Source organism: Ipomoea nil, unplaced genomic scaffold (genome assembly GCF_001879475.1).
Source record: "Ipomoea nil cultivar Tokyo-kokei standard unplaced genomic scaffold, Asagao_1.1 scaffold3199, whole genome shotgun sequence".
Lineage (NCBI taxonomy): Eukaryota > Viridiplantae > Streptophyta > Magnoliopsida > Solanales > Convolvulaceae > Ipomoea > Ipomoea nil.
Window position 1 is genome coordinate 2,044,335 of NW_017619627.1, and position 72,089 is coordinate 2,116,423.

The 72,089-nt window shown below is 39.1% G+C and overlaps 2 protein-coding genes and 1 long non-coding RNA gene across 3 annotated transcripts; 2 read left to right on the plus strand and 1 right to left on the minus strand.

The window, feature by feature from the left end:
* Positions 1 to 25,103: 25,103 nt before the first annotated feature.
* Positions 25,104 to 39,402, minus strand: LOC109168416 (probable calcium-binding protein CML25). The gene is made up of 2 exons (XM_019317443.1): positions 39,398 to 39,402; positions 25,104 to 25,801 (listed from the first exon to the last, which is right to left on the minus strand). Exon 2 carries the CDS (start codon positions 25,696 to 25,698, stop codon positions 25,138 to 25,140), a length of 561 nt encoding a protein of 186 aa, XP_019172988.1. The 5' UTR covers positions 25,699 to 25,801; positions 39,398 to 39,402; the 3' UTR covers positions 25,104 to 25,137.
* LOC109168417 lies at positions 32,313 to 33,322 on the plus strand. Its single transcript, XR_002052083.1, has 3 exons — positions 32,313 to 32,395; positions 32,938 to 33,076; positions 33,197 to 33,322. It is a non-coding gene; the product is annotated as an uncharacterized LOC109168417 (long non-coding RNA).
* Positions 38,192 to 39,526, plus strand: LOC109168452. The gene is made up of 2 exons (XM_019317477.1): positions 38,192 to 39,181; positions 39,212 to 39,526. The coding sequence occupies exons 1-2, from the start codon at positions 38,192 to 38,194 to the stop codon at positions 39,524 to 39,526; spliced, it is 1,305 nt and encodes a 434-aa protein (XP_019173022.1).
* Positions 39,527 to 72,089: the final 32,563 nt, after the last annotated feature.

Below are 72,089 nucleotides of genomic sequence, written 5' to 3' on the forward strand. Positions count from 1 at the left end.
CTTGTCGATTTTTTGAACACTATTGGGCCTCTTCACTCGGGGTGTTCCCGAGCGACGGACCTATAACACTTCCTTCATCCTAGCCCCCACACTATTGTGCGCTCGAGGAATGAGTGGGTGCAATAGTGGAAAGAAGTTGGACAGATAGGGAAATTTTGCTGTAGCTCTGGCTTTCCCGATCGGTGGCGTGACCCTGGTGTCCGCCGAAGAAGAGTGTATTTGACCGGTCGATATATCCGCCCGGTCAAGTTAAGTTTAGCTATTAGAGCCAAAATATTGACGGCTATTAGAGCCTAATTGCACACCCCTATCGATAAAAATCGAGGGAGAGGCGTTCGTGGAGCGTAGAGCCCCTCTTCTATGTTGATGTTGAGCCTCGATCGGGTAGGTTTCGAGCGAGGTCCGGATTACCCTACTATTAATCAAGGTAATGAACAAACCGATCAGGCCACCGTGTGCAAACGGTTGAGCAATCACCGATCCTATATACATTAAACATTCCCGCTCGCAGGCGGTTAAGCAAATATTTACAACAATAATGTATAATCAAACGATGAACGGAACCGACTCGCAGGTCAAGCCCCCACTTCGCCTAAAACTACAAAAAAAAATAGGCTAATACCTAAACATAACGAGGTGCTTGGAATTCCAAGTCCCCTCGATCAACCGACCGGTTGTCGTCTCCTGTCGGTACGTTCCCGGCCGCACTACAGCACAGATAATGTACGGCCCTTCCCAATTCTGAGCTAGCTTCCCGCCTTCCAAAGGTTGACTGGCCTCCCGTCGACGTAGAACATAATCTCCCAGCTGAAAATATCGAGGGTTGACCCGAACATCCTTTGAACTCTTGACTCTCTTTTGATACTCGGCCATACGCCGAGCGGCTAACTCTCGCTTTTCCTCGACTCCATCGAGATCCACGACCATCAAGTGTTCATTCTCCTCTGCATTGTAAGTTCGTTCTCTGGCGGTCGGGATCCATGCCTCGATCGGGAGTCGGGCTTCAGCTCCGCAGACAAGGGCAAACGGGGTCTCCAAAGTCGCTTCCCTCGAGGTCGTCCGATAAGTCCACAGAACATAGGGCAACTCATCGGCCCAACTACGACCAGCCAAGTGCAGCTTCTTTTTCAGACCTTCCAAAATGGTCTGATTGGCATTTTCCACTTGTCCATTTCCCTGCGGGTAAGCCACCGACGATCGGACATGGGTCGTCCCGATCGTGGCCAAAAAATTCTGAAAGTACTGGCTTACGAATTGGCGGCCGTTCTTGCTAATAAGATGCATGGGCACACCAAAGCGGGAAACCACATTGCGCCATAAAAATCGAGCACACTGCAGAGAGGTAATTGTGGCTAACGGCTCGGCCTCGATCCACTTAGAGAAGTAATCGATGGCGACAATAACAAACTTTCTTCGGCCGGCAAGTTGAGGGAACGGTCCCAAAATATCCACCCCCACCTTGCGAAAGGAATTGCAGTCGTGACCGGTTGGTAAAAGGTGGCCGGTCATCCGGGCATCCGGGCAAACAATTGGCACGTCTCACAATCCCGAGCGAGCTTCTCACAGTCCAGCTTGAGAGACGGCCAATAGTACCCGATCAACATGATTCGACGAGCTAACGATCGGCCTCCTTGGTGTGATGAGCAAATGCCCGAGTGCAATTCCTTCACAACAAGTTCTGCCTCAAATGCGGTCAAGCAACGCATGAGAGGGCCTCCATATGATCGCCTGTAGAGACGACCATCCAAGACTTGGAACCTCGGGGCTCTAAGCTTGGCCTTCCGAGCACGCTGGGGGTCCTCTGGGAGTCGACCATGCTCTAGGTATTCTTTCAGATCCGTGATCCAGTTATCTTCTACCGGTTGGATAGGATTGACCGACAATTGGTGGATACTGTGTCATGGGATCACCAAAATCTGAGCGATCTTGGAAATGTGTTCCGGGGCGTCTTGAGCCAATTTAGACAAGATGTCCGCATCGACATTATCCAATCGGGGTACGTGCTGGACGGTGTACCCCGGAACAGAGCAAGCTTCTCCATTGCAAGGTCCCGGTATGATTGCAATCGTTCACCATTTACCTCGTAGTCGCCGAGGACCTATCCAACCACGAGCGCGGAATCTGTTTGAGCCCAGATATACTTAGCCCCCAAATCCCGAACACACTGCAAGCCGTTGACAAAGGCTTCGTACTCGGCTTCATTGTTGGTGGGATGAAACTGGTACATGAGAGCGAAATAAACTTTAAAACCTTCCGGGCTCGTGACTACCACTCCTCCTCCTGCCCCTTTCTTGCTGCTCGACCCATCAGTAGCCAGTGACCACCACTCGGCCTCAGGGTCCGCGACCTCGGGGGGTCGGGTATCCCGAGCGGTGCACTCGACCAAGAAATCTGCAAGGGCTTGACCTTTGATGGCTGGTCTTGGTCGGTATTCAATCGCATACTGGGTCATCATTAACGCCCACTTGACTAGGCGACCGGATGATGAAGCAGTTCGGAGGACTGGCCCGATCGGCTGATCGGTCAACACGCGAATCACTCTACCCTGAAAATAGGGAGCTAATTTCTTCGCGGCAATATACAAGGCGTAGACGACCTTCTCAAGCCGGGAGTACCGGCGCTCGGGACCATGTAGCACGTGGCTTACATAGTACACCGGTCGCTGGACACCTTCCGGATCGGTTCGGCACAATACTGCGCTTACTGCTCGATCGGACATGGCAAGGTACACGTCTAGCTCTTCCCCGAGCTCGGGCTTCGACAGCACTATTGGTGACATGAGATACTCCTTTAGCTCGTCGAAAGCCGCTCGGCACTCGTCGTCCTAGACGAACCCATTGACTTTACGCAATACCTTGAAGAAAGGTAAAGCGCGCTAGGCTAATTTGGAGAGGAACCGGCTGAGCACAGCCAACCGACCGGTCAATTGCTGGACCTCCCTAACGGTTGAAGGTGGTTGCATGTCCAGAATTGCCTTAACTTTGGCTGGGTTGGGCTCGATTCCCCTCTTGGTCATCATGTAGTCGAGGAATTTCCCGGTCTGAACCGCAAATGTGCACTTGGTTGGGTTCAGCCTCAACTGATACTTCCTCATGATCTGGAAGCATTCCCGGAGGTCCCGAGTGTGGTCGGATCGGTCCCGACTCTTGACCAGCATATCGTCAATATACGCCTCCATCGTTCGGCCTAGTAGGTCGGCGAAGAGCATATTGACCATCCTCTGATAGGTCGCTCCCGCGTTACGGAGGCCGAACGGAATCACTCGGTAGCAATACAGCCCGTCCGGGGTCACGAAGGCTGTTTTGCTCTCGTCTTCATGGTGCATCATAATTTGATGGTATCCCTTAAATGCATCCATGAAGCTCATCAACTCGGCCCCGGCCGTCTCGTCGACCATCTGGTGGATACTTGGTAGTGGATATGGGTCGAGCGGATAGGCCTTATTGAGGTCGGTGAAATCAATGCACATCCTCCAAGTTGGTGGCTTAGGAACAAGAACAATATTGGCCACCCACTCGGGATAGATCACCGGTCGGATGTGCTCGATCGCCGCTATTTTCTTGACCTCCTCTCTGACGAACTCGCGGCGATCGGATGAAAGGTGCCGGGTCTTCTGCACGACCGGCTTTGCTGCGGGATCGACGGCTAACTTGTGACAAATTACCGTTCGGTCAATCCCGGGCATGTCTTCGGGCCCCCATGCGAAGATATCAGCAAACTCCCGGAGGATTACCAAAATTTCTGCTCGGAGCTCAGGGGTAAGGGCCCGGCCATTTTTGATCTTCCTGTCCGGTCGGTCCTCGGACAGGGGGACTTCTTCAATTTCCTCGGAAGGCTCGGGTTGCTCCTTCCGGTCGTTGGAAACATCCTTGGCGATCTTGTTCACCCGGGAAGACGTACCAACATCACGCCTATTGATCGCTCGGGTGTAACACTTCCGGGCGGATTGGACATTGCCACGGACCACACCAACCCCATTAGGGGTGGGGAATTTCATGCACAGGTGGGGCATTGAAATTATCCCACCAATCTTCATGATTGCGGGCCGGCCCAAGATGATGTTGTGGACACAGTGCAAGTTCACCACAACGAATTCCATCTCGGTCTTGATCGATTTCGGCGGGGTGCCGATCTCAACTAGGAGCGTAATTTTTCCTTCGGGGTGGATAAGAGCCCCGGTAAATCCCAACAATGGTACACCGATCGGAGTCAGCTCTCTCTTGTCGAGTCCAAGTTTCTCGAACAAGTCCAAATAAAGGACGTTGACACTGCTCCCAGTGTCTACCATAACCCTCTGGACGTCCGTCCCGTTCACGTCGATGGTGACCACGAGAGCCTCCATTCCGTGGTCACCACTGCTGGGTTGGTCTTTGAGGGAGAAGGTTATGGGCTCCATTTTTTGTCGTTTCCTGGTGTCCCAGGAATCCACTATGGCGACCGGGCAGTTCTCCCTCGGTCGTGAAGCATCGTCCAATCCACCAAAAATCACATGGATGGTCGGCTTGCCTGCCGGTCGGCTACTTGATGGGGGGGCAGAATCTCGTCGGTCGTCTCGACGATCATCTCTTCGGTCATCTGTACGGTCTGACCCGACCGATCGGAACGTCCATCACGATCAGAGCGATCGGAGCGGTGATGGGATCGTCGATGATCTCTCCGATCGGTATTCTTCTTTGTTTCTTCTCTCTTCCCCACACACTTGTCCAACTTCCCACGGTTGAGAAGATCTTCCAAGAGTTGGCGCAAGTGGGTACACTCCTCAGTGTCATGCCCGACACATCGATGGTAAGTGCAGTGCTTACTCTTGTCAGGGCCATATTGATCGGGATGGGGGAGTTTGATGAGATTGCAGGACTGTGCATACTGCATGGCCTCCGCCGCAGATCGGTTTAGGGCCATAAACTCACCAGGCCTGGTGCGGGATCGGGGATGGTCGTCACCCGACCGATGCTCCGCCCGGCCGGCCGGTTTACGGGATGAAGACCCGACCTCCTGCGAACGTTTCACAGCGTTCGCCTCGCCGGCGTTGGCATAATCTGTGACCCTTCGAAGGGCCTCTTCATACGTGGCCGGGGGGTGGAGGATGAAATCCTGATAGAGATAACCCGCCCGGAGAGAAATGTAGAGCATGTGGGTGGCGGTGGCGTCATCCATTGGCTCGACATCTCCGACCGCAGCCTTCCACTTGACAAGGAAATCGGTCAAGCTCTCCCCTTCGAGCTGCTTGGCCTTTTCCAGATACATATAGCGTTTCCTCACCACCTTGGAGGTGATGAACTTCCTCACAAACTTGATCGCCAGGGTATTGAAATCGGCAATTGACCCTGGCTGCAACGTTCGGAACCACTCCGCCGCCCGACCGGTGAGGGTACAGTAAAAAGCCCTGCACATCACGGCGTCTGTCACGCCCTTCATCATCATATTGTCGTAGTAATCATTGACATGGACCTCAGGGTCCGTACGACCTTCGTAACTCTTCTCCCCCGAGGCCTTCAAATCGAGCGGGTATGGCTGGGCCATTATCTCCGCTGTAAAGGGTGTCCTCAATAAGGACGACTGGTCGATCGGGGGTCTCACCGCATGCTCGTTCCGTAATTGAGCAAATTCCGCTTGGAGGTTGTAGAGCAGTCCTCGGGTCTCGTTGAGCTCGGCCGTCTGGGCTTGGGCTGACTCCCGAGCGCGTCGTCGACGGTGAGATCTCGACCCACTGTGCCCTGATGAAGCCTCCTGGCTGGCCTCCTGCATCTGTACGTCTCCCGCTTGGGTCTTGTGGTCCCAAGCGTTGTCGCATCGCCGGTCGGAGGCGCTGAAAAGCCGCCGCCCGGTTGATCTCTTCGGGGTCCTCCGCTTGGGCCGGAACCTCCGGTTGTACCTCTGGGGCCTGCCATGGTACCTCCATCGCATCAGCACCCCCCGACCCCAACCGTGAACGAGCCGAGCGTCGAGCCCGGGAAGTGGGCTGATGCTGCGGCTCTACATGTGCAGTCGGGTATATTGGAGGGGCGGCGGCTAGAGCCGGGAACGCAGGCGTGTAGCGGGGATAGCCGACTGGTGGTGTGTAGAACATCGGCTGGGCGGGCCAATACCCGTATGGAGGAGGTGGGACCAGGTAAGTGTACTGCCCGGGGAACTGGGGCTGCGGACCGGGTGTTGGATATCCCGGTTGTTGCGGACCGGGTGTCGGATATCCTGGCTGGATGTAATTGACCGGCTGTTGGGGGGCCGGATATTGAGATGCTGGATGGGGCGGTGAGAGGTTGAGATTAAGGTCGACCGTATGACCTTGATATTGGGTTGGCTGATGGTCGGATGAGCTCGCCGCATCCGCTTGATCGTCACCGAACAGGTTGTATGGAAAGGGATACATTGTGATAGAAAGGACGGGTGCTCGTCAAGACGATAGCTTTCGTGCACGGGTCCCCACGGACGGCGCCAAAATGATAGTGTTAATTGCCACGTAAGCGGAAATAAATAAACGCAAGACCAATTAAAGCAATTAAAAGTCTTTTATTGATCGAGGTGAAGACCCTAAGTACAATCTAAATGGCTGTTCTAAGTACCGACTGACTGCGGTCGGGATTCTCTAACAACAACTTATCGATCGTCCAAAAGTCCCCCACACTGTTGCTATCGCGGTTATTTATAGCCGTGGAGCCGGAGACACAAGTCCGGCCGTCCGGCATGTCGCCCACGTAGCAACCACATGTCGCCCTCCCGGGTGCCCTACCTGTCAGCACGTAGCGTTGCCACGTGTCTCTTCTTAGCTTTCTCGCCTAAGGGCTACCGATCGGTGGTCGACAACGCCAGTCGGGTACTACCGGTCGGGAACCGACCGGGTTCTTCTACAAAATCCGACCTGTAACCTGCAAAAATAAGAACAAAAGGACAAAGGCATGTCGGTCGGGGTATTCCCTACCACATTATTTTGTTGGTTTAGCCTGTGCGTCTAGGCTCTCAAGTTTAGATGTGGCATAGCACCCCGACTCTTATGACTAGTTATGCTCTGTTTGGGTTTTTGATGACATATTCGCCTTTGTTTCGCAAGTTTAAAATGTTTTAAAAATTAGGGGTGTTACACCCCTTGCAAAATAACTATGTTTTCAAAGAGCCAGTTCGACACATTACCATGGTTAGGTGTTGTGACTAGAAGTGACAAACATTCCAAACTCGCCTAGCTTCATGGCAGGTTGCAAACAAGTGGATGGCTGATTCTTCTTGCTGTTGACACAAATGGCACATTAGGAAACATGCTACACGTTTCCCATTTAAAATGTCATGTGTTGGAATGTACAGAGAAGCTAATTGCCAACAAAAGCTGATATGAATCTAGTCCAAGATTCAAATAAGATGAGTATTGTCCCAAGAATTGCTCTCAATGTAAAGATAGAGATGGATCGAAATACCTTAAACCTCACGAGAAACCCTTTGTCTCGAATCCTCAAAGACTTAGAAGAATCCCATTGTAGCTTCAAGTACCTCGATGATGCAATCTTCAATCAACTAGAGTCGGATCTAGTTTCCTTCGATTCAAGAACGAGTCCACGAACCTAAATCTAAGGTTGAAGAAAGTAAGATTGATTCGAGTCCACGAATCAATTTGCTAGTCGAGTCCACGACTAGTCACTAATTGAGTCCACAATTAGCTATAAGGTTTCTTACACAAGTGTAAAGAAAAACTTAAGAATTTTATTGAATTAAAGTCTGTCTAAAACTGATATGGATGTGCCCTATTTATAGGTATAGGGCAGCATTGTAATCTAAATACAATGGGAAAAAGAGTCCTAAACCTAATCTAGAAAACAAGTAAATAGAGTTTTATTTAGAATAGGATTTAAGGAATCCTTTCTAAATACAACTAGTGTTTTCTCTTTTATGCCAAACAATTTAAATTAATGATGACCAAAAATAATAGGGCTGATTTGGGCCTAATTTAATCACCAAAATCAGCACTTAAACAATTATAAAAAAGCCTTGAGTTATTCTTCATATTTTGCAAATGGGCTTGACTTGGATTTCCACCATCTTTGAACATCACCAATGAAGAGTTGCCTTAATTGTTTGGACTTGGGCCTTGTGATTGGCCCAATTAGTATTCTTAATGGATCTTCATATGTTGGGCCGCATCATCCTCCCCTTCTTGAAAATGATTCGACCTCGAATCTTGTAAGCATTGTCTTCGATCCATGATATCACTTGAAATTGGCCACTATAATATTTTCCTCTATCGAATGGATTTATTATTGGTCTTTGTTGTTTCTTCCACCAATGATGTTTTAAGGTCGTCGTTATGGGCCTTGTGATGAGCCCACTATTTACCCTTTCTGGATTCCATGTGTACTGGTTCGTATTATTCTCCCATTCTTGAAAAGGATTCGTCCTCGAATCCAAATCTTCAGTGAAAGACAAAGTAGCAAGCTCACTTTCTGTTTTATCACGCTCATGGAACTTTTTCTTGGGATGCTTGACATGAGTCGCTCCAATCATCATCCTACAATCAACAAGTAAGGCAATTAAGTCTAATGACACATCAGGGAATTTAAACATTCTGGATGGTAATAATTCAACAAAATGAGACATATTAAATTTATGCATCTTGTTTGAATTGTCAATAAGCACAAAATCTTTCCGCCTAGAGCTTAAGGCTAAACCAAACACAAAATCCATGAAAATATCAAGTAATGATTTAGATGCATTGTGGTGGTAAGTAGCACAATTATGAACATAAGATTCTACATCTTTTTTCTTCTTTGGCCAATGAAAATATCCATGCAAAACATCATCACTCTTTGGAAAATCAAATTGTCCCTTAGGTGAATCAATAATTAAATCATTGCTCAAATCCAAGCAAAAAGTGCCAATCCCATTGACTTTGAACGAAAACCCCTTGAACAAGTAGTATTTCACATAAGAAGTTTTCAAATGTGCCTTATAACTTCCCAGTGATTCCTTATCTCTATCAAATAAAGTTTTAGTAAAATCAAAATTAAGGAATCTCGGATGTATGGACGCAAACAAATTTCTAACACATCTAGCAAGGAGCTCATTAATAGAAACATGACAAACAAATCTAGAGAATTTTAATGCATGCTTTTGAAATAAAAATGAGTAAATAGTTACTCCCCTTCTTTTCTCTTGCTTAATATCCTTTGTAGTTACCAAGAGAGGTTGCACTTTGACACCTTGGGCTGGTCCTTTCCACTGTATCACTGATTGTGGTCCCTTTGTTTGGCTACAAACCGAAATAGAAGATTGGAGTGGTGATTGCAATTCCAAACATGGAGGTTCCACTTTTCTCTCTTTGATTTCTTCCTTTGATGCTGGTTTGAGAGCTTGCATCAATGTCAATTGAATTTCTTCTACTTGTTTAAGATACAAACGAGGCAAGACATATGTAACTCCATTCATGTGAAACACATAAGTGTTCCTCATTCCATCATAACTTATTTTTCTGTCAAATTGCCATGGTCTACCTAACAAGATATGAGCAGCCTGCATTGGGATATTATCACACAAGATTTCATCAGAGTAACTGTTAATAGATAAAGGAATAAGAGCCTGTTTGGTTACTCTAGCTTCTCCTACATCAGTTAACCATTGCAAACAATAAGGATTTAGATGATTAAGCAAAGGTAACTGAAGAAATTTAACCATAGTTGCACTAGCCACATTTGTGCAACTTCTAGAATCTATTACCATAGCACACACATTCTCTCTAATTGACCCTTTAGCACAAAATATATTTTCTCTTTGAGACTGATCTTCTTTTAAAGGGTGAACATTCAAAACCTCCTTAACAACAACAATATGACTAGACTCACTATCAACATATTTAGAATCAGAATCTAAAGGTATGGATGGTTCTCTCTCAACATGTTCATTGGGGGTTTCAAAATGGTCACAAACCTCATCCTCAGATTTATATTCAAGACAAGAAGTAAAATTTTCAGATTGTGTTGTTATCTTAACTACCCTCTTGTTAGGGCAATCACGAGCTATGTGGCCTCTCCCATTACATCTATAACAAATCAATTCTCTATCATGTTGAGGCCTTACTGCCTCACTTACCTTTTCCTTACCTTTGTCTCGTGAATAATCTCTTGGAGGAGGATGTTCATCACGCCTTTGAGGGTTGGAACAAGTGTTGTTCCATCTTGATGCACCATTTTTGGACTTGTACATTTTCATCTCTTTGATTTTTGCCTCAGATTCACGTGCAGCATACAGGGCATCATAAAGGGTGTCATATCTCTGAATACTCATTCCACACCGAATTTCTAAGTTCAATCCATGTACGAAACGAGCAACAGTTTTTGTCTCTTCTTCATGTATGTCTCCCTGTTTAAGCAAAATACTTATAGTTTGGTAGTACTCATCAACTGACTTATTTCCTTGCACCGTTCCCTGCAATTTTCTTTCAAGATCATTGAAAAAAGATTTAGGACGAAAGGTTAGGCGCATATCTTCCCTCACTTGAACCCAAGATTCATAGGGAATAAAATTAGCAACTCTCTCTCTATTACTTTTTCGCCACCAAGATAATGCATACCCCTTAAAAGATGTAGCAACTATCCTAATTTTTGTAAGATCAGAATATTGCTTTAAATAAAAAAGAGTTTCAACAGCATTCTCTCATTCTATGTATTCGGTAGGTCCTTTCTCACCGGTGAAGTTAGGAATTTCATGTTTAATGTTTCCTAACTCCGCCGCATTACGCTGTTGGATCCTTTGACATATTGGATCCACTCTTCCTACTGGTGGCAAGTGTCGCTCATCATTGTGTGGTGGTTGCACTTGCTGTGAGCGTTGCTCCAAATTATTCATTCGTTTGAGTAACCTGTCTATCTTTTGTTCTAATGTCTGGGGAAAGTTTGGAACTTGATCAGCCATCTGTATAGGAAAAAAATATCTAAAAAAAAAAAAAAAAAAAAAAAAAAAAAAAAAAAAAGATGTGTGAGTAATCACGTTAGTGAAACCAAAAAGTTGGCTCGCTCCCTCACTATTCTCAGCTCGCAGGTAAGAGGTGGATTATATGGCTCTGGTGGTGTACTACACACTCTTACAAACACACACTCCACTCGTGTATCGCTCAAGGTGGCAGATACTCTCACAAACCTTTTTCCAAAAAGGAAAATTCTAGTCCGGTACTCAAGTTGATATGGATTCAACCTCAAAGTTCAAGAAAACGTACCTTGGAAGACTTCACAAGCCTTTGAGAGTAAGGGTGTATCGTGAGATAGATAATAAAATTGAGAGCAAGAAGCAAAGAAAAAGGACAATACGAGCAAAGAAACTAAATAAGATTTGAAAGAAAAAGGAAACTAAAGAAGGAAGTATGGCAGAAAGATATGCAAGACCAATATCAAAAGATAGAGACAAATAGAATATAAAATGGGTTCACGTGTACCACAACCAATTAGGAATCATTAAAAAACTCCTTCCAACCTTATACTTTTCCCCTTCCTTGTCCCTCCAAAATTCTCCTACCAGCCAAATTCTTTCCCCAACCTTATTCTTCTTCTTTATTGCTTTCTCTTTTTTGCTTTTTTTTTTTTCAACTTTCTTGATTTTTTTTTTGATTTTTTTGATAAATAACCTCCAAATAATTACTGTAAATATCAACAAAAATTTCGGACCAAGAGGATCCACACAACCCCTTCAAAACAGAATCAAGAATTTCAAGAATCGCCTAGAAAAACAGAAACAACGCCCTGACTTTGAAGATCAATATCTCACTAACCAGAAGGAATTAGACAGTGTATAATATATCAAAAGAACGCCCCAGAAGAGATCTACAACATATCCAAATTTCAGATAAAACTAACCAGTGTATCTCGAGATATAGGTAATTCTTTGAAACTGGTCACAGCTCGCGGAAATCTGGACAGGGTGTGATTGAGACGTGATTGCGCGTAAATGCGCTTTGGATATAGGTAAGGGTAAGATGGGGTTGTTTTCTTGACAGAATATGTGGTAATATGGCGCTTAGGAGGTGTGAGGTCTCATTGATATTGGACGGGAAAAAGGGAAAACACTTTCGGGATTGTTTTTCAAGAAACTGGAGAACATGTATCAAGATTCAAGAACACAATCAAGAATGCAAAAGAAAATTTTTTTTGGGGTTTTTTTAATGAATAAGACACGAATAAATGTAGTATGTAAGATAAGAACGAGATAAACCTAGGGAACCAAAGAAACCAAATTTCTAATGATAACGAGACAAACCTAGGCTCTGAATACCAAATTGATATGAATCTAGTCCAAGATTCAAATAAGATGAGTATTGTCCCAAGAATTGCTCTCAATGTAAAGATAGAGATGGATCGAAATACCTTAAACCTCACGAGAAACCCTTTGTCTCGAATCCTCAAAGACTTGGAAGAATCCCATTGTAGCTTCAAGTACCTCGATGATGCAATCTTCAATCAACTAGAGTCGGATCTAGTTTCCTTCGATTCAAGAACGAGTCCACGAACCTAAATCTAAGGTTGAAGAAAGTAAGATTGATTCGAGTCCACGAATCAATTTGCTAGTCGAGTCCACGACTAGTCACTAATTGAGTCCACAATTAGCTATAAGGTTTCTTACACAAGTGTAAAGAAAAACTTAAGAATTTTATTGAATTAAAGTCTGTCTAAAACTGATATGGACGTGCCCTATTTATAGGTATAGGGCAGCATTGTAATCTAAATACAATGGGAAAAAGAGTCCTAAACCTAATCTAGAAAACAAGTAAATAGAGTTTTATTTAGAATAGGATTTAAGGAATCCTTTCTAAATACAACTAGTGTTTTCTCTTTTATGCCAAACAATTTAAATTAATGATGACCAAAAATAATAGGGCTGATTTGGGCCTAATTTAATCACCAAAATCAGCACTTAAACAATTATAAAAAAGCCTTGAGTTATTCTTCATATTTTGCAAATGGGCTTGACTTGGATTTCCACCATCTTTGAACATCACCAATGAAGAGTTGCCTTAATTGTTTGGACTTGGGCCTTGTGATTGGCCCAATTAGTATTCTTAATGGATCTTCATATGTTGGGCCGCATCATCCTCCCCTTCTTGAAAATGATTCGACCTCGAATCTTGTAAGCATTGTCTTCGATCCATGATATCACTTGAAATTGGCCACTATAATATTTTCCTCTATCGAATGGATTTATTATTGGTCTTTGTTGTTTCTTCCACCAATGATGTTTTAAGGTCGTCGTTATGGGCCTTGTGATGAGCCCACTATTTACCCTTTCTGGATTCCATGTGTACTGGTTCGTATTAAAAGCTTCGCACCTTGGGTGGAACTTGCAGACTCCATATTCTCGCCCATGGCCGCACGTCCTTAGCTTCCTCCATTTGCATCCGATAGCATGATTTCACCGAATAGTTCCCTTTGGGCTCGGCAGTCCTCAACCAAGTATCCGGCGGGGACCTACTACTTATGGGTAGGTTCATAATCAGCTCAGCATCCCGTTTATTTTTTAGCTGCCACCGACGACCTGTTATATACCTGTTATATACCGGCTATATACCGGCTCGAATAGCAAGAACATCCGGCTTTGAAAAAACTCTAAGGAATACGCAGGATTCAAGTCTAGCAGCGGGCTAGTTCAAGCCATTGTTGTGTGGGGTGACAAGATTTTCACCGGCGACCAAGACGGCAAGATCATAATGGAAATTGTTGGGAGTTGAAATGAAAGCGCATAAGCGGCATGAGAGTTTACCCACCATTAAGGATTACTTCAAGACCGTCATTAACCCAAAGCTTACGTCGAAGTTCAACCAAAGAGGAACTTTCCATGGCTAAAGCATTATGACGGCGGTTTCGTGCATGAGCTTGGATGAAGAAGAAAACCTTTTGGAGGAAGACGAGTACATTTGTTTGTCTAATTTTGATTGGTTTTTAAATTAATAGATGAGAAGTGACAGGTTTGTCCTCACACTTAACGGCCATTTTAAAACTTGAAGGATGTCTCGTAGTCGTTTTAAAGTCGAATGATGACCACACCTGATAAAACGTTAATACTCGGAGGACCATTGAAGGTATTAACTCATGTAAAATATAATGGTATCTTTTTCTTTTTTTTTTTGAATAGTACTGACTCTGTTACAATGTAGTATATGTTTATTAATGGTATTTTTTTTTTAATATCACATTAGGTAGTTTATTATAGTTAAAATAGTATAGTATAATTCCCTAATATAGCAATAAGCAGCTAATTCATTAAAACGTAAAAAGGTAACTTTCAAAGTTTTAGTACGTAATTTTAACTATATAATGCACAACTTAATTCACCCTTTTGTAAGCTGTGACCAATAAGCATTATGCGGAGTTTCAGATTGCTCTATCAACCTATGGAGAACGAACAGCTAACACATGGAAAGAGATTGCGAAGTTAATTCCTGGAAAATCAGCCAAGGATGTGGAAGAACATTATCCTATTTTGATGGCCAATATACAAGCCATGGAAAGTAGCTTTACTCAGTTGCAAACCAACACAAATAATGCTTCGGCTTCGCAGCATAGAGAAGAGAATGAAGTGGGCTCAGTTTGGGATTTGGATGAATTGGTTTCATGCTCGCAAGTATATCATGCTTTAAATAAAAAATAATATATATAGTATTATTACACTATTTTCTAGTTTATTTGCATTAGTCCTACGCATTATAACTTTTCAGTTAGTTTAGTTCTAATTATAGGAAAGTGGTGGGAGTATATTTGTAATTTTTCTTATATATAACTAGTATTTTCAACCGTACGATGCACGGAATGAATTTGTTGTAATAATATATTAAGAATATTTGAATTGATATATAATTATTTAAATTAGAACATCAAACATTATATATATAGTGCAATTAAAGATATGGTTTGGATCGTTTATGTATTTTGATGTTATCATTGCTTAAATTTATCCAAATAATTGCTCAAATTAATAGTTAATGTCTAAATGTATGTACGCGGTGCTATAACTTTGAAGATTTTATTTATCATTGTTTAGTATTTTCATAAATTATGCAAATGTGCTCGTTCTCTAACAACTCAGTTATAAGAATGAATTGCTTTCTAATTCATTTGTATGGAAGATATATTTTTTGTCTAGATATATAGCAATTTTTCCATTTAAAAAAAACATAATATCATCGATTATATTTACACATTATTGAAACCTATTTGTAGACGACATTGGTAGTGACAATGCAATCTTGTCCATCCTCGTCTAGAGCTAACACCTTCAGTCCATCAGAGCGGGTTACTCCGGTGAAAATATATAATGGTAAAATATCACTCAATTAGTGATCCTTTTATATTTGCAGTCAATTAGTAATATCATATTCATTTTCAGCCAATTTTTTTTTAGTCAATTAGAATATCAAATGCAGTGATATTTTTACCTAATTTTCATTCCATTTTTAATTGATGATGTATATATTATTATTGAAATATTTCCATTCCATTTTTAATTTACCTTTAGTATTGTTTAAAATATGCATTTATTGTTGATGATGTAGAATATTATTATTGAAATATTTTTGTCTAATTTTTAATTTTCATTTCATTTTTAATTAAAATGCAATGAGCATTTCTTTTTTTTTTATTTTAGTCAATTATGAATCATTTTTTATTTGTAGTCAATTATTAATATTAATTTCCTTTTATATTTTTAGTCAATTAGTAATATTAGATTCATTTTCAGTCAATTATTCTTTTTTATTCAATTATGAATCATTTTTTATTTGCAGTCAATTATTAATATTCATTTTCTTTTATATTTTTAGTCAATTAGTAATATTAGATTCATTTTCAGTTAATTCTTCTTTTTTTATTTTCAGACAATTAGTCAATTAGAATATAGATGAAGTGATATTTTTACCTAATTTAAAACCCCATAATAAATAAATAAATTTAAAAAACTAAAATAAGAAACCATTAAGACTAGGGCTGTCAAAACGGGCCGGCCCGCCCCATTAGGCCCGCCCCACCGTGGACTTTTCTTTTTGCGGATTTTTGCGGGCCGGCCCGCGTGCTAGGACATATACAACCCAAGCCCGCCCCATGCGGGCTTGCGGGCCCCGCGGGTTGGCCCGCGGGCTGGTGTTAAAATTTAAAAAAAAAAAATAAAAAATGTCTAATAAGCATCTTTTCTTCTTCTTCTTCTAGGATTTGTTCTTCTGTGACTGAAAGGACAACATATTGAGGCCCCTAATTTAGTCTTCAATCCCAACCTCCTCCCAGATCAACTTGGACACTATTTCATCGTACTGCGGAACATATTCATGCATGCCAAAATGCATTTCATTAATTATAAATAAACTTTATAAGTTTAAGACAAAATAAAAACAAAAATAAAAGTTGCCTAGTGGATTAGAGATTTTTTTCTTTAGTCTTAAACAATTATATTATATTATATATAGAGAGAGACAGTAAACAGTAGTCAATTAGGATTAGGATTAGGATTAGAAATTTAGGTTTTACCTCTTTTCTTTAGTCTTAAGCAGTTTCTTTACTGTTATATTATATTTTATAATTTATATATTATATAATATAATACATACAGATATTTTTTTTAAAGGGCTTGGCCCGCGGGTAGGCCCGCAACCCGCGCGGGCTAAACCCGTTAGGCCCGCGTTTTCACGGGCCTATTTTTTGGTGGCCCTAACCCGCCCCACTGTGGGGCGGGTGCGGGCCAACCCGCGGATTTTGACCCACTTTGACAGCCCTAATTAAGACTTCTTAAAATTGATAAAAAAATGCTCCTGAACCAAAACTTATGTTGCATAGAATTTACAATAAAAGTTGTTATATTCTAAACCAAACAATAAAAATATTTTTTGAATATATAACAATTATAATATTTAACTATACAAGTCTACTCATTTTCATGTTTATTTTCTGAAAAATGAACCAAATACAAAATGACATTTTCGACTGTGCCCTCTTTTTGTCATCCCTGCAGCTTTCCAGATTTTGTAAATTAAATACACCAAAAAAAAAAAAAAAGAATCAAATACACAAAGACAATTTTCTGTTGTTTAGCCAAACATTGAAAAGAAAAATGTTTTTGGAAAAATAACTCATTTTCTAGAAATTATTTTCCTACTTTCCAAATGAACTTTAATACCTGTACAATTAATTTGTTAATTGTCATATTAATTACTACTAGTATTTTCACCCGTGCGATGCACAGAATGGAATTGTTGTAATATATTAAGAATATTTAAATCGATATATAATTATTTAAGAGTTAATTTCACCAGAGGTCGTTTATCTTTCCTGACAATTCCAAATTTAATCCTAGACTATAGTTATTAATTATTACAATTTATTCTATGTTACAACTCTTACGTTAATATTCTTACTATTATTATTAACACTTAATTACTTTTAGATATTATTATTACCACTTATATTATTATTATTATATTATTATTATTATTATTAGTTTCTTTTCAAGTACTGTTAGTATATAATGGTCGTGAGGCACAATAATAAATTAATAATATAACCATAATTAAATATTCTTGTATTGTATTCCGGAGTTAATGCCATTTTTGATCCTAGACTTATTGAGGCATTGCCAATTTTCATCCTCCATAATAAAAATTGCCACTTAGTAGACACTGTTATTGGTCGTTGGACAGTTTTGATCCTCCGCCAATGAAGCCGTTTGTTGACCGTGAATTAGAAGGGCTTTTCTGTCTTTTTATGTCTTATTCTTCTAATCTTGTTTAGACCAGCGCTGCTGTGACTCCTGTGAGGCGAGATGGCGAGACTTGGCGGCTAAGTAGTAACCGTCGGTAGTGAGTAGCAGCGAGGTTCTTCTCCGGCGAGTTGTGGGTACGGCGGCGAGCATACGAGGCAGTAACTCCTTCCGACGACGGACCAGTAAGACATATCTGGCGGTGCAGCAACAGATTCGGCGAGGTTGGGGCCTTCACCGGTGGTTTTTGGTTCCGGTGAAGCAGAGAGGGCAGCAGGTCGGCGAACCCTCCTATGGTAAATAGCAGTTGCAGTTGTAGATGGCGTGATGTAGAATTTGCACATGTAAGTCCTCCCTTCCATATTGACCACAAATATCCTTCCCATCTCTCTCTCTCTCTCTCTGACCACAACTACTTGGTGCACAACCTCAAAAACTCTGTTATTCTACCTGAAATTCATTGAAGTTTCAAGATGAAAATGTGGAATCCGCCGCTCCCCAAAAATCGCATTTTCTGAGGTGTTGGAATGGCCGGTGTTGACTTCCTGGATGCTGTAGCTTCATTCCCCAACCCGGATGATAAAATTCGGAGCACCAGCTTTGAGGTTCAAGGAGGTGGTAACACTGGCAATGCTTTGATAAAACCCGGATGATAAAATTCGTCTTGGTCTTAATCCAAGGATCATATCTAAGGTTGCTGATAACTCGCATGGCGAAAGAATATTTGATGAGCTTGAAAGGGATGGTGTTGATACATCTTTTATGGGGGTGTCCAAAGGAGGAAACTCACCATTCACATATGTCATTGTTGACAACCAAAAAAAAAAAAAAAAAACTCGCACGTGCATTTTCACTCCAGGATATCCACCCATGATATCTGAGGGTCTACATACCCAAATCAAAATTGTCTTCAGCGCTTGGAGTAAATATTGTCTACTTAGATAGAAGGCTGCATGAGATTGCTTTGATTGTAGTGCAGGAGGCAAAGAGTAGGGGCATACCTATTATCGTTGATGCAGAAAGGTTAAGGGAGGGGTTGGGTGATATTCCAGACTTTGCTAGTTATGTTGTATGCTCGACAAAATTTCCACAGGCATGGACTAACGCCCTTTCTATTCCAACTACACTTGTTTCCATTATCTTGAGATTGATGTCAAATGTAAAATTCGTGATTGTTAGTTGGGTGAAGATGGTTTCTTAATGTTAAAAAGGACTGAAGCGGATAACCTCAGTTTGAAGAAATGGATGTAACAGTGACCAATGGATGGAGAAATACAAGGATTAGAACATAAAAAGACAGAAAAACCCTTCTAATTCACGGTCAACAAACGGCGTCATTGACGGAGGATCAAAACTGTCCAACGATCAATAACAGTGGCTACTAAGTGACAATTTTTATTATGGAGGATGAAAAGTCTAGGACCAAAAATTGCATTAACTCTTATATTCCGTGAGTCACAATAATAATATAACAATAATTAAATATTGTTCAATTCTATATTCTTCTAGGATTTCTATTACCATCATTAATTATTCCCAAATTTACAATAATTAAATAATTTGATCAATTATAAAGAAAGATTATTAAATAATGCACGGGACAATTGTTTAATTAAAAATTTTAAAAATTCATTAATAAAACATAAGGTTCTCATAGTTTTTTCTTATAAACTCTTTAATAAAGTATTTTTTTTTTTTAGAAATTGGTGGGCCAAACCGCCTACGGCAGTTTGCGGTAGATAGATCTCGAAAAAATACGCGATTTCAAAAAAACATTTGTCCAAAACGGACAACGGAGTCAAAAGTAGTTATGCCTTGCCGAACTTTTGACACTATTTTATAATATTATAATAGAATTTTAACGCAAAATTATTGTACGAATGGGAAAGTAGAAATCAATATATTTTATTAGGAAGAGAGATTTTTTAGGAATTGGGCGAAAAGTTAAAATTTGAGGATTTTGTTTATATATATATAGTATAGATTGTGTTACACTATTTTATAATATTAGAATAGAATTTTAACGCAGAATTATTGTACGAATGGGAAATTAGAAATCAATATATTTTATTAGGAAGAGAGATTTTTTAGGAATTGGGCGGAAGTTAAAATTTGAGGATTTTGTTTTTATATATAGTATAGATTGTGTTACTCTATTTTATAATATTAGAATAGAATTTTAACGAAGAATTATTGTACGAATGGGAAAGTAGAAATCAATATATTTTATTAGGAAGAGAGATTTTTTAGGAATTGGGCGGGAAGTTAAAATTTCAGGATTTTGTTTTTATATATAGTATAGATATAGATTGCGTTACACTATTTTATAATATTATAATAGAATTATAACGCAGAATTATTGTATGAATGGGAAAGTAGAAATCAATATATTTTATTAGGAAGAGAGATTTTTTAGGAATTTGGCGGGAAGTTAAAATTTGAGGATTTTGTTTTTATATATAGTATAGATTAGATAATGACCATGTTTGATTATTGACAAATTTGACAAAATTTTAACAAATTCACCATTTTAACGTTTTGTATTTAATCAAAACACAAAAAAAATATTATTTAATAACTCATCAATTTGCTCCAAACTAGTAAAAACAAAAACAACACATATACATTTTGGGGAAAAATTAAAATTAATATTTTCCCAAAACCCCTAAATAAATAAATTAATAAATTTATTTAAAAAAAAAAAAAAACTAAAATAAGACACCATTAAGGCTTTTTATATAAAAGCTGTTTGGCTTCTCAATACTTGTCCACGTTGATAGGCAAGCAATTATGTTTGGAAGAGGAGCATTGCTCCTCTTATATAGAGGAGCACAAGAGCTCATCTTTCCAAACATTTTCTAAGGTGGATTCAAAATGATCCCACATCATTTACAAAGGGGAGCTTTGTTGGAGGATAAAAATGTAATATCCTCCCCTTCCATTTTATTTCTATTTTTTTCCCCTTATTCCCTTACATAAAGCAGTGTATCTTCCCATCTCTAGTTATCAGTAATATCATTCTTTGTCTTCATCTTCTTCGCACCTCTCGTCTCTCTCTGCTTCTTTCGTTCTTCGTCAATGTAGTCCCTCATTCCAACATGGTATCAGAGCAGCGAGGCAGCCACGCCACCGCCGTTATCTACGCCGGAAAATTGAGTCAAAGAACGGCTCATCCAATAATGTCGATTGTTCAATTCCCTTTTCGCGCATCGCCGAGCAATCCGCAGAGGATTAGTGCTAGGCAGAGTAGAAACAACAAAGTCGACGCTAGATCAACAGTCCGATCAGCATCAACAATGATTCCGCAGAGGAATCCAAAAGATACGGCGATCTCCACAGCCGCAGCGGAATGGAGGAGCTCGTTCGTCGATTCCGATCAATCCGCAGAGGATTCCGAGTTTGGAGCAATCAGCCGCAACAGTTGTATATCTCCATCTGAAATACGTTCAGAGAGTCATGGCTTTGAAGTGCGTGGACTCTATTGAGCGAGAGTTTCTGATCAAATACCGTCATCTACGCTCCGCAGAGTGCCGGAGAAGCGGATCCCGTTGATTGGGGATTGGCTTGTTGAGATCCAAGTTGTTAGTCGAAATTTAGTCCAGATAGCCATCGGACAAGCCTCCGCAGAGAGGCAAAGAGAAGAGGAACAGGTTCAGAAGCTTTTATGGCAGAACTTGAAGAGAAGTTGTGAATCCGATCGAGATCGAGAGCGAGTAGCAATGGCCTTGGCTTTAGATGAGTTCGGAAGGCCGTTCATAATAATCAAGGAGCAGGAGCAGAAGATGAGGCTCAGAGGCCTCGATGCTCAGATGGCCAACATTTCTACGGGAAAGGCAGTCGCGCTGTTTCTCGTATCCCCCGTGTGCCGGGAGGTGGTACGCACCGAGCAAGGCAGGGTGCTTTCGGGAATATGTGCCGCGTTAGCCGCATCAGTGTGGAAAGAATGGGTAAAGTGGTGCATTGAATTTGGTGTTGAGGCTCATGCAATTATTGCAGTTCCATATGACTGGAGATTGCAACCTTCGAAACTCGAGGAGAGAGACCTTTACTTTGATAAACTAAAGCTGACCTTTGAAACTGCTCTTAAACATCATGGTGGACCGTCAATAGTTTTTGCTCATTCATTAGGTAACAATGTTTTCAGATACTTTTTGGAGTGGCTAAAACTAGAAGTTGCCCCTAAAATGTATAACCAGTGGCTGGACAACCATATTCATGCCTGTTTTGCTGGTTCAAGTGAGGCAGTCAAAGCGACACTCTCTGGAGTCACATTTGGTCTTCCCATTTCTGAGGGAACGACTCGATTGATGTCCAGTTCGTTTGGCTCTTCATTGTGGATGATGCCATTTTCAAAATACTGTAGATGTAGTCCCACCAAATATTTTTTTTCTTTCTCTTTTGTATCTAAGCTGGGCATGTAGGATCTACACGCTCCAGCTTACGGGGGGGGGGGGTGTTGGAGGATAAAAATGTAATATCCTCCCCTTCCATTTTATTTCTATTTTTTCCCCTTATTCCCTTACATAAAGCAGTGTATCTTCCCATCTCTAGTTATCAGTAATATCATTCTTCGTCTTCATCTTCTTCGCACCTCTCGTCTCTCTCTGCTTCTTTCGTTCTTCATCAATGTAGTCCCTCATTCCAACAAGCTTGTCTTTCTTCTTTTTTTCAAATTTTCAATATATATTGTTATACGTTAAAAATGATATTAAACTAGTCTATAAAGTCGATTGAACTCAAAGGCAGACTCCACCGTTGGGCATTGTATTACAAGAAAATCGTTGTTTTTTAATACTGATTCACGAGTCAAGAATCTAAAACACAATCAATTTGTATATACTAATTGATTGTTTGCCACAACAATTCATAATTGTACTTTTTTTATATACGATTTTTCTTTGTACTCATCGAATAAAATTGTTCTATCTATACTTGTCACATCAAAACGTTTGATTAAGCGAGTAGAATTTGAAATTCTGCATAGTAAAACTCTTTTTAAAATTTTTTATGCCATACCGAGTACCATTCTACTTCAGTAAAAATGATAGAAATATTTTTTATTTTTAAAAATTATTTTAAGTAATTAAGTATGCATTATTTTTTGGAATAATATGTTATAGTTTAACTCAACTTTGATAGGAAACTCAAGTGATAAGAATTTCTAATGCATACAAATTTATGTAAGAAAATAGCCCTATATCTCATATTGGTTATCATATCTCTCTCATCATGCAGGAGAAATGATATTTTCTCTTATACTCTAAGAGTTAATAGCTGGCAGGATACTTAGAGTAAGCAGGAATATAGGTCTTATATCCAACCCATAACATTACACTGATTAAGGTAGCAGTAAAGAGCTTGGAGTTAAACCAAACCATTTGATAGCGCAGAATTAAAAGACGCATATGTTTGTTATATGAGTTTAATATAAATAGCTATGTCATTGAATGATATGATCATACATGATATATATCTTATATTGAAACATTCATTTGCAATACAACACTTTGCTCCATGCAATTATCTATTATCGATTCTATTATGTTTGTCTTAATTATTTTGGTGTTAAGAAAATTAATACCATTAATAACTTATAGGTTTTTGCTTGTGTCTTTTATAACATAATAATACATAATAGGCCGAAAACAAAACACTATTGATTTGTTCCATATTACAATTCAGCCAATCGTTATGCGTTGGACCCGTGTCCAGCATGCTTGCTGGACACGGGTAACAGTGCCGTTAGGCACTGTTATCTTCTTCTTCTTCTTCTTCTTCTTTTTTTTTTTTTTTTTTAAAATTTCAGACCGCTTCATTGTAAGAGTATATGTTCATAATTTTATTACTATATGTTAATAACTATACATTCATAACTCCATAACTATACGTTCATAACTCTATAACTGTACATTCATAACTCTATAACTGTATATTCATAACTCCATAATTGTACATTCATAATTTTCGAAGCTCTATGTTCATAATTTTATCACTATATGTTCATAATTGTAAGTTCATAATCTTAGAGCTCTTTGTTCATAATTTGATCAATAACTGTACATTCATAATTCCATACTGTAGATTCATAATCTCATAACTGTAGATTCATAATCTCATAACTGTAGATTCATAACTCTATAACTGTACATTCATAACTCCATAACTGTACATTCATAATCTTCGAAGCTCTATATTCACAATTTTAAAGCTCCATGGTCATAATTTTATCACTATATATGTTCATAATTGTAAGTTCATAACGTTAGAGCTCTGTGTTCATAATTTCATAATTGCATAACTGTATATTCATAACGGAATAACTGTACATTCATAACGGCATAACTGTACATTCATAATCCAAAAAAAAATAACGCCGTTAACGGCAAAACGCGCGCGATTTTTTTTTTTTATAACTAAATGACGCGTTTTTTTTTTTTAAAACGACGTCGTTTTGGGCCCGTATCCACAATTCAATGTGGACACGGGTCCAGGGCATAATTTGCCCAATTAAGCTGGTTAACTAGTCTTGATGTTTCACTAATAATTGTATATATGGTGCAGAATATTATAAATTAAATACTCATATATAGCTAGGTATTTTTATAAAAATTTCAATTTACTTCTCCCGTATGTTGATTAGACATTCCTTGGGTGCAATATTTTTAATTTTAAGAAACAACAAGATTGCTGCTAGATCTCTGAAGCCCTTTAACGTTTTCCACGTGCAAGATCCAAGTAACACAATAAAACATATGAAAATGGACAATAAATGTGATAAATAAGAAACATTAATTTTATAATATATAAACAATTATTTTTAAAAACAAACAGACAAAGGAATCCTACTCATCACGCACCTACATACATATTTACATAATGCATGATTTATAAATTAATCAAAACAACTGAATCCCTTCTGCAGCATAATTAATTAAGTACCACAATTATTTTAAAATACATTTCAAAAACCATTTAAAAAATACACTTATTTTTAATCGTAGAATTTCTAATCTACATTATATTATGTACCAATCCCCATTTAAGGCCATGTTTAATCTTATATGATCCCGAAATTACTATATCAACCCACACCGGATACCTAATCTTATCTTATATCAATCTACAATAGGTATCAATACACATTAGGTATTCCGAGATACCTAATTTAGATCACTATACCCATATATACACATTAGACATTGCCCATTAGGTATATATCTCAAAATACCTAATCTTATCTTTAGACCATTATACATCCACATTCTTAGCATTATTCATAGAATTAATTCTATTTTTAAAAATTTTAATAGATTCAAAAACAAAAGATAGAGTATTGATCTTTAAAAAGTTTATTAAAATGTAAAAGGAATTATTTACAATCTTTTTTAGTTTATGAAAATTAAAAAAAAAAAAAATTGTAATAATTGAAATAGTAATTACTCAAATCTTAGAATCAATACCATCAAAGCGAGATCCCATCGTCATCATTACCCTAAACTCCTCGAAATCGATCATCCCGTCGCCGTCGCGGTCAACGCCGCTGATCATATTCCGGCAGTCGGCAATGGAGCAGTCGTCGCCGAGGCTGTGCATCACGTTCTGGAGCTCCTCGGCGGAGATGGAGCCGTTCTTGTCGCTGTCGAACACGGAGAAGGCGTCCTTAAGGTTCCGCAACACTTCCTCGGAGTCGATGCCCTGCGTGTTGAGCTCGATGAACTCTCGGAGGTCGATGAAGCCGTCGCCGTCGCTGTCCACTTCCCGGATCATCGCCTTCAGCTCTTCCTCCGTCGCCACGTGACCCAGGCTGCCCATGATGGACCCCAGCTCCGACCACGAGATCTTGCCGTCGCTGTTGACGTCGAATTTGTTGAACACCTGCTCCAGTTCCTCCTCCAGGCGCGCCCGTGAGTTAAACGACGACGTCCTCGAGTTTACGGATCCGCCATTCTCGCTCGGGCTACCCAGCGGCTTCTTCTTGGAGAAGAGAGATTTGAATCCCATATCATCAAATATTTTGGGTTTTTTTTTTTCTTCTGGAGATTGGGATAATATGAGAGAAAATAATATCTGAAAGAGTAGATTTTGGATTGGATAGAGGTAGAAACTTTTGTTTTTGGGATGATTTGATAGAAGATGGAATTGAAGAGAGTGAAATGTGCAATGAGAAAGAGGATCAGTTAGAACAAAGAGGAGGCTTTATAGGATTCTATAACTTCACTATTTCACATCACAGACTTATTAATTGTCTAAGATATATGATATCATATCGAATCATTGATCGCCCGGAGTGGTTATTCAACGCGGAAAGTTTGAGATGGTAACAAGGGAAATATACTGATTCCATAATTATAAGTTAATTACATACCTGACCAGGTCGAGAAGGGAGCGTATCTAAATAGATATTATGTTATTTTCAAAAAAAAAAAAAAATACTGTATTTCTATATGGATCCCTATGTCGTTACATTTCATTTAGGATTAGGAATAGACATAATCGAGCCTGCTTTTTATATACCTATCTTGGAACGTAACCCTATTTATATCTTTGAGTGAATCGAGAAATAGTTTTGATAGATAAGACATTCTCCGAATAATTCAAATCGAAAAAATTGAATGTCCAACTCGGACCTATATAACATGATCAATCTATAGAAAGACTTCACATTTATCATATATTTCATACATTACACTAGATAGATATCATATTCATAAAATATGATTCACGTTCAATATGTCTTGGTGGTGAAATAGTAGTAGACACGCGATACTCAAAATCTCGTGTTAACAAAAAACAATATTGTAGAATACAGTTACACACATATACATTATTATAACATTAATTCCATCAATACCACTCATTATGTAATGATTCAAGAAATTATTTATAATATTAATGATTACTAGTATTTTCGTCCGTGCGATGCATGGAATAAACTTGTTGTAATATATTAATAATATTTGGATCGATATATAATTATTAAATTAGAACATCAAATATTATATAGTGCAATTGAAGATACGGTTTAGATCATTTATGCGTTTTGATGTTATCATTGCTTGAATTTGAGCAAATAATTTCTCAAATTAATAGCTACTGTGTAGATGTACGTAGAGGTGCTGTAACTTTAGAGAATTTATTTATCATTGTTTAGTATTTTTTTGTTATAAATTAGGCAAATGTGCTCATTCTCTAGCAACTCAGTTATAGGAATGAATTGTTATCTTAATTCAGTTGTATGGGAGATATATTTTTTTGTCTAGATCTATAACAATTTTGTCATTTAAAAAATATAATATCGATGATCGTATTTACACATTATTGAAACCTCATTGTAGACAACATTGGTAGTAGCAACATAATCTTATCCATCATCGTCTATAGCTAACCCCTTCGGTTCATCAGGATAGGTGACTCGGGTAAAAATATATAATGGTAGAATATTAGTCAATTAGCGATCCTTTTGTATTTTAAGTCAATTAGTAATATCAGATTCATTTTCAGCCAATAATTCTTTTTTATTTTTATTCAATTGGAATATCATATGCAATGATATTTGTACCTAATTTTTGTTCCATTTTTAATTGATGATGTATAATATTATTATTGAAATATTTTTATTCCATTTTTATTTTACCTATACTATTGTTTAAAATATGCATTTACTATTTATTATGTAAAATATTACTGTTGAAATATTTTCGTCCAATTTTAGTTTCCATTCCATTTTTAATTTAAATGCAATGATCTAACCATTTATTTTTTCATATTAGTCAATTATAGATCATTTTTATTTGTAGTCAACTATTAATATTCATTTCACTACAAGAAAAATGCACATAGACAACACTAGAAAGACAACAGTTTTTAAGAAAAGTGTTGTCTTTTGTATAAAAGACAACAGTTTGGTCCAAAACCGTTGTCTTTGATGCAACACTGTTGTCAAAGACAACAGTTTTTACTTAACCGTTGTTATAAGTGTGTTGTCTTTGTGCATTTTGTGAAAAGACAACACCACAACGACAACGGTTTTTAAAACCGTTGTCTATGTGCGTTTTTTTTTTTTTAAAGACAACGGTTTTTTTAACCGTTGTCGTTGGTGTGTTGTCTTTAAGCGCACTAGAATACACAACACTAGAAAGACAACGGTTTTTTAAAACCGTTGTCTTTGTGCGTTCTTTTTTTGAAAAAGACAACGGTTTTATTTAACCGTTGTCGTTGATGTGTTGTCTTTAAGCGCACTAGAATACACAACACTACAAAGACAACGATTTTTTAAAACCGTTGTCTTTGCGCATTATTATTTTATAAAAGACAACGGTTTTATTTAACCGTTGTCATTTATGTGTTGTCTTTAATAGCACTTGAATACACAACACTACAACGACAACCGTTGTTGTATCATTATTTTATAAAAGACAACAGTTGTATAAAATATAAACAAGGATGTTAACAACAAGAATCAAACCTATAACCTCAAACATAACAATTAAGGTTTAACTAACTAAACAATACAAACTCTTTTGTACCAAAGTGCAACATCTGGTATATAACTGGGTTACTTATGTGTTGTCTGTGAAAACCAAGACAACGATTTTATAAAATAAGTTAAGGATGCCTCTTGGAATTATAGAACTTGAGACTTCTAACATAACAAACTAAATGAAACCCACCAAGCCACACCAACACTTATGTACTTAAGTGCAACATCTAAGATATAACGAGTTTGGTTCTATGTTGTCTATGAGAACCAAGACAATGATTAACACTGTTGTCTATGAGAACCAAGACAATGATTGTATAAAATATATGTTAAGGATGCCACCAAGAAAGATAGAACCCATGACTTCTAACATAACAAACAACACTAAACCCACCAAGCTACACCAACTCTTATTTATTAAAGTATTACCCCTTATCTTTTAACTATAATTTGGACCTTCATTGTTTTTGTTACGCGATGAAAATAGATGTTTAGAAGATCTAGAACAAAAATAAAAATGTAATTAAAATTTTTTTGTCCAAATATAATGCATAAAAATTTAACAAAGAAATAATACAATTCAAAAGTTAATTTTATAGTTATATTTTCGTTCATATTTAAATATAAAATTATTCACCAAAATTTCAATGTCAATTCATTAAAGTTTTATTTTCAATTCATTAAATTACATGTCATAGAACGGCCCTGTGCGGTGCGGTGTGGTGTTCATAATGGTGCGGTATGGTGTGGAATGGTTAAGGGCGGTATGTTTGAACTCTATATTCACAATTACAGAACTCTATGTTCAAATTATGAATCTACTGTATTTAAATTATGAATCTACGATTTAGAAATTATGAATCTAGAGTAAAGATTTTATAAATCTACAGTATAAAATTTATGAATCAACAGTATAAAAATCTATGAATCTCGCGTTCTGTACCTATAGGTGACAGTTCACTTTTAGTTTTTTTTTTTTTTTTTTTTTTTTTTACTTTTATCAAAACATTCATTTTTGGTCTTAATATTATTGTGACCCGCTCCCAACAGCCTTGGCATGCACTTTGGGCTTTATATGTTCTACTTTAGGCCTAGCACCCCGGGTAATAAAGTTACTATTTTCTTACTTCTCGTTTTGTACCTATATACCTGGTACTATTTTGGGCCTAGTACCCCCGGTAATAAAATGACTATTTTCTTACCCCGTTCTGTACCTATATACCCAGTTTATGGTGGACCCGTTTTCGATAAAACCGTGAATATACTTATTTAATTTTGAAAAAAATAAAGACTTATTATAAAATAAAAATAAAACTTTTGTCATTTTGCTTATTATATTAGATATATATGTTATTTTTTTTTAAAAAAAATAAAACTCAAAATAATTTTGACTTTAGATATATATTAGATATATATGTTATTCTTTAAATTTTAACTTTCAAGACTTGCACACTTCGCAAAAAATCTCCCTCCCTCTCAAATAAAATAATTCAATTCCCTCCTTGCAAAACAAATTAAAACACTTATGCCAAAAAACTTAATATTCATTCGTGAATTCTATCGCCGTCCGTCCCGAAGTCGAAGTCGAACAAAACTACAATCGCCGTAATCGTGCCGTCGTCGCCTCCAACGTCCGCTGCCGTCGCTGCCTCCAATGTCCGCCGCCGTTGCCGCCTCATCCATGCTCAACTCGTCACCTTCTCCGTCTCTGCTCGCTACTGGTTTGTTGTACTACTCAAATGTTAAACTCTAATCCCAAAATTCCTTATTCTATTTATCTGTATATCACTACAAGAAAAACACTTTTTAGTGACAAAAAATTAGTGACGAGTGGAAAAACCCCTCACTAAATGTATTATTTGCATAGTTTTTGTGAGGGTTAAAAATTACTCTAGCTAAAGGTTTATGATCTAGTGACGAAATTTTACTTTTATACTTATTTTAAAAGTATACTCTCACTATTGGTACGAAAGATGTTGTTACTCTCGCTATTGATGTCTGTAAATTATTTCCCACCAAAACTTTAATTTGTTTTTTGGCGCCAAATTAATTATTATTTATATTTTTATTATAATTAGTCAAAGTTTGTAATTTGCATAATGTTTATATTTGGTATAAATTACACACACATATATATTCCTACAAAATTTATAAACGTAACTAAATTATTTTATAAATTATTATCTTCTAATTAATAGTATATTTTAATACTAAAAGTGTTCATGTATTAAATTTAAATTTAACTCAAAATTAAAAAGAATTGGATAAAAGATTATAATTTATACCAAATATGAACTTGGCGGTAATGGTTTTGGATTGCCCGCTTTAGTCAAAATTGGCCTTTAATTTGGCCAAAATACTTCACCTATCCACAGATTGGCGCCTCAGGCTCAGGCTGAAGCTCTCTCCGTCAGCAGCAATCGTAGGCTAAAGCCAGGTAAGTTCTATCTCTTTCTCCTAACATTGGCACAGGTGTTAGGGCTACTGAAGCTAAGGCCATTTCTTTCTCTTTCTCCTAACATTGGCGCAGGTGTTAGGGCTACTGAGCAATTGGGTGTTAGGGCTACTGAGCAATCGGGTCAAGAGGATGGTATTTTGCCAATCCCCGGAAGTGAGTTTCGTTAGGGCTACAGAAACTCAGGTCAGATCTATTGACTTTATCTGCTTTATATAGGGAGATATTGAAACTGTAAAGGCGTCACAAGTGAGTTTCGTTCATTCCTTTCTATCTCAAATGTATGTGATATTTTTGGTTGAACTCGTAGATTCTAAACTATTAGGACTGGTGGTATATTCTAAGTATAGTTGGTGTGGTGGACGTTGTTTTTCATCCGATGCAAGGCTCCTATATCTGCTGAGTAGCTTGGTTTGATTACCATGCTGGGGTAATCTTCAATAAAGCTTCTCTTGGCATGTGGATTCAGATCACCTGCTTCTAGAGTTCTAGAAACTATAGATAAATTGAAAGAGGGTTCTGTGTTTCTAGTTGTGTTTTTAAGACTTTGAGTTTGAACAGAGGGGAATCTTCTGGTTGTGTTTCTGCTTTTGGTGCTTCTTGTTTCTCTTATAAAAGAGGCATGGGACTAGGTTATGAAAGTACTTGCTGCCTGCATTTTATTTTTTGTTAGAAACCTAAGAGTCCAGCAGAACTTATTTAAAGTTTAAGTGTCAGTCTCACTCAAACATGTTGTAAAATAAAGAATCATGAACCAAGACTGGTATCTCTGTAGGCTTTCCTGCATGTCTTGTTATTCTCTATTTTTTCTTTGCCATTCTCCAGACTTTCCAATTCATTATTTCACACAGTTTTGATGCTTCAAGAAAAATGCTCACACTCCATCTCTTCTTTTTTCTTCCGTAATTATGAAAAGAATCGTTTTCAGAATGACATATCAATTAATAATACTTTTGTAGACATCTATGGAGATCAGAAATGGTTGAGTGTTCCTTGGAAGAAGCTTCAGGTTGGAGACATTGTTAGGGTAAGTACACTGCATAAATAATTAATTTATATTTGTTGTATTTATTTATGCTTATGGGGTGAATCTTTTACTTAATCTACATCTACCTAAAATGTAGATGTACTTACCCTAACAATGTCTCTAATAGGAGAAGTTTAATTCTGGGAAATAATATGGCTTTTTCTCCCCATGAAAAATCAGGAAATGAGTGGACTGCCTTGGCACATATTATAACAACAGTGATAGGGTCAGGAGTTCTGCCATTAGCATGGAGTATAGCTCAACTAGGGTGGATTGCTGGCCCAATAACTATGTTGTGTTTTGCTTTTGTGACCCTTACCAGTGCATTTCTTCTCTGCAACTGCTATGAACTCACCGATCAACACGGGAGGATCACCAACAAGCATGGCTCTTACCTCGATGCTGTCCAGTCAATTTTAGGTAAGAAATGAAACTATGGGCAGTTCTGTTCTGTTCAAGTTATTACTACATAGTATATAAGCTTTAATTTCCCTATGTCGGGCAGTTCTGTTCGGAAACATTGCATTCGCCTTCCCATTCTCTGTTATTTTTTTAGAGATACAGGTGCAACAGTTTTGCTTTTGTAGCTTCTTTTGCTATCTGCAATGCTCATCTCATGTTGTGTGGTATCCTGACCTTGTAAATGTTTTCCTCTATAGGAAACACTTCTTGTGCACAATGACTTGGTGAAGAAAGGTGGTCTAAATGACCTAATCATGGAACTTCAGATAAAAAGGTGTAGCTTCTTTTGCTATCTGCAATGCTCTAAAATATTAATTTGATCCCTCAAGGTGAATTAAGGGACAAGACTCTAAGGATAGATTTGATTCTTGAATATGCCCATAGCATAGAACTTGTAATAGTAACGAAATACTTCTGTTTATCACTTAATTGGAAGTATGAAACCTGCACCAATGACGCTTCCCTAGAAGTCTAAGAAAGACAGTTCTTTAGTCAATTTTTTTTTTTAGTGAATGAGCATTCTACAATATTCATGTTTTCCTGTTTTTGGCATGGGTTATTACAGTGTTTCTATGTTTTATCCTTGTTTAACTTAATTTTAAGGAAACAAAGTCGTAATAAATTTATCAAATATTTTCTACAGTTGTTTACTGCTTCATTCCTAATTCAACTTAACTTTTTAACTTGGTCATGCATGTTCATCAATGTAGATGTAGTTCCATTATGGTGGTTTTGTAATATTTTAGTACTCGTATTAGGCTGTTGGCCTTCATTGACATCTTCTTGTTCATTGTATATACTCATGGTTGTTGACAGAAAACTTTGATGTGGAACTATTAAGTCACTTTTTACAAATGAGGGGAAACATGGTGGCGAGGTTACCGTGGAGGCTGTTCAAATGACTGCAAACCTTGTCAAAACTCATGATTGCCAGTTGCATCCTGATTCTATAGAGGTTAGTGTGTTTTATGTGACAAATTTGACACCATTAAAAAGAAAAATGTGTTAAGAACTACATCATTGAAAAGAAAAGCTTGTCAAATGCTACATCTCTAATTTAGGTGGTTATTACCAGGTTTTATTATCCCTATCTTTTGATGAAGACCTTGGGAAGCCTGAACCTTCAGATACAGATAATAAAACCAACTCCAAAAAATCTAAGACAAAGAACTTTAAGGAGTTGAATCATGCCTCAGAGAATATAATGAGAAAAAAAGAACTAGGCAAGAAATGATGTCAAAGACAAGAGAGCAGGTATTTACTCAGTAAAGGAATGGTTGTGTTTCTTCTTTAGTTTCATTTTGTTCATAAATTTCATGTTTTCACATATCAATGCAGAACTGAAGGCCATGTGATTCATTTGATATTCAGGAGAACACGCAGACACCTTTTCCTAAGGGATGACGATGAAGGGAAGCCTCCATTACTTAGACGCATGGTGGAAGATGATGGTGAATTTCGTGAATAGCTAATGATACAAACAGTATGTTATCTTATTTCGTTTATTTGGAGTGCTTATTTCCTAGTGTTTATGTATGATTTGATCATTAGAACGTTGTGATTATTTAGACTTGAATTGGTTCGTGGAATTGTTTTTTGTAGTATTATGACTTGGATGATAATTAGAATTGGTCATGGAAGTATTTAGACTTGTTATTTTGAACCTTATTAGCTTGTGCAAAATTATGTAACTACACTTTGTCATGGTGAATGGATAAATTGATTTTTTTGTATGAGTAAAATTTAAGCAGGTTAAAAACGGTTAAAAACCGTTGAGATAACGGTTTTTAACTGTTGTCTATTTTACAATAGACAACAGTTTATGGGCGTGACTTTTAACAACAGCGATTTCAACAACACACAATAGACAACAGTTTATAACTGTTGTCTTTTAAAGAAAAGACAACAGTTAAAAACTGTTGTCTATGTGCATCACTTTTAACAACACCGGTTTTAACAACATTGAATTGACAACGGGTCAAAAACCGTTGTCTTTGGAAGAAATGACAACGGTTTAAAACCGTTGTCTATGTGCGTGACTTTTAACAACACCGGTTTCAACAACACTTAATAGACAACGGTTAAAAAACCGTTGTTGTTTCTAGAAAAGACAACGGTTATTAACCGTTGTCTATGTGCGTGACATACAACAACACCGGCTTCAACAACACTTAATAGACAACGGTTAAAAAACCGTTGTTGTTTCTAAAAAAGACAACGGTTATTAACCGTTGTCTATGTGCGTGACATACAACAACACCGGCTTCAACAACAGTTAATAGACAACGGTTAAAAAACTGTTGTTGTTTCTAGAAAAGACAACGGTTATTAACCGTTGTCTATATGCGTGACATACAACAACACCGGCTTCAACAACACTTAATAGACAACGGTTAAAAAACCGTTGTTGTTTCTAGAAAAGACAACGGTTATTAACCGTTGTCTATTTGCGTGACTTACAACAACACCGGCTTCAACAACACTTAATAGACAACGGTTAAAAAACCGTTGTTGTTTCTAGAAAAGACAACGGTTAAAAAACCGTTGTCTATGCGCGGGACTTACAACAACACCGGCTTCAACAACAGAAATTATACCCCTACGACAACGGTTATTAACCGTTGTCTATGTGCATTTTTCTTGTAGTGTTTCCTTTTATATTTTCAGTCAATTACTAATATTATATTCATTTTCAGCCAATTATTTTTTTCAGTCAATTAGAATATCAGATGTAGTGATATTTTTACCCAATTTTCATTCCATTTTTAATTGATGATGTAGAATATTATTATTGAAATATTTCCGTTTCATTTTTAATTTCGTTGCATTTTTAATTTACCTTTACTATTATTTTAAATATGCATTTCCTATTGATGTTGAAATATTTCCTTTTCTTTTTTAATTTACCTTTATTTGATTATGTAGAATATTATTATTGAAATATTTTCATTATATTTTTAATTTTCGTTCTATTGTTTAAAATTGTGAAAGATTTATGACATAATTGTGATTTAATGTATTATATTGTGTAATATTATTGTGAAAATTAAAATGCAATGATCTGACCATTTTCTTTTTCCATTTTAGTCAATTGTGGATCATTTTTATTTTCAGTCAATTATTAATATTTATTTCATTTTCTGATTAACCTAATATCTCTTCATTTTTCCAATTTTGATTTTCAATCAATTATTAATATTCATTTTTTTTCCCAATTTACCTAATTTCCACTCCATTTTTAATTGATGATCTAGAATATTATTGTGAAATATTTTTGCTCCCTTTCAACCTTCGCTCAATCGGTCGTCAATCGTCGCGTACTCACTTCGTCGACAACTATGAGCTTCCCGTCGACTGAGGTCAGTCGCCGGTAGCCGGCTCTATCTTCTCCCTTGAATTTATGTCGTTTTATAGGGTAAATCGACGACTTGAAATAGTTATTGAAATAGTACATATTTGAGATTGAACATAAAATTATAATTAAATCTGCCATTTGTCTGTGGTCTTTTGCTTCGGAACTACTTACTTAAAATTAGAATATATATTAGCATATTGAGTGTAATCTATTTAGCATATTTAAAATGTTATTTATTCAATTGACTCATTTATGAATTTGTTTTAAAAATTCTGTGTAATATTAGCATAATATTATGTCCATAATTAATTAGTCTATATTCTGGCATATTCTTTTACGGTGTGTATTAGCATAATTAATTATTCCATAGACTAAATATTTTAAAACTAATTTAATCATTGAGAATTGTCAAGTACTACATAATTATAATTACAATATTCATTACCATATTTTAAATATTTTTTATTCAATTGACTCATTAATAAATTGGTCCCATAAATTCCGTTTAATATAACCATAATAATATGTCCATAATTAAATAGTATATATTGTGCCTTATTCTTCTACATTATGTATTATCATAATTAATTATTTTAGAATGTAATTATTTTTTACTCAATTGACTCATTTAAAATTATCAGGTACTACATACTTATAATTAGAATAGTTATTAACATATTTAAAATATTATTTATTGAATTGACTAATTTATGAATTGGATGAAAAAAAATTCCATGTAATAGTAACGTATATTAGTTTCCAAAAATAGTTAGTCTATATTCTACCATATTATTCTACAATGTCTATTAGCATAATTAATTATTCAATAATCTTAATATTTTTTATTCAATTGAGTCATTTACATTATCCGAAACTACATATTTATAATTAGAATATATATTACCTAATTTTAAATATTGTTTATTCAATTGACTCATTTATGAATTGGGTCAAAGCATTCAGTGTAATAATACTAAAGTAATTAATATTCCCATAATTAATTACTGTATATCCTGGCATATTCTTCTACCATTTGTATTAGCATAATTAATTATTCCATAATCTAAATATTTTTAAACCAATTGATTCATTTAAAATTATCCAGTACTACATACTTATAATTAGAATATTCATTACCATATTGAAAATATTTTGTATTCAATTGACTCATTTATTAATTGGTTGAAAAAAATTCGTATAATATTAGAATATATATATTTCCATAATTAAGTAGTTTATATTCTACCATATTCTTCTACAATGTATATTACCGTAATTAATTATTTTATAGTGTATATATTTTTTATTCAATTGACTAAAATTTTAAATTATCCGAAACTACTTACTTATAAATAGCATATATTATCTAATTTAAAATATTTTTTATTCAATTGACTAATTTATCATTTGGGTCAAAAAATTCCATGTAATATTACTAAACTAATTAATATTTTCATAATTCATTAGTCAACTAATTAATATTTTCATAATTAATTAGTCTATATTGTGCCATATTCTTGTACAATGTCTATTACGATAATTAATTATTCTAAAGTCAAAATATTTTTTATTAGCATAATTAATTATTGAGTTAATACCCAAAATCGTCCTCGACTATAGTGGTTTTTCTCAATTTTGTTCTAAACGACTTTGGTGACCTAATATCGTCCCAGACTTTTGTGTTTCGCTCAATTTAGTCCTTCATTTGTTATTCCGTCAAATTGGTGTTAAATTAAGGGACAATTCAATAATGTCAATATTGATATCTCTTTACTTTCAACTTGTGAAGTCCTCTTTCTTGTACGAATTACACCCAGAATTACTCCCGAACCTGCAAATCAAATTTTATATTCGCAGTTTTAGGAGTAATTCGTAAAAAAAAAGGGATTTCGCAGTTCACATGTCTATGAGTAAAGAGATGCCAATATTAAAATTACTGAAATGTCTATTTTTTTAACACCAAATGGACAGAATAACAAATGAGGGACTAAATTGAGCAAAAACACAAAAGTCTGGAACTAAATTGAGCGAAACACAAAAGTCTGGGACGATATTAGGTCACCAAAGTCGTTTAGGACGAAATTGAGAAAAACCACTATAGTCGAGGACAATTTTGGGTATTAACTCACTAATTATTCTATAGTGTTTACATTTTTAAACGAATTGACTCCTTTAAAATTATCCGATAGTGCATACTTATAATTTGTATATTCATTACCTTAGTTTCACTGGACTCATTTATGAATTGGTTAAACAAATTCTGTGTAAATTATTTATTACATTTTTTTATTAAATTATGTTAATATAAGAAGTGGAAAATTAGTGAATAAGTTATAAGGTACATAAAATTATTGAAATAAATTTGTGAATTAGTTATAAGGTACTTAAATTAAAACTGGTAAAATCGGAACTATATTCCTAAAATTGTATTCTTAAATTATTAAATAAACTATATAAATATAAATTAAATTTGATTAAATTTTTAAATCATAAGAGGATGATCTTAATTCGCAAAATAAAAATATAGTGCACGTTTGGAGAATGAAGGAAAACCTCTCTGGCCAACGGTCGACTGAAGATTACGATCTTTTTAAAAGGAATACGAAGAAGCCGAAACACACCGACGAAGGGGAGATGAACCGATCATCAGATGCGATGGAGGAAGGGTAACACCAGGCGTTTGAGGAGATCGTCAGAGAAACACCGATCGAGGAGATGCCCATGCAGGTAGCCGACGAGACGAATCCAGAGATGTCGCTAACGATCCCTGTTTCTCTACAAGTACCGACGCCACAACCTTGGACATACGCTGAATGTGTGACAAGCTTAGCAGCCCCGCTTAGGAATCTTGCCGCAAGCAATGTAGAGGAGGCCCCAGTGGATGTCTCTAATGATGAAGATGACGACCCATTGTGCCCTACCATCCAGCTGACGAAAGAAGAAGTGGAGGCGATCCGGGCGCCGTGGAGGAAAGCTCTCATTATAAAGGTAATGGGAAGGAAGGTGGGATACACATACCTGCTAAAGCGGCTTCAGACTATGTGGATGCCGAGGGGGATTCTGGAGCTTATCGCCATCGACAATGATTACTACCTTGTTCGATTCGGCTCAGTGGATGACCTTGAATTTGCCATTTTTGAGGGTCCATGGATGGTGTTAGATCACTATTTAATAGTGAAGCCATGGATGCCTGATTTTGATCCAACCTCGGACACTACGGAGAAGGTATTGGTGTGGGTTAGGATCCCTTGCATCTCTGCGGAGTACTATAATATCATTTTCCTCCGAAAGTTAGGGAATAAGATCGGTAGGATGCTGCGTGTTGATCAAGCGACGAGCTTGGTGTCAAGGGGGCATTTCGCGAGGATCTGCGTTGAAGTAGACATGACAAAACCTTTGATATCGAAATTCAAATATAAAGACAAGGTAAGATCCGTGGCTTATGAGGGTATCCACTTGGTATGCTTCACCTGTGGCATTTATGGCCATGCGCCAGATGCATACCCGAAGATTACCAAAGCACCAGCGAAACAAGCAGGGGTAGTGGAAACTCGCCCAGATCAAGTTAGTGAGGCACCCTTTGGTGCATGGATGATTGCACCAGGGAGGAGATCAAGAGCAGGATTGAAGCAGTTGGAGAGGATCCAAAATGGAGCGGAGGAGGGAAGACATGGAGGAAACGCTAATCGAGAGGATGCTGGTCAGGCCTCCAGATTTGCCCCTTTGGCTGTATAGGGTGATGAAGAGGACACTAACAAGGAAGCAGTGGTGGAGACAGATACTAGGTTGTCGAGCGGTGCAAGGCGTTTAGGGAATAATGGGGGACAGACGAGGAAGGCGCAGGCTACAGCAGCGCAAGGAGGTAAGGTGAAGCGGCCGAATGTCATAGCTATTGAAAAACAGATCATCAACGAGCCAGACGAAGGAGGTGGGCAACAGACTAGACTGGGGGAGCTTTCACCAAACAGCCGCAGAGCTAATGTACCGTATAATAGCCGTTCGACGTGTGAGGAGGACCAGGTCCAAAAGACGGGTGATTGCACAGTATAGAGCAGGACATCTAGGAGGGCGACAGAGGAGGAAAAACACGTGGTAGTCCGGGGCTCGCGGGGTGGGGATCATATTCGCACCATGAGAGTAAATTACAAGCAGCAGGTTGGTGGAGGTCTGCCGCCTGATATCGAATGCTCGGGAGAACACCACTCTGATGAGCCAAACAACCTCGATGAAGATGGAAATGCCGTTATGGAGATGGATGAAGTGCTTGAAGAGATTCCTGGAGGGAATGGAGAAAAACGTGCTTAAGTGTTGGCTCGTGTTCGCGGTCTCGTTTTCCCGTGCCTGGAGTTGGTTTTTTCCCTTCCTTTTTTTCCTGTTTTAATGATTGCTTTAATATGGAATTGTCAGGGCGCTGGAGGGAGGAACTTCCAGCGAGTCCTCAAAACTCTGATTAAGACTCACAAACCGAACTTGATTGGTTTGGTGGAACCAAAGGTGTCGGGAGATCATGCTACCTCAATCTGTTCCAAGCTCGGCTACGACGACTGGGTCCGAGTAGAGGCAATCGGCTTTAGTGGGGGGATCTGGGTTCTTTGGAATAAGCCAATTGAGGTTACTGTGGAATACACTCACTCCCAGTTTATTTTGTTGCAGGTCAAAGAGAATGGCGGGGCACCTTGGAACTTTGCAGTAGTTTATGCAAGTCCGACTCAATACCTGCGACAACACTTGTGGAGCGAGCTGCAGGTAACTAAACGAAGCATTACTTACCCTTGGTTAGCAGCGGGTGATTTCAACACCGTTACGTGTTATGAAGAGATTCTGAACTATACAACTTACTCCTCGCATCGCAGCACTGAGTTCGTGGACGGGATTCACGGGAAGGGATGGTGGACCTGGGGTTTATTGGACCACGAATAACGTGGGTTAGAGGGTTAGACGCTACTTCTCGCAAAAGGGGCGGGGCTTGACAGAACAAATATTAATTCTTCATACCTGTGGGCAAATTGAGATTACGGACCTTAGCTTCAGAGGAAGATAGACGGTTTATTGGTTTTCAGAATGGATCGCAGACATCGGAGATGGGATTGCAAGGTTGTAAACAGCGGTTCATTTGAGATCAATATTTCGGCATAGTTTTTGTTGAAGTGTGGACACAATCCCATAGCAACTATAGTGGAAAGAACATTCCCAAGCTCAAGATATAGCATGCTTGATGAGTCGCAACTGAAGGCCAAGCGGTCCCGTTGTCGATCTTAGATGTCGTTGATCAAATTAATCAATACATGTGAGACATGAATACTGTAGAAGGACGCATATATTTAAGTTGTGACTGTTAGATATACAATAGTCTAACTATAATAAACCATAGTATACGAGAAACCTGACCTCGTATGATAGCGGAAGCGTAGCCGTGTTGATCTCCAGCCATAGTTGATGTTCCTGTTGTGTTGCCTCTTAACGGTAGACCGTTAGCCATGTTTTGCCTCAGACCTGACTCAGAACCCTAGATGGTGTATTGGTGTATACTGAGCGGTCTGAGTACCGTAACTGAATGTGCTAACAACAACCATCCTGTATCCCATTAATACAGGATTATATTAGGCACAGAGTTTGGTTGACTAACAACTACTAGTTATTAAGTCCAACCACACCACTTAATAAGCCTAGTCAACTTGCATCACTTAATTAAGGCCCTAATATATAATATCAATATATATTATAAGGGAAAAATCTTACATTCTCCCACTTGGTGCAAGTACTAGCACAACCTTCATCAAAGAACAAAACACACGAATCATAGTGATATGTCCTCTATTTAATCAGAGTAGTATCCATTATGGTCACATGCATTTTAATTCTCCAACTTAGGTCATTAATGAACAAACCCTATGTTTATTCTCGGTACCTTAAGGGATGTTTCTCAAAATACATTATGTGCACAACTGAAGGAGAAAACGCATCCAAATTGTACAAAAGAGTACACTGTATGATCTCTAAAACTTTATAAGCATGCCTTAAGTAGAGATCTCTTAATGTTAGCATAATGCTAACTATATTCCATGACCTCTTTATAAGTTAACTTTAAGTACTATCTCTAACAGCTAAGAGCTTGGAGTTGACACGTCTGTCACTCCCACTCATAAAAAATAGCCAAAAGATAGTCAAGTCACAGAAGCATTCCAATAACTTAGACAAAAAACCAAAGGTCTAAGTCCATAAATTTGGAATCTTAATCATACACCATAACTTCCCAAATAACTTCAATGTCCATTTTAAATGAACTGAACATAATGAGTCTTACTTTTATGTCCCACAAAATTGTTTTGAGCCTTACAAACCAAAATGACCCAGGATTAATTTTGAAGAAACTAAAGACTCTATTAATCACTGAAGAATTTATTAAATTATAATGCACCACAAGTTAAATGCTTTTGTTCTAATAAATTCCTTAATATTGTTGCACAACCGAATGTTCAATAATTTGAACTTATGAATTTATATAAACAAATACAAGATTAATACTTGTGGAATATTTTGGACTTATTGTTTAACATACAATCAAATTTAGGATGTATGAAGCCAATAATTAAATCCAAAAACTTTAGTGGAGTATCTTAATGATCCTTTTCTAAATGATCACTCCCACTGATTAAAATATTCTTCGGCAAAATTAATAAATGAACTTAATAATATACATACTCATAATTGATTTATTGTCCAACTAACAAATAAAGACATAATTCCCACCATTAGTTGGACATACTAAATAATCAATTTTTGGTTCCAATTAAAGTCCAACTAAATAATGAAGATATATTTCCCCACCATAGTTGGACATACTAAAAAAACAAAATACATCTTTCAAAACCAAGTTAGAATTTGGCTCAAAAGATACATTTTAACATTATTGGAATCCAAGAGGTATGTCAAATCACGTAACTTACTACAGTTAGTCCGAAGAACCGAGCAAGATTCGTGGATTAATTAATAAAAGTTGCTAAATTTTGGGAAGTGACTGAATACATGTTTTGCCAATGCAAACCATGAAACTTAGAATTATAATTGAACTGAATTTATAACACTAAGAAATTGTGATAAAATTATCATCTAATGGGTGGTGGGATTTATTGACATAAAACTTGCCTTTGGGCTAAAATTTTAACTCTATTAAATCCAATTAAGAAACCCTTATGATAATATTTTTCACAATTGCTAAAGACCCAGAAGAATCTAGTGACATAAAACTTGCCTGTGGGCTAAAGTTTTACTCAATTAGATCCAACTGAAAAATTTTATTTATGATGAAACTATTATCAAATGAGTTGAAGAATCAAATGACATAAAACTTGCCTGTAGGCTAAGGTTTTAGTCAATAAGATTCATTGCTATCATTATGATAAAAAACTTAAGAGATCATGTTCCTTTTCTTAATCCCCGTGGGCAAATTAAGAAATATGATCTAAAGTTTACATCATAAAATTAAACTTCATGATAGAACTTGAAATTATTTACAAATAACCATAAAGTAAATAAATTGATTTATTTCTATCGTTACTGATAAAACTACTAAACTACATTCTGATACATAATTGCCTGTGGGCTAAATTATGACCCTAGTCCAGTATTTCATCCTGATTAATCATACAAACATAACGAAATTGCCTGTGGGCTAAATTTCGTCATATTACATACAATTAATCACAAATGATATGTCTAATACTTTATGTGATAAAAATAAACCGCTTAATATATAATTTTAACAGATTAAGGATGCTGTGGCTACTCCAAAACCAAATTAAAATTATAAGATCACTAGAAAATTATCAAATTCTTGCCTAAACTTTATGTGATTAAAACTTAATAATCTTAGGTAGCTGAATATGCTGTAGCATTTCCTTAATTAACCAAGATTGAAAACTTAAGAGACTTCAGTAAATTAAAGATGCTTTGGCTATTCTTTAATGAACCGAAATCAAATCACATTGGCAAGAAATACTTAAAATTTTGACAAACAGATTATACCAGATTGTGATGGGAAAATCTAAATATACTCCAAGGAAAGGCGGTTAGAGACTAAGTCTCACTGAAAACCAATTCCTTAAGTAGAGTATCAATTTAAGGAGACTAGTGGCACACAATGTTCTTAAGTCATGGCCATTAAAACTAGTATGTCTCCCCGATTCATATATACTTAATGTATAACTATTTGGGAGTATGAACCTAAAATGTAGGGTATACACCAGTAAACTGTATGGTTCACCTATGATTAAAGCTTAAATGGTGAACTAAAAATAGCGGACTAAACGTGCTTAACTTCAGGCACTACCGCAACTAAAGTTTATGCATAAGTCCAACTTAAATAGGAACTAATATAATTCCATCTCAAAGTATGCATTGCTAAAGGCATAATAAAATTGCATAATTTAAAACATAATATTATGCGGTGGACAAATATGCATAAAATTAAGCATTAAACTCATATATTACAAATAAATTGCATAACTTAAAGCAATTTACAATATGAGATTTCAAAGTATAAACTTAATATTCAAACACATATGAGTCCAAACCAAAAGAAACCCAACATTTTGAATAATAATGTACTGAATATATACTTTAAAATTTTTTTAAACTGTAAGCCCATGGGAAAATGTTTTAATGCATAAAGATCAAATTTATGAGAAATAACTGAATTTACAAATTCAAATAATATCAAACCAAAAGGATATGCTATCATTTGTAAATTAAAATCTCATGAACCCTAATTGCATAATTAAACTTAATATTATGCACTTAATGTGATCGAATGCATAAAACATTCTAAAGAGTATGAACCAACTAAAGAATATGAATTTAAACAAAATATTCATTTATTCATACTTAACCAAATATGGACAGTCATAATTCAAAGAACTAAATGAATTATGGAATTAATGGCAAAAGTCAAATGCCTAGAAAATATGTTTTTCCAACATTACTTAATTGACTCAAAATCACTCTCCATAACTCAGTTAATAATAATAATATTATTATTAATGGCAAAATTGCAAATAACCAAAATAGCCATAATAATATTATCACATTAAGTAGGAGACTAAATATGGAAAAACAATGGTTAAAACCGCTAACATTTATAAACGTTTTCGGATAAAATTTTGAAAACTTAATAAAATTTGAAGTCCAAAAAACATTAATGTCAAGAAAAATTATTTTCTGTACTGGAATATTGTCACATAAATTTATTTGGAAACAGTTTAAGATGCATATCTGAATACCATAACAATATTAATGTTATCATTAATTAATTATTAATAGCAATAAGTAACATTATAATCACTATTAACATTAGTAATGACAAACTAAAGTATGGTAATGCACTTTTAACGTTTTCATTTTTCTAAAGATAAACTATGCGACTAGTCCAAATTAGCGGTTAACTGTAACTGTAGCACTAATTATCAATAACAACCATAAAAGATAATTAATGACTAACCTTAATGATGCAAACCGCATCTCTCCATTGCGCTAACAACGATGATGATCCACAATGAGAAGAAAAACTCCAGAATTCTCCCAATCTTCACTATCCATGTCAATAAACTCGATGCAGCGTCCAATGGTACATTAAAATTTATTGGTAGGACTTAATTACCAACAATAATAGTCATGTAAAATGAAGTGGTAATCATGCCAATGTACCAAATATAGCATATTACCATGAAATGATAATTATTATGAAAAGTAATAAAATGAGATTAGTCCCTAAACTTAATAACAGTAATTAATAATGCCAATTAATAATAAATACAATAAAGACAAAACTGTAATTAAGGGATGTCAAATACTAATCTCAATTTTACCACATAATAATTAATCATGACTATTATGATACTTAGGGAGACTGAAGTTAAGGTAATAACCAAATTACCATTATACAGACAATATACCAACTATATTGCTTTTGCCATAAAATTAAAGAGTTAATATTATTATTAATGCCCTGTAAAACTATTGATAGATTAAAAATTAATCAACTTAAACAATAGTTTGTAATTCTTAATGGCCAAAATAACAATTAAATCCTTAATCCTTAATGTCTCAAAATAGATCAAGACAATAATTATAGCACTTAATTACTCAAATTAGGCTCATAAACCTCAATGGCCTAAGTGAATTATAACATGAATGATAAATGGTCTAGTACTGAAGTAGACCCAAACTTAATATTATTACCAACGATTAATACCAAAATATGGTAGTTAGTAATAATTAAAAGTGAATAAACATGTTATAATAAAAAAGAGCTATAATTATTATTTAAAATATCAATCAAAATGGTGGGATCCCTACTTTAATGACCCAAGATAGGTCCCAAATAGCTTGTTCAAAATAGGTTCTAAAGTCCCAGAGACACATAACACTAAAATGTGCTCAAAATTAATAGGAAACCAAAACAAGCTACCTTAATAGGTCATAATATCTAAATTGACCTAAGGATCCAAAATTGAGTGATAATTAATAATGAATTTAAATAATATGAGTTAATAATATGCAAAATCCATTCTTAAAACATGATTTTCTAAATGCATAATTATAAAAATAATTTATAAATATACGTAGCATGCTTGGATTTGCATATTAATATATTATTAATTCATATATACTAAATAAATTGCAATACTTGAAGCAATTTAATATGCATCTTTAACATTAAATTAAAATTCAAATGGCAAATTAAAACTTAATATTTGCCCCATATTGAATGATAATTTAATAATGGATGAGTTAGAGAAAAAAAAATTCATTTGATAAATAAACTAAATATTCAAATGAAATAAAGAGATGATGATGAGAGCAAAAAACAAGCAGGCCCAAACAAACCAAAATAGGCCCCCAATTTTTTGTTTAAATAAGACAAGATCTGCCACGAATGGGCTTGACCCGGCCCAAACAAATATACTCCATCATCTTTTCTCTAATCAGCCAAAGAAACCTACTAGTTGTCGACTAAAGAAGAAAGAAGCAGTGCAGCATGCTCCTCCACCAACAACCGTAATGAATCCATTTAATTCACTCCAATTCACCCAACATACACGTCAAATTACATCATTATATCTAACTGAATAGATATATATTTTTTTGCGTGAATATTTTAAAGAATTAGAACATATACAAAAATTCAATGTATATGGAATTAATGTTGATTTTTTTTTAGGCAATACAATCAACCAGACAGAGATTATGAAGGCTCTGAAACCAAATGTTAGATATACAATAGTCTAACTATAATAAACCATAGTATACGAGAAATCTGACCTCGTATGATAGCGGAAGCGTAGCCGTGTTGATCTCCAGCCATAGTTGATGTTCCTGTTGTGTTGCCTCTTAACGGTAGACCGTTAGCCATGTTTTGCCTCAGACCTGACTCAGAATCCTAGATGGTGTATTGGTGTCTACTGAGCGGTCTGAGTACCGTAACTGAATGTGCTAACAACAACCATCCTGTATCCCATCAATACAGGATTATATTAGGCACAGAGTTTGGTTGACTAACAACTACTAGTTATTAAGTCCAACCACACCACTTAATAAGCCTAGTCAACTTGCACCACTTAATTAAGGCCCTAATATATAATATCAATATATATTATAAGGGAAAATCTTACAGTGACTCTTTGTGTAAGGACAAGCCTTGTGCGATATGACATGGCATCAGAGGTTTCCTTAGGCCTTGGTACGTCACTTGCCCCGGATTGCCTCTGACCACACGCCCATACTCATTCAAACAGAGACAAGAAGTGTTAAGATGGTCGACCCACCTTTTAGATTCCAAGCCGCGTGGCTGACAAATTATAGTTTTGCGGGAAAAGTCACTCTGGTCAAGTAAATACTCAGTGCTATACCCACTTACACGATGCAAACTGCGTACATGCCGAAAGGTGTGTGCAAGAAACTAGAGATGCTCACCAGACGCTTCATCTGTGGCGGTGACGAGGACTCGAGGAAGATAAGCCTCGTCAGTTGGGAGACAATGACTAAACCAAGGAAAACCGGGGGTTTGGGCTTGCGCAACCTCCAAGATGTTAATTCGGCATTCATGGGGAAGCTTGGATGTCGGCTTCTCATGGAGCGAGGCAGCTTATGGGCTCAGGTTTTAAGAGCCAAATACGGCCTGAGCGATGGCCGATGGAGAGCAACGGATAACAAGACTGCTTCGAATTCATGGTCGGGGGGGGGGGGGGGAGGGGTTGTAGTACTTCCAGGCTATTGAAGAGAGGTCTAACAAAGGTAGTACGCAATGGAAGGGAGACTAAGTTTTGGATGGATAGATGGGTTCAAGGACAGCGACTCTACGATTTTATGCAAAGGGCAATCATTTTACCGGAGTTATACGCCCCGGTAGTTGATTACTGGGACAATGAAAGGGGTTGGAAATGGGAAAGGTTGGATGGCGTTTTGGACGAGGGGTGGAGAATGAAGCTTCACGCTTATGCCTTACTCGACGACGAAGAGGAGAGGGATGATTGGGGTTGGGGTATGGAACTGGATGGGCGTTTCTCTATCAAGTCAGCCTATGCAGCTATGCGGGAGTTCAATAGTGAAGAAGTGGATGAAGATTGGAAGAGAATTTGGAAGTTGAGACTCCCCAACAAAATGAACCACTTTATGTGGTTGGTTAAACAAGGGAGGCTTATGTCTAACGTTGAACGCGCAAAGCGGGGCTTCGCAACAGACTTTTTTTGTTCGTCTTGTGCAGGCATGCCAGAGAATTTGGATCATATCCTCAGATCGTGTACAGAGGTAACAAGGCTGTGGGAGACGCTGGTGCCCCGCCGGACAAGGGAGATGCTCCGAGCGACAGATTGGAAGACTTGGCTATCAATGAACCTCATAGCCGATCCACGGATGGGTTTCAAGGAGGACTGGCCAGAGATGTTTGGGCTAACCAGGTGGTGGTGTTGGAGATGGAGAAATGCGATGATCATTAAGGATCACCACCTGAGTATTGAGCAGAAGACGAGTTAGATTCGGAACCAATAACACCAAACGAAGATGGCCTTTAAGGCAGAACAGTCGGCCAATGCTTGCTCTCGAAACACCGCAGAAGTCGCTGCCTGGACGAAGCCACCACCGGGATGGTGGAAACTTAATGTTGATGGCTGTTGCAAGGGCATAAATCAAAGAGCAGGGTGTGGGAGAGTTTTACGAGATCACCTAGGTCGATGGATCCATAGAGTAACACACAATATAGGCTCGTGTGCGGCTGAAAACGCAGAAACGTGGGCTGTTCTCGTGGGGCTACGGATGGCGGCAGGATGTCACGCCCGGAAAGTGATGGTGGAAAGCGACTCGTTAGCCACGATTAAGTGCATCACCGCCTGTATAAAATCGGGTGTGGGTAGTAATATTGTGAGACTCTGTGTGCGGGAAACACTGGCTTTCCAAGAGGTGAAGTTCAACCATCTGGTGAGGGATGGAAACAAGGTTGCAGATAAACTAGCGTCGACCGCGTTAACTCACGGAATTGGGACGCGGCTTGTGCCACTCAGCCGCGGTGCCTCAAGGATCTACTCTGGGAAGATAGGGTCGGGGCGTGCGTGATTCGTAGGGTACCCCCACAATGACTAGACAAGATCACCTTGTAGCTTCTCTACCCGGGCTTAACCTCTCATCTTTGTAACCAAAAAAAAAAAAAAAAAAACATAGTGCACAATAGGAGCAAATTAAGAATATATTAGAATAAGAATAAATTAAGGATAGATGAAGTATAGATTAAAAAGTGACAAATAACAATAAAGAATAACATAACAAAAGCATGATTTTAATATATTAAATTGTTGACATATTTCGCATTATTAATATCTAAACAGACTCTTCATTATTTGATTCCTCTTCTTTGGTAGAATCCAAATTTTCAATCGAAGGTTCAGGCACCTATCCATCCAGATAATCTTGATAGTTATAAAAATTTAAATACGTCAATAAAATTTTACAAAAAGCAAAACAATGTAATAAGTAAGTAATAGACTACCTCTTCAGAGAAATCGTAATCTTCTCTGTCATAGACATGTGTTGGGAAATCTGTATCTTTCAATATTCACACAGAAGTTGTGTCACAAAACTTAAGCATATACTTGTGATTAATAGTTTTGTTTCTATACTCATTATAAACATCACAAATCTATTCATTCGATAAACTTTGTCTTAATTTAAATTTGTTGAGGCACTTTTGAACATACATTCGAAAAATTTTCATATGTATAAAAGTCCCATGCAATTGAAAAAAAAATCATATGCATCAACTAAAATTTTAAAAATACAAAATATTAAGATTAAAATTATAGTAAAAAAAATATCTCTACATCTTGTAATACACACTACTCTATAGAGTTTATGATTTCAGAACCTCTTGTCTTTGGAAGACGAACGACACGGAGCACTCTAAACCTGATGGTATTCCAGTGGAGTCTAGGATGAAGTTGTGTACCAACAATCTCGGTGTGAAGTTCAACCGTTATTGAGAATCGTTGTAAATAAAAGAGTACAAAGACAGAAACACGTTGCAAGCTTACAACTTTGGGTTTAGCACACTGATGAGTTTAAATAACAAAGGGTATGTTATTACAATAATTAAATATTCTTAAATTTGACCAATTACGCATACAATTAATGACAAAATCAATACAATTGAATATTGTAAAATATTCGTCCAAAACTAATACAATTGAATATTTGAAAATATTCGTCATTGAATGTTAATGACCATAATTAAATTTGACCAATATAATAATATATTCTGCACGGTAAATGTTATTAGGCATGTATAATTATGCCTAATATATTGAAGTTATATCTTCATATCATCAATACCAATATATGCGCACAGAACCATATTCATCTATGCAAAAATGTGTTTAACAAAGAGAGATGCTATATTTACGTAAGAAAATACACGGAAATACGGAATATTATTAGGATGTAAATGGATATTAACATATAAAATTACTATAATTTGATTGGAATATAATTGTATATAATATCTATATATAAATAACGAATGATATTACAAAAATGCCCCTAAGTTTGGGGGGAGGGGAGGGGGGGGGGGGATTTGGCTAGGAGGATTTTACTTTTACATATACTAGTATGCCACCCGTGCGATGCACGGTCTAAAATTTTAAATATAAATTAAATATATTATATTATTATACCGTTGATGTAAAATAGTTTGTGTTAATTAACACAACAAAAATAGCAATTACAATTTTTTATATTAAAGTTACAAATTCTTAAAAACCTCCTTATATACAACATTTGATGTTGAGGAAGCATAATCTCCATTCTCGTCTAAAATGACAACCTTAAGGCCATTGGGGTTGCTAACCCTAGATAGAGCTACATAAAGCTGTCCATGTACAAAAACATGTTTCTTCAAAAATAATCCAACATCGGTCATACTTTGTCCTTGACTTTTATTTATTGTCATAGCATAAGACAACATTAGTGGAAATTGTCGCCTTTCAAACTTGAATGTCAATCGACGGTCTGATGGTGTCATTGATAATCTAGTAACCAACACTCGAGTACCCACATTTTTTCCAGACAGTATCTCAGCTTCAACAACATGGTCTGCTAATCTAGTAATAGCCAATCTTGTTTCATTACACAACCCAAGAGAGTGATCAATATTCCGCAGCAACATAACTGGAGATCCAACTTTAAGAGCAAGAGAATGGTTAGGAATACCAGAGCATCGCAACCCATTCAGGAATTTCGGAGTGTGTAATTCAGCAAACTTATCTGTACATATATCAGACCGGCAAAGAGCATAAGAGCTAAAATATGTTCTACCATCAATTTATATTACTAATTACTAAAAAAAAAAAAAAGTGCATAAAATAATAACATATCATTTCAATTCATAATTAAATATCTAACAATAAACATAAATCTATATATATAATAATTACACTAATAAGAAAATAATAACAGTTTTCAAAAAATAAAAAATAATAATAACAATAACACTAATATTTTATGTGTAAATTTAAGTCTAAGAGAAAGGATAACTACATTCGAAGCAAAAAATAATTATTAATTTCCTAAAATTCATATTCATATCTGAAATTTTGTACCTTACCAATTATTAGCTAAATATAATTTACGTGTATTTGTTGTGTATTTTTTATTTTTTTTTTAAAATATAATTGGTAACTATTAAAATTTCAATATTTAGAGTAATACTTGGATAATATTAATAACAATCCTCATCAAAATAATAATTACATTGTCAAAGATCATTAAGAATTAATAAATAATATTTTTAAAATACCAATCCTTTTAAGCAATAATATATATATATATATATATATATATGTGTGTGTGTGTGTGTGTGTGTGTGTGTGTGTGTGTGTGTGTGTGTGTGAACAGTAAGAATAATATTACTTATTATACTACAACTAACATTAATAATAATAATAATAAAATATTAATAATATTAATGTTGAATTGCAGGCTTGTCTGCAGGTCTTTACCTCTTGAAGAACAGTAATAAAGAGTAATAATAGCAAGAAGAAGAAGAATAAAGAACAAAGAAAAGTAATTCTTATTATTAAAAAAAAAAAAAAAAAAACTTTGTACAACATTATAATGGTATATATAACTTCTCTATCATAATATCATTTAGGACTCTTACAGACTCTTACAATATTAAGAATCATATTATATCAATATAAAGCCATAATAATGTCAACATAAGGCTTTAGAACAATTAAGAAATAAACTTGGGCCCAATCAGTCTAAGCAACTTAATATAACAACAACCCAAAATATAAATACTAATAACAAAAAATAGAAATAATAATATTAATAATAATAGAGAAGTTGTCTTTGGCCCAATCTATCCAACCAGCCCAACATACCATACAACCCAACTATATATAGCATCCAACTCGTTTCAACCCATCCGATTTCAGCCATTTCATTTCATTTATGTCTCTCCGCTTAGCTTTCCAGAACCATCTGCGATCTCTCTACGATTTTGGAGATGGCAGTCTCTCGTCTTTGCCAGAGAATTCTTCAACGGAAATCACTCGGAAACAGAACGGAGGTGAAGAAAGTAGAGTCATAACCCTGAATGGGTGGAATATATTTAGTGGACTCTGAAATGTCGCTGCATGGCTTTTGGATATCAAGTAAGGAAAACCGACCTTGGCTAGTGCATTTCTCTCCCCTAAATACTCGGTCTCCGTGTGTGCTGTTTAATTTCTCCGTATTGGCACTGTATTACAATTGTATTTCGAATTATGTATTTGGCTTTAACTAATAATAAGTCTTCATATTTGTATTTTTTATTTATTTGTTACTTCGTACTTGTATTTGATGAGAATGAATGTTTCAAATTCCTAGAAGGAATTTAAATTTGTTTGTATTTATGTTACAGACGGACTTAGTAGTCCGTGACTTTGACCACACGGACTACTAAGTCGTATGGCTGTAGCAGTCAGACCATGTCTGACTGCTACAGTCCTAAAAAAAAAAAAAAAAAAATATATATATATATATATATATATATATATATATATATATATATTAATTTAATATGTTATTCAAAAAGTGGAAATGGCGTTTGCATAATGTTAATGAAATAGTTGAAATTAATAAGTAGCAAGATATTGATTAAAAATGCGTAAATTATATTGAAAGGAAGGAATTGTTCTAGAATTAGGTTAGGCTATCGGACCAAACATACATACATTTGATTTTATTAATATTCAAATTTGAACATTGCATAGAAGAGTTTGTTGTCTTTTGATAATATATACTTACATTTTGTTTTGTGATTGCTACTAAAGTCCATTTCATTGAAAAATCTTGTTGTTCGTCGTTGGCTTCTTTGTATTCATCGCTTAGCGTTAATAGGTGGAAGGTAAGTGATATGATTTGTCCACTGAGTATGTTCGGCCAATGGATAGAAATTACCTGCGTAAGCATTCCTGTAGTTTTGGACGGAGTATACTTGTGGCACAAATTGGTAAAATGCCTCCCTTCGAAAATTACAAGGTACTATCACATGTGTACACGGTATTCCGTTCACGTTTCACTTGCTGCAGTTGCAGGTACGTTCAGCTAATTTTACTTGAAAATGATGGTGTAGACCGTGAGCCATATATCCAGAAATTATAGCAACGCCGTAAATGCCAAGAGTGTCATTATATCTTTCAATGCTTGCATTATTTAACTCATTTTCTCTAGCAACCAAATCTTCTTGAATCTTTGGCGTGAAAACCATTTGCTGTTGATGCATCATCTCCCCCGCAGTACGCCTGTCGACAAACATTGTTCTTAACTTGTGAAAAGTTATTCGTGCTATTGCCGTGACAGGCAACATTTGGCAAATCTTAATTGAGTTATTAAATGACTTAGATAGATTGGTTGTTATAATGTCGTACCGATGACCACCAACGTGACATAATGTCCATGCCTCTTCATCGAGTGTTGCTAGATAGTTGTATGCATTGGGCCAGTGTTGTTGGATGATCTGCATGTTTTGATTGAATTGATTTGTTGTTACAGCAGTACCAGCTTCCCATATTAATCTACGTAACCACCGGTTTCTGCTTACTTTTGTCATTACATTGCTCCGAAGGTGTCGAAGGCAATACCTACGTTTCACTCGACCATGCATTTCTTTGACTTCCTTAAACGCCGCATCAATTCCAGCATGTCTATCCGAAACGATGCACATTGAATGGTAATCGGGAAAGACATGTACGGCGAGTAGACGTAGAAACCAAGTCCAGCTAGCATTATTTTCGGAGTCAACGATTGAATAAGCCAGTGGATATATTTCTTTGTTTGCAGTGTATCCGTATGCTAGTAGGAGATGCCCTTTGTACCGGTTGTACAAGTGTGTACCATCAATACAAATAACTGGGACGCAGTAGCGGAATCCATCAATTGCCGGCTTGAAAGCCCAGAATGCATACTTGAAATGCATGTATTCTGGACCCCGCAGTTCGGAAGGCATACACTCTATCTCAGCAATCGTTCCAGGGTTGGACACTTGCAAGTTACACAAGAATTGTGGGAGATCATTGTAGGATTGTTGGAAATTCCCGTACTGCATTTCAATGCATTTTTGTCGAGCGTACCATGCTTTCCTGTACGAAATGTCCACACCATAGTATTGTCGCACATCTACTTGGATGTGTTTGATTTTGTACTGTGGGTCGGCAGCGATCTTTTGGAAAATCAAATCGCTAATTAGTGCGCTGCTACACATTCTGTCTGCCCCTCCTTGGTTGTATTGTACTGTGCAGTCATGTGGTTCAAAGAACTTTGTCACCATCCATTGAGAAGATACCCCATGCAATTTCCTTGCTGATAATGTCCAACCACAAGATGGTATTGCATGGAAATTTAGACACGAGACTTTCCAATTGGTTTTTTTTCTTATGATTCGTTATGAAGCTCCGCCTTTGATGAATACTGTAAGTTGATACAGCTTTTTTTAGTGTTGAAAATCTGGGAAAACCATTTCGATGCATATGACATTTGTTGAGGGGTCATATGATATCATTTCTTGGCCATCCCTCTCTGTAAACCCGTGGCTGGATGTGGTTGTCATTTGTGGTATTGGAGAATGGTAGAAAGGAATAGCAGAATCAGGGACAGTCGTACCTCGACCCCCATATTGTTTAGCAGTTTGTCTCATGGTTTGGAAGTCAACTGTAACTGGCTCATCTATGTCCTCGTCCGTAGTATATTCACTACTTGATGGTATAGACTCAGGTACATAACTTTCATCTGTCTCCGAAGAAGTTTCCACGATCGTTGAAGAAGATGGTGTGCCATCAGTAGTATAACTCTCGAAAAATGCTGCCATAATAAAATATTGAATCAAAGGGTGCTGTTGTGTACGTTATAAATTGGTTTCGGTGTGAACAATAAAAGAAAAATTGGATTTGGATTTGATATGCCTGAACAGTAAAAGAAAAACTAAATAGTAGTGCTAAAAATAAAATGAACAGAGGTTAAGGGGTATATAAAGGCGAAGAAGCAAACGGACTTGAGAATTCCGTTTGTGTTAATTGTTTTTGTAAGTTGGACTCCCCTTGTGCAACTGTTAATTGTTTTTGTAAGTTAGACTCCCCTGTTAATTTTTTTTTGTAAGTTGGACTCCCCTAGTCCAACTATTAAGTTTTTAAAATTTCCGCCAGAAAAGAGAATATTTTTTTTAAAGAGAATATTTATATTCAATTAATGATAATAAGCATACATACTCATTTTATTTTAACAATACACATTGAATTTATAATGATATAAGGATACATAGTAAAATTTCCGCCAGTTTTTTTTTAAGAGAATATTTTGTTTTAAAGAGAATATTTATATTCAATTAATGATAATAAGCTTAGATACTCATTTTTTTTAACAATACACATTGAAGTAATGATATAAGCATATATAGTAATTTTTATTTTTTACTTTGAAAGTAGATGTTTACATTCTACAATGATTGCATCAACTCTCATAGCATGATCATGAGTCTCCTGTGTTATTTCCTGCTGCATACGCTCTAAAATCTCGGCATTAGAAGTTTTTTTGCATTTTGATTTGTGGTACTAGAACCTAAACTTGAACTGCATTCTCCTTCGACATTGTTTTGTTGATTGTTTATGAATTTGTTGAAAGCCTGAATGCCTTCATCTTTATTGGTATATGATTTATATAAATTGTCGCAAAATCGATGCACTTGAGCTTTTGCATCCTCCCAGTTTTCATATATTCCTGGTTGTCGACCGATAAACACAACATATGTCTTCACCTAATATTAAATATCTTGTGATCGGCATACTATTAATATAATGAAGAGAAATATAACTTAAGACTACGTACCATTGTAGTTGAAATCACAAGCTTGATGACTAGGTTGAAGTGGTAAAACTACAAACGATATGCTGATTGTTGAACAAAATAAATGTTTCCTCCTTTCCAATATGGTCTTCAAGAAAGAAAGAAATTGATGGTGCTTTAAATAAGGCAATTGTATAATCGATATGGAGTAGTCCAGATAAAAATTTGAAATGACTGATCAGGTGAATATTAATTCCCGATGCTTCTCAATTTTCACTCCTTTTTATTATGATTCGTAATGAGAAAGATATCACACTTTTGTGGGAGAAGATATTTGATGCTGAACTAAAGTTGTACTCCCCCAGTCCTACTTTACAATAAAGTCACCATTGTTTGAAAAAAGGATCTCATGTTGACATGCAAAAAACAATATCAGATTAATGGATACATTCCAGAGCCAAAACTTAAACATTGAACTCACCAACTTTACAATAAAATCCCCATTTTGTTCCAAAAAGAGGTTGGCACCAACTTTGGTGAAGTAAAGTTGTACTCCCCTAGTCCTACTTTACAATTAAATCACCATTTTTTGAAAAAAATGATCTCATGTTGACATGTAAAAAACAATATCAGATTAATGAATACATTCCAGCGCCAAAACTTAAACATTGAACTCACCAACTTTACAATAAAATCTCCATTTTGTTCTGACAAGAGGTTGGCACCAACTTTGGTGAAGTAAAGTTGTACTCCCCCAGTCCTACTTTACAATAAAATCACCATTTTTTGAAAAACGAGGTACTTTGGTGAAGTAAAGTTGTACTCCCCTCAGTCTTACTTTACAATTAAATCACCATTTGTGAAAATCAGATGTGTAGTTAACTCGCCAAAAAACATTACATTAAATTCAAAACAAATGTCTGTTTTCACACTAATATAGGTTAAGGTAATGTGACCTATAAAACTACTCTAGTCAATTGCTCAACAGAATAGAAATACTTACATAGTGAGAGCTGAAAAAATCTCTGTTAATATACTAAAGTTGTCAAATAATGGATATGTGGAGATACGTTAGTTCAAACGAGATAGAGATGAATAATGGGTTGGAGAGTATTCAGTATTTTGTGCATACAATACACAATTGGAAGTATGGTATGTTTTCATTAATTAGACAGAGCAGAAGAAACAATTACATGCTTGTCGTCTCACTATCGTGGCTGATGTTGTCGAATGTTTTAGGATTTTCCGTAACATTCCCACGACAATTCACAGCAAAAGACGTGCAGACGAATTCATCCGGTAGGAGGGACTTAATGGTTGATCCGGCAGGGGGAAAACCTCAATTTCCTCAAGGTTCATGTGCAATAGAGGCTCATACTCGGTGCCGACCACGAATTGACGCGAAGTGTCAACAAGATCCCTTAACGCTTGCTCGTGCTCATCCGGATTGTTAAGTGCTTGAGTGCCTCGGATGGTCAACCTTGTAAAAGTATGAATCTACCATAAAAACACAAATAATCAACAACTATTAAAAACATCATAAACATTTTAAAGATATGTATTCCAAAGATTAAAAAAAAAAAAAAAAAAAAAAAAAAAAAAAAAAAAAAAAAAAAACATACTAACCGCTTCGTTGAGTGAAACTGCACACTGCACAAAACCCTCGTTTTGGTAATGCATGGGGTTACCAATGAGACGGCGACTATGCCGGTAATACCAAACCCGGTACGTATCGTGCGCTTGCAGTTCAACAGTAAGATTCATTCGTACAACATATTCATATCGTATATTCCAAATAGCGATATGCTCCTGATGTTTCTCTAACCAATTTGTACCTGTATTCCCACGTTAGTTAATATCGTGCAACGCTTGGGAGTATACCACTGACGGTGGGATAACCTGCAAACCATGCAAAATCGCTCTGGATAATGATATTCCACAACATGATAGAAGATAAGTGGTACATGGGATATCCAAATCGCCGACCCAGCCTTGCAGTATAATGGCAGTTCATCGATCAATCTAGCATATGGAGTAAACACAAACTGGAAACGAATATTGTTATTCAGGAATACTAACTTAACAAAATATTATCATTAAAAAAAACATGACTTTTTAACAACTTACCCTTTGATACTGCTAATTCTACGCAAGTAATATAAAATAAACCCGAGACCAATTAAAGCAAGTAAAAGACTTTATTGATCATGGTAAAAGCCCTAAGTACAATCTACTTGGTTGCTCTGAGTACCGACTGACTGCGGTCGGGATTCTCTAGTAACAACCTATCGATCGTCCAAAAGTCCTCTACACTGTAGCTACTGTGGGTATTTATAGCCGTTGTGCCGGGGACAAGGATCCGGCCGTTCGGCATGTTCTCCACGTAGCCACCACGTGTCATCCTTCCGGGTGCCCTGTCTGTCGTCGTAAAGAGCCGCCACGTGTCCTTCGTCAGCTCTCTCGCCAAAGGGCTACCGCTTGGTGATCGACACTAATGCTCGGGCAATTCCCGGTCGCATCCCGACCGGGTTCTTCATAACAAGCCCGACCTGCTACCTGCAAAGACAAAAAGACAAAGACAAAGGCAAATCGGTCGTGGTGAAGCTTATGTCGGTCGGGATATTCCCTACCAAAAGCCCCCCAGCCTGGGCCTTTTTGACCATCCGGGAAAAAATGGGACGGGATGAAGAAGCCCAAACGTCGGCCAACAAACCGACCGACCAGCTGTCGTTCCTTCCCTCGCCACGTGTCGGCCACTGCCGGCCTCGGAATCAGTGCGGGTCGTGTCACGCAAGTGGATTAGTTTCCCGCCTAAATGCTCTCCTATAAATAGGCCCTTGAGGCCTTCATTTGAACTTTACTCAATCCACTGAAGCAATCGGTACCCTCAGAGAGTCCCGAGCAGCATTTCAGCGAACCAGTCGAGCAAAGCCAAGCTTCAAGTTTTCTTCAAAGTATCATCAATCGGTAAGCTCTTGATCCCTTAGCTTTTACTTTGTTTTTAGCCCTGCGCAGGAGTAGGATAGGACTAACTTTGAACTAACCTCCCGACCCTGTACTAACCCCGACCGACCTTTAGGTAGAAAACACATCGGATTCGGATAGCCAGAACGCCTCGATCGCAGACTACGACAACACGGTCGAGCACAGCAGCGAGGAGGTGGACATCATGTCCTATTCCCCAGAGGTCGAGCAACGACCACAGCCCACTTCCGACCGAGCCCCCGAGCCAACAGGGTCATCAAGCTCTTCCGGGACCTCGGGGTCGAGCTCCAGCGGGTCGGGGAGCGAGGCAACGTCCACGAGCGGACGAAACTTCCCGGACGAAGGCGTTAGGGAAACGCCTACGAGGGTATAGGGGATTACCCTCAAGCCGAGCCCGAGGAAGGAGACTGGGCCAACGGAGCCGAAACGGATGAAGAAGACCCGGCTGGGCCAGCGCCGCCGAACGGGAACGGGTTTGAATTCCTCAACTGCGAGAGCGTCGAAGGCCAGAGGAGCTTGCTGACAAAAGGAGAAGCAAGCAGAATTGCGGCAACTCTCGCTGGTCGGGTCGAGTTCGACACCAGCAGGCAGCTCGGAAATATTATCGAGCGGCATCAAGGGAAATGGATCGGGATGCATTACGATTCGTTAATGGCCCCGATCACGTTTCCCTTTTCCAGCCTCCTCACCGCATTCCTGGGCTATTACCAGGTCATGCCCGGGCAGATTTGCCCGAACGCGCATCGGATAATCGCATGCTTCTCCCAAATCTGTAGTCGGCACAACGTAGCCTGCACGATGGAGCTCTTCAACTTCGTCTACCAAGTGAAGGTGCTGGCGGCTGCGTATGGGGGTGGATTTCTGATGACACAATCCCGAGCGGACAAATAGTCGATCGAAGGTCTGCCCGGGAACAACCGGGGATGGAAGAACCGGATCTTCTCAGTGAAGTACGATCCGTGGATCCTCCCGGTCGAGAGGGTCTGGAGTCAGCGTTTCCGAAGACAAGTCATCCCAACCGAGACTCAGGCCCTTACAGACGCCGTCACCAAAATCTCGGGCGAGATCTACGAATACCAGATCTTCAAGACGCCCGAGTCCCTCGAAGCGGCTAACTTACCCGAGCCCGTATATAATATACCCGATAAGTACAAGCCCGAGCCCCGGGGCATTACAATCGCAAGGATGCCCGCCCGGGGTAAACGAAAGGGCAAAGGTGCAACATTAGCCCTTTTTTTTCCGACCTTAATAGCCCGACTGAGCCTTTAGCTCGATCTAACCCACTTTTGTTTGCAGAGATGGCTGGTTTCGGAGACGAGGACGCCCCACTACGCCCGGTAGCCAAGATTTCCCTTGGCAAGAAGAAGGCCCCAGCCAAGCCGATCGGGGAAAAGGAGATCCCGGTAGCCCGACCCATAGGGGCGTCAACCGTCACCACGGCTGAAGACTACGTGGTAGACGCGTCGGAAGTCCTGGTTACCCGAGTGGCGGTCGGGAAAGGCAAAGACAAAGTGAAGGAGAAGACCGCTTCGGAGACCGGGGCCCTAAAGCGGCGGCGCGAGCAGCATAGCCCGACGCCCTCAGGCGGCGGCAGCAGGGGTGGTTCCTCGATCCTCACCCGGATCGGGAATGCTGTGTCGGCTAAGGAGGATATCTCCAAGCTGACCCCGAGCCAAGTAGCCGAGATGATCGGCCACGACTTGGCTGAGGTAAACACCCTTCCATCTTTTAAATTTTCTTCTAAGTAACTCCACCCGGCTAACATTCAACCGTGTTGTGTACTGCAGATCTCCCGAGCGGCCCAGTTCCTCCAACAGCGGGCCTTACAGGCCAATGAAGCCAAGGCCCTGAAGAAGGTCGCCAACCAGCGATTACAAGAGATCCGGGACCTCGAGGCCGAGCTCAAGAAGGTGAGAGCTGAATGGGACCTCTCAGAGCAGGTCGCCCAGCAGGCGATCGGGGAAGAGGCCGAGCTAAGGGCTCGCCAGAATGACCCGGACAAGCTCGCCCAACACCTCTTCCAAGACACCAAATCGGGCACTCGCTTTCTTCAGTCCGTTCGGGGCACAGAGGTCGGGGAAAAGCTGATATGGACGTTTGGCCGGTGGGCGTACAAAGCCGGTCAACGAAAGATGCGTGATCAAACCAAGAAGATCATGGAGCAGGCCCTTGAAGGGGATGATCTCCAGTTGGTCTTGACCACACTCCCCGACGACGTAGCCGACCCGGGGCCAGCACCTTTTGATCCGAAGGATCGGGCCACGGCGAGCGGAGTTGAAGCCGCCCCGAGCGGGGAGGGAGCGCCGAGGAAGGGCGATGCCGAGGCGAAGAAGTAGAGTAGGTTTTATCTTTACTTTTTTGTAAATGCCGCTGGTCGGGAGCCCGGTCCCGATTTTGTACCGGGCACGTTTGAATTCAATAAATAGCCCCTTTTGTGTCTAAGTTGCGCCTTTCGTTTTATGTTTTATTCCCAATCGTGCGCACTCCAATCGTAGACTCTCGACCTCATCGTAAACTCCCGACCTCACGGCCATCTGGCCCGGTCTCGCCATACTCGACCCCGTTGACGCCCAACCTTAAGGCCTTATAGCCCGGTCGTGCGTCTAAGGTCCCGTCGTGAAACTGGCCAACCCGATCGAGTTTACCCGATCTCCAAGCCTTGACGAAATTTTTGAAAAGCAGGTAAGCCTCCACGGTCAGGATATATCCGAGCGACGGGCTTACAGATACTTCCTTAGCAGGTAAGCCTCCATGGTCAGGATATATCCGACCGACGGGCTTACAGATACTTCCTTCATCCCAGCCCCCACACTATTGTGCTCTCAAGGCACGAGTGGGTGCGATAGTGAAAGAAGTTGGACGGATCGGGGAATTGTACTGAGAGCCCCTGGTTTCCCCGATTAGTGGCGTGACTCGAATGTCCGCCGATGTGGAGCGCATTTGACCGGTCGATAGATTCGCCCGGTCGATGTAACTTGGAAGATAAATTGGTCTGCGTGCACCAAAGGTAAAGAACATAACCGACCGGGCCGCCGCATGCAAGCGGTCGAGCAATCACCGATCGTATATACATTAAACCTTCCCGCTCGCAGGCGGTTAAATAAATATTTACAATCATAAAATTTAATTACAAATACGACTGGGACTAACTCGCAGGTCGAGCCCCCACTTCGTCTAGAGATTACAAAAAATAGGCTAATGCCTAAACATAACGAGGTGCTCGGAATTCCAAGTCCCCTCAATTACCCGACCGGTTGTCGTCTCCAGTCGGTATGTACCCGGCCGTATGATCGCGCTGATGATATACGGCCCTTCCCAGTTCTGAGCTAGCTTTTCGCCCTCCAAAGGTTGACTGGCCTCCCTTCGTCGTAGAACGTAATCTCCCACTTGAAAGTAACGAGGGCTGACCCGAACATCTTTTGAACTCTTGACCCGCTTCTGGTACTCGGCCATACGCCGAGCAGCTAGCTCTCTTTTTTCTTCGACCCCATCGAGATCCACGACCATCGCATGTTCGTTTTCCTCCGCATTGTACGTTCTCTCTCGATCGGTCGGGATCCAAGCCTCGATTGGGAGCCGGGCTTCTGCTCCATAAACCAGGGCGAAAGGGGTCTCCAGAGTAGCTTCCCTCGGGGTCGTCCGATAAGTCCACAAGACATACGGCAACTCATCGGCCCAACTATGACCAGCCGAGTGTAACTTCTTTTTTAGACCTTCCAAAATCGTCCGGTTAGCATTCTCCACTTGTCCGTTTCCCTGCGGGTAAGCCACCGACGACCGAACGTGAGTCGTCCCGATCGTGGCCAAAAAGTTTTGAAAATATTGGCTTACGAATTGGCGGCCGTTGTCGCTTATGAGATGCACGGGCACACCAAAGCGGGAAATCACATTTCGCCAAAGGAACCGAGCGCATTGCTGAGAAGTGATCGTGGCTAAGGGCTCAGCTTCGATCCACTTGGAGAAGTAATCGATGGCGATAATCACAAACTTTCTCCGACCGGAGAGCTGAGGGAAGGGGCCCAAGATGTCTACCCCCCACCTAGCGAAGGGAATTGCAGTCGTAACCGGCTGATAGAAAGTTGCCGGTCGTCCTGGCATCCAGGCAAACAGTTGGCACGTCTCACATTCCCGAGCTAACTTTTCACAGTCTAGCTGGAGGGACGGCTAATAGTACCCGATCAGCATGATACGACGGGCTAACGACCGGCCTCCTTGATGTGAAGAACAAATTCCCGAATGCAATTCCTTCATGACCAGATCAGCCTCAAATGCGGTCAAGCAACGCATAAGAGGTCCTCCGTACGATCGCCTGTAGAGACGACCGTCCAAGACTTGGAACCTTGGGGCCCTAAGCTTGGCCTTTCGGGCACGCTGTGGGTCGTCTGGGAGTCGACCATGCTCGAGATACTCCTTTAGATCAGTGATCCAGTTGTCCTCTACCGGTTGGATCGGATTGACTGGTAGACGATGGATGCTATGTCTTGGGATCACCAGAATTCGTGCTATCTTCGACATGTGTTCCGGGGCGTCTTGAGCCAGTTTAGATAAGATATCTGCATCGGCGTTATCCAGTCGGGGTATATGCTGGACGGTATACCCCCGGAACTGAGCAAGCTTCTCTAAGGCTAGGTCCCGGTATAATTGCAGACGCTCTCCATTGACCTCATAATCTCCGAGGACCTGCCCGACCACGAGCACAGAATCTGTTTGAGCTCGGATGTATTCAGCCCCCAAGTCCCGAGCGCACTGTAAGCCATTAACAAATGCTTCGTACTCGGCCTCATTATTGGTCGGGTGGAACTGATACATGAGAGCAAAATAAACTTTAAATCCTTCCGGGCTCGTGACCACCACTCCTCCTCCCGCTCCTTTCTTGCTACTCGACCCGTCAGTAGCCAGCGACCACCACTCAGCCTCAGGATCCGCGACCTCGGGGGGTCGGGTATCCCGGGCGGTGCACTCGACCAAGAAATCTGCAAGGGCCTGACCTTTGATAGCTGGTCTCGGTCGGTATTCGATCGCATACTGGGTCAACATTAATGCCCACTTAACTAGGCGACCGGATGAGGAAGCAGTTCGGAGGACTGGCCCGATCGGCTGATCGGTCAATACACGAATTGCTCGACCCTGGAAGTAGGGGGCCAACTTCTTCGCGGCAATGTATAAGGCGTAGACGATCTTCTCTAACCGGGAGTACCGGAGCTCGGGACCATGTAGCGCGTGGCTTACATAATACACCGGTCGCTGGACCCCTTCCAGATCGGTTCGGCACAATACTGCGCTTACTGCACGATCGGAGACGGCAAGGTACACGTCTAGCCCTTCTCCGAGCTCGGGCTTTGAGAGCACGATTGGTGACATGAGGTACTCCTTCAGCTCATCAAAAGCCGCTCGACATTCTTCGTCCCAGACGAATCTATTAACCTTTCGCAATACCTTGAAGAAAGGTAAAGCGCGCTCGGCTAACTTGGAGAGGAACCGGCTGAGGGCTGCCAACCGACCGGTCAATTGCTGGACTTCCCGAACGGTAGAGGGTGGTTGCATGTCCAGAATCGCTTTCACTTTGGCCGGGTTGGGCTCAATTCCTCTCTTGGTCATCATATAGCCGAGGAACTTCCCGGTCTGAACCGCAAATGTACACTTGGTTGGGTTCAACCGCAACTGGTACTTCCTCATAATCTGGAAGCATTCCCGGAGGTCCCGAGTGTGGTCGGATCGGTCCCGACTCTTGACCAACATATCATCAATGTAAGCTTCCATCGTTCGGCCTAGCAAGTCGGCAAAGAGCATATTGACCATTCTCTGATAGGTGGCTCCTGCGTTGCGTAGACCGAACGGCATCACTCGGTAGCAATACAGCCCGTCCGGGGTCACGAAGGCTGTCTTGCTCTCATCTTCATGGTGCATCATGATTTGGTGATAACCCTTGAATGCATCCATGAAGCTCATCAATTCGGCCCCGACCGTCTCGTCGACCATCTGGTGGATACTCGGTAATGGATACGGGTCAAGCGGACAGGCCTTATTGAGGTCGGTAAAATCTATGCACATCCTCCACGCTGGGGGCTTCGGAACAAGAACTATATTAGCCACCCACTCGGGATAAATCACGGGTCGGATGTGCTCGATCGCCACCATCTTCTTGACTTCCTCTCTAACAAACTCGCGGCGATCGGAAGAAAGGTGCCGGGTTTTTTGCACCACCGGCTTCGCTGCGGGATCGACGGTTAACTTGTGACAAATAACCGACCGGTCGATCCCGGGCATGTCCTCGGGCCCCCAAGCGAAGATATCGGCATACTCACGAAGTATGGCCAGAATTTCTGCTCGGAGATCGGGGGTGAGGGCCCGACCAATCTTAATCTTCCTATCCGGTCGGTCCTCGGATAGGGGAACTTCTTCTATCTCCTCGGAAGGCTCCGGTTGTTCCTTCCGATCTTTAGCCTCTTCTTTGGCTATGGTGTTCACCAGGGAAGACGAACCGGAATCGCGTCTGTTAACCGCTCGGGTGTAACACTTCCTGGCGGATTGGACATCGCCACGGACCACGCCGACCCCATTGGGGGTGGGGAATTTCATGCATCGGTGAGGCATTGAAATTATCCCACCGATCTTCATAATGGCCGGTCGGCCCAAGATGATGTTGTGGACGCAATGGAGATTGACCACAACGAATTCTAACTCCGTCTTGATCGACTTCGGGGCCGTGCCGATCTCGACCGGGAGCGTTATCTTTCCCTCGGGGTAAATAAGGGCCCCGGTAAATCCAGACAGTGGTACACCGACCGGAGTCAGCTCCTTCCTGTCTAATCCAAGCTTTTCAAACACGTCCAAATAAAGGACATTCACACTGCTGCCAGTGTCGACCATAACCCTCTGGACGTCCGTCCCTTTCACATCAATTGTGACCACGAGCGCCTCCATGCCGTGGTCACCGCTGCTGGGTTGATCTTCGAGGGTGAAGGTTATGGGCTCCATCTTTTGCCTCTTCCCAGTCTCCCGGGAGTCCACTATGGCGACCGGGCAATTACTCCGCGGTCGGGAAGCGTCTTCCAATCCACCGAAAATAACGTGGATGGTCGGCTTTCCTGCTGGTCGGCTGCTAGATGGAGGGTCAAGGTCCCGTCGGTCATCGCGACGATCGTCTCTACGATCGTCTCTTCGGTCCTGACCTGACCGATCGGAGCGGTGATGAGAGCGTAGCTGTTCTCTCCGATCGGTATTCCTCTTGGGGTCCTCTCTTCTCCCCACACACTTGTCCAACTTCCCTAGATTGAGCAAGTCTTCCAACAGTTGGAGCAAGTGGGTACACTCTTCAGTGTCATGCCCAGCACATCGATGGTAAGCGCAATGCTTACTCTTGTCAGGGCCATCTCGATCGGGATGGGGAAGCTTGATGAGGTTGCATGACTGAGCATACTGCATGGCCTCCGCTGCGGATCGGTTTAAGGCCGTAAACTCACCAGTCCTGGTGCGGGATCGGGGATGATCGTCACCCGATCGGTGTTCCGCCCGGCCGGCCGGTTTACGAGATGAAGACCCGACCTCCTGCGAGCGCTTCACAGCGTTCGCCTCGCCAGCATTGGCATAATCTGTGACCCTTCGAAGGGCTTCCTCATACGTGGCCGGGGGGTGTAAAATGAAGTCTTGATATAAATACCCCGCCCGGAGAGAGATGTGCAACATGTGGGTGGCGGTGGCATCGTCCATGGGCTCTACCTCCCCGACCGCCGCCTTCCACTTGGTGAGGAAGTCGGTCAAGCTCTCGCCTTCAAGTTGCTTGGCCTTCTCCAGATACATATAAGGCTTCCTCACCACTTTGGAAGTGATGAACTTCCTCACAAACTTGACCGCCAGGGTGTCAAACCTGTCGATCGAACCCGGCTGCAAAGTTCGGAACCACTCCGTCGCTCGACCGGTAAGCGTGGAATAGAAAGCCCTGCACATCACGGCGTCCGACACACCCTTCAGCGTCATATTGCTGTAGAAATCGTTGACGTGAGCCTCAGGGTCTGACCGGCCATCATAGCTTTTCTCTCCAGAGACCTTTAAATCGAGCGGGTAAGGCTGAGCCATTACCGCCGCTGTGAAAGGCGTCTGGTGCAGGGTCGGTTGTCCAACCGAGGTTGCTGCAGGGTGCGCGTTTCTGAATTGCGCAAATTCTGCCTGGAGGTTATAGAGTAATCCTCGGGTCTCGTTGAGCTCAGCGGCTTGAGCGGCTTGGGCTGTATCCCGAGCGCGTCGTCGTCGGTGAGATCTCGACCCGCTATATCCAGATGAGGCCTCCTGGCTAGCCTCCTGCATCTGTACGTCTTCTTGCCCGCGGTTCGGGTCTTGGGGTCCCAATCGCTGGCGCATCTCCGGTCGAAGACGATCAAAAGCTGCCGCTCGGGCAGTTTCTTCGGGGTCCTCCGCTTGGACGGGAGCCTCGACCGCTTGCCGAGCCTGCCCTGGTGCCTCCATCGCATCAGCACCCCCCGACCCCAACCGCGAATGAGCCGAGCGTCGAGCCCGGGATGCGGACTGACGCTGCGGCTCTACCTGTGCGATCGGTTGTACTGGAGGGGCGGCGGCTGGAGCTGTGTAAGCAGGTGTATATGGTGGATAACCAACCGGGGGAGTGTAGTACATCGGTTGGCCAGGCCAATACCCGTACGGTAGAGGTGGGACCGGGTATGGATATTGGCCGGGATACATCATCGGCTGCTGCTGGTATGTCTGACCGGGTGTTGGGTATCCCGGTTGTATGTAATTCACCGGTTGTTGGGCCACCGGGTATGTGTTAGACGGATGCGGTGGTGAGAGATTGAGATTGAGCTCTACCGTCTGACCTTGCTGTTGGGTGGCGTGGTGCCCAGATGAACTCGCTGCGTCCGCTTGGTCGTCGGCGAAGTTGTTTTGAGCCCACGGATACATGATTGGAAAGGGAGCGGTTCTCGTCAAGACGTTGCTTTCTCGCACGGGTCCCTAATTAAAGCAAGTAAAAGACTTTATTGATCACGGTAAAGGCCCTAAGTACAATCTACTTGGTTGCTCTGAGTACCGACTGACTGCGGTCGGGATTCTCTAGTAACAACCTATCGATCGTCCAAAAGTCCTCTACACTGTAGCTACTGTGGGTATTTATAGCCGTTGTGCCGGGGACAAGGATCCGGCCGTTCGGCATGTTCTCCACGTAGCCACCACGTGTCATCCTTCCGGGTGCCCTGTCTGTCGTCGTAAAGAGCCGCCACGTGTCCTTCGTCAGCTCTCTCGCCAAAGGGCTACCGCTCGGTGATCGACACTAATGCTCGGGCAATTCCCGGTCGCATCCCGACCGGGTTCTTCATAACAAGCCCGACCTGCTACCTGCAAAGACAAAAAGACAAAGACAAAGGCAAATCGGTCGTAGTGAAGCTTATGTCGGTCGGGATATTCCCTACCACCCTTTGTTCCGATAAGCGATCGAATTGATCACGATATGCGATTGTGGTGTGGTTTGGCACTATACCCCATGTGTGTGCGCACACCCACCTACAACAATAAAATTGCAAACACAATATAAAATAATTCTAAAATGATTAGTACATGTAATAAGTAAAAGGATACTTACCGATATGCAAGAGGGTAATCTGAGATCTCTGTGAGTAGCAGAACACCATGTGGCCGTACCATAGGCAACCTCTCTCATGCCCATATTTGTAGAAGAAGAAAATAACCACAAACTGTTTAATATTTTCTGCCTAGCACTTCCGCACAAGGAACGGTACAAATATTCCAAAACAGCTTATCCCCAGCTGTATTGTCCACATAAGTCAAAATTTCTAATATACTCTTACAAGTATGTTTTATAATACATCTTGCTGGTGTCCGGAAACAAACAAAAAAAAAAACCATTTAATAAATGATAAATTAAACGCCGTGTTTCCAAAAGCACAGATTCTTGTGTGCTACACTCGTTTAACTGGCCAACCGCCGGGACCACAGAGCCATTAATCCTTGTCATAGTCATGAATTGCGGTGCCAAATCAAATCCAAGCAGCTGTAGGCAATTTCTCACAACTTCAGCTGGTTCATAAACAGTATCGTCCCTCGACACTGGCAACCCGTCCACCTTGAGACCAAAAAACACTTCCGTATCTTGAACTATTATTCCAACCTCACCAAATGGCATATGAAAGGCATGCACTACCGGCCCCCATCGCTCAAGAAGGATAATAATTAGCCCATGGTCCAATTTAATGGACGTCAAACGAGAAATACCGTAAAATCCGGCAGTACAGAGATGTTCTTGCACTCGAGGATTAAGTGCAGCATCGCACACTGTTACCATATCGTACCGTGCAACTTTCACTTCACATTCGTAGTTGGGTTCGGTCCAAATTGCTCTACTACGATGTTGCTTTTGAAACGTTAGCACACTCGGATCAATAGGTCCAAGATTCACTCGTTGTTGTGCCATAACTATACTAAATAACAATCAATGACTAAACATTTTTAATCACGTCTTTCATTTATTATTATTTGTATCTTTTCAATAATTTAACAACAATCCTTATGATAATTATTAAATAGGAAGTAAAGGAAATGTTGCTTTTTTTTTTTGCTGCTAGGAGAAAGGTTTGAGTACAAATGACACTGCTCTCATAAACATACATTATGTAACAATCATAATAAAATTCATGACAATTAGGTAACATTCATAATTTACTCATAAACATACATTATGTAACAATCATAATAACAAGTATGTCACAATCATAATACAAATCATGTAGGTGTAATGTTAGCAAAAAATTTATCTTTTGGGTGCCTTGGAATAATCGAAGTGGGTTGTGAATGAAATTTTGTGTTTCAGTGCTATCATGATTTTAGTTTTCTCAGCGGCAGTGTGGGAGCAATCTCTAAAAGTGAGGGGGTTCCTTGTGCGCAGTGAGCACAGGTAATCTCTAAAAGTGAGGGGGTTCCTTGTGCGCAGTGAGCACAGCTCTAGCCTCTGTGGTTCATGTTCAGTTGAGTTACCATGATTTACATCCTTCCAAATGCTCTGTCGGGTCGGGATGTGAGGGGCCCTTAGGGTTGGGGTTCAGTCTTTTGGAAGAATGATTTTAGTTTTCTGTGTAAGTTATGCTTAATAATAGTTGTGCTTCGGTTTATTTTTTTGTTTTTTTTTTTAATTTTATTTTTTATGTTATGATACTGAGTACATAAAATTTAATCATATATTCATATAATAACAAAAATATATGTATACAGATGGCTTGCCCTAGTCCGTTTTTAATCGCATTTTTTTTTGAAGAACCAGAATGTGCTTTTCACAACAACAACAACAACAGATTTTCACAACAACACAAAAACATATCTTAGGAAATATAAAACAAGGATGAAAAACAAAGCTTGGGAAATATTCAATTGAAATAAACAAAATGAAATTTTTTTTACTGCAAATCAATCTGTTGTTATCAATAGAAGTTTATTTAATCGCATTTGATTTTTTTTTTTTTTGAAGAACCAGAATGTTCTTTTCACAACAACAACAACAACAGATTTTCACAACAAAAAAAAAAAACAAATCTTGGGAAATATAAAATAAGGATGAAAAATAAAGTTTGGGAAATATTTAATTCAAATAAACAAAATGATTTTTTTTTTTTTACTGCAAATCAATTTGTTGTTGTCAATAGAAGTTTATTTAATCGCATTTGATTTTTATTTTTTTTTTGAAGAACCAGAATGTACTTTTACAACAACAACAACAGATTTTCACAACAACACAAAAACAAATCTTGGGAAATATAAAACAAGGATGAAAAACAAAGCTTGGGAAATATTCAATTCAAATAAACAAAATGAATTTTTTTTTTTTACTGCAAATCAATCTGTTATTGTCAATAGAAGTTTATTTAATCACATTTTGATTTTTTTTTAAGAACCAGAATGTGCTTTTCGCAACAACAGATTTTCACAACAACACAAAAACAAGTCTTTGGAAATATAAAACAAGGATGAAAAACAAAGCTTGGGAAATATTCAATTCAAATAAACAAAATGAATTATTTTTTTTTAGTGCAAATCAATAAAAACACTACATTCAAACTACAGGGAAAATATAAAAATCTTTTGATGCACAGGAAAACGCTTGTGCTTCTCGTCTGTTTGCCTTCACCACCGCCTACGCCGGCCGGCTGCCGTCACCAATGCTCCGGCGAGTGTCCGTCAACACCGGAAAACGCTTGTGTTTCTAATCTGTTTGCCTAAACCACCACTTACACCGGCCGGCTGCCGTCACCAATGCTCCGGCAGGTGTCTGTCAACACCGACACCTGCGTCAAAAACGCCGCCGCCTGCGGCAGTAACCACCGCGCAACGCCGCTGCCTTCAGAATGGATGTGGATTATTCTTCAAACTTTTGGGAACACAAATCTTTGTTTTTGCTTATCATTATTTAAATCTGGGTGAGACCATAGAAGCTTGTTTGAAGAGAAAAATTTTGGTAGAAGGCGGAAGAGATGAAGAAAATCGGATGGTGAGGAGTGAATTTAAGGTTAGGGTTTTGTAGAATGTTGGTTTCCACGCGGCTATCCAAATATTTTGTAGACTGTAAGGGTCCCGTATAATACACTATACACATACTGTATGGAATTAATTATTTAAATTGTACACAGAGTGTATGTCAGACTTCAAGCCATAAATGCTATAGGCTAGGCCGTTTCTACCAAAATCGGACTCCTCGATCCAACGCACTTTTCCCTACTTAGAGCATCCACAATGGTTGGGAATAATTGGG

Coding starts and splice junctions, on each gene's coding strand:
- LOC109168452 (XM_019317477.1), top strand. CDS start 38,192: ATGCCCATGCAGGTAGCCGACGAGACGAATCCAGAGATGTCGCTAACG. Junction 39,182..39,211: donor ATCGAGAGGATGCTGGTCAG/GCCTCCAGATTT, acceptor TTGGCTGTATAG/GGTGATGAAGAGGACACTAA.
- LOC109168416 (XM_019317443.1), bottom strand. CDS start 25,698: ATGGGATTCAAATCTCTCTTCTCCAAGAAGAAGCCGCTGGGTAGCCCG.